The sequence below is a fragment of the Hevea brasiliensis genome, chromosome 9 (assembly GCF_030052815.1).
Source record: "Hevea brasiliensis isolate MT/VB/25A 57/8 chromosome 9, ASM3005281v1, whole genome shotgun sequence".
NCBI lineage: Eukaryota > Viridiplantae > Streptophyta > Magnoliopsida > Malpighiales > Euphorbiaceae > Hevea > Hevea brasiliensis.
This window is the reverse complement of record NC_079501.1, coordinates 11,169,365-11,241,453: the sequence shown is the minus strand read 5'-3', so window position 1 is coordinate 11,241,453 and position 72,089 is coordinate 11,169,365. Positions and strand designations below refer to the sequence as shown.

At 31.1% G+C, this 72,089-nt stretch overlaps 4 protein-coding genes, 1 long non-coding RNA gene and 1 pseudogene across 8 annotated transcripts; 2 read left to right on the top strand and 4 right to left on the bottom strand.

Annotated features, from left to right (window-relative positions):
• The first annotated feature begins 21,339 nt into the window (after positions 1–21,339).
• On the top strand, positions 21,340–33,753 carry LOC110635195 (PH, RCC1 and FYVE domains-containing protein 1). Of its 2 annotated transcripts, none has more exons than XM_021784439.2 (9): positions 21,340–22,187; positions 22,922–23,008; positions 27,384–27,473; positions 27,780–27,860; positions 28,076–28,243; positions 28,352–30,448; positions 31,166–31,312; positions 32,251–32,543; positions 33,406–33,753. In XM_021784439.2, the coding sequence occupies exons 1-9, from the start codon at positions 22,140–22,142 to the stop codon at positions 33,497–33,499; spliced, it is 3,105 nt and encodes a 1,034-aa protein (XP_021640131.2). In that variant the 5' UTR covers positions 21,340–22,139; the 3' UTR covers positions 33,500–33,753. The 2 variants fall into 2 exon arrangements, with proteins under 2 accessions (XP_021640131.2, XP_021640132.2); XM_021784440.2 differs by lacking the exon at positions 21,340–22,187 and adding an exon at positions 24,050–24,207.
• LOC110635196 (uncharacterized) lies at positions 25,001–26,055 on the bottom strand. The gene is made up of 2 exons (XR_002491130.2): positions 25,967–26,055; positions 25,001–25,275 (listed from the first exon to the last, which is right to left on the bottom strand). It is a non-coding gene; the product is annotated as an uncharacterized LOC110635196 (long non-coding RNA).
• Positions 33,754–33,838: 85 nt separating the features above from the next.
• On the bottom strand, positions 33,839–36,135 carry LOC110635212 (pentatricopeptide repeat-containing protein At1g26900, mitochondrial-like; annotated as a pseudogene).
• Positions 36,136–36,527: 392 nt separating this feature from the next.
• Positions 36,528–39,355, top strand: LOC110635225 (40S ribosomal protein S9-2). Its single transcript, XM_021784472.2, has 3 exons — positions 36,528–36,693; positions 37,000–37,381; positions 38,920–39,355. Exons 1-3 carry the CDS (start codon positions 36,666–36,668, stop codon positions 39,101–39,103), a joined length of 594 nt encoding a protein of 197 aa, XP_021640164.1. The 5' UTR covers positions 36,528–36,665; the 3' UTR covers positions 39,104–39,355.
• A 9,569-nt stretch (positions 39,356–48,924) lies between these two features.
• Positions 48,925–50,197, bottom strand: LOC110635229 (uncharacterized). Its single transcript, XM_021784477.2, has one exon. It carries the CDS (start codon positions 49,750–49,752, stop codon positions 49,171–49,173), a length of 582 nt encoding a protein of 193 aa, XP_021640169.2. The 5' UTR covers positions 49,753–50,197; the 3' UTR covers positions 48,925–49,170.
• An 8,737-nt stretch (positions 50,198–58,934) lies between these two features.
• On the bottom strand, positions 58,935–62,102 carry LOC110635190 (F-box/kelch-repeat protein SKIP11). 3 transcript variants are annotated; one of them, XM_021784430.2, is made up of 2 exons: positions 61,766–62,102; positions 58,935–60,883 (listed from the first exon to the last, which is right to left on the bottom strand). In XM_021784430.2, the coding sequence occupies exon 2, from the start codon at positions 60,780–60,782 to the stop codon at positions 59,514–59,516; it is 1,269 nt and encodes a 422-aa protein (XP_021640122.2). In that variant the 5' UTR covers positions 60,783–60,883; positions 61,766–62,102; the 3' UTR covers positions 58,935–59,513. The 3 variants fall into 3 exon arrangements, with proteins under 3 accessions (XP_021640122.2, XP_058008834.1, XP_021640123.2); XM_058152851.1 differs by having other exon boundaries at positions 61,866–62,102; XM_021784431.2 differs by lacking the exon at positions 61,766–62,102 and adding an exon at positions 61,497–61,717.
• Positions 62,103–72,089: the final 9,987 nt, after the last annotated feature.

The following is a 72,089-nucleotide window of genomic DNA, read 5'->3' as shown; positions in this document are numbered from 1 at the left end:
AGTGCTCCAAATTACCTTTTTGATGTTATGATGTGCGATTGTTGTTGATGTTGCATTTCACTCTACAGGGTGCATTAGCTTTAGATAGTTATAGAGATTATGGTTAAAATTGATATTTTACTCTCTGAGTCGAACGCTCACTCCTGTTCAATATTTTTCCAGGCCACAGGAGGAGACATTTTTCAGAATAACCTGTCCCTTTTCTCTCAGGTTATGAAAAGATTACTTAATTGTATTATTATTCTCTAAATTTGTAATTTAGAACTCCGCATGTACTAGTAGTAGCATTAATCCTGTCAGGGATTGCATGAACTTAAGTTTTTGTATTAACAAATGAAAATTTTTTATGAGTTTTAAATAGTTTGTAAATGGTGTAACAGGGTTGAGCTGGGCTCCCCTAATTTTAATTTCTGATAATTACTGGGCTAAGTTGGCCCGAAATAAAGTTATAACAGCTTAATTTAAATTATTTCATATGCATATTGGGCCTAAATTATGGGCCTACTCATGGGTTGAGGAATAGTTAGGCTTACTACGGGCCTCGGGGGCTTTAGGCTGGCCCAGGTCCTAGTGCCGGTCCGGCCCATAGGTTGGGTCGTGACAATAAGAGAAAAGAGAGAGGTGGCTGATTTTTCTTTATAACTTTTCTTTATGTACTTAGGTCAAACCCTAACTCCCTTGCCACATGTCATCACCAAATCCCATCTTGTTATTATTTGATTTAATCCTATGAATCCAAGTGTCAAGCTCCATTTAAATCATGATATGTGGTCTTCCATCATAGGAAGACAAGTGACAAGATCATATGGTGTCATGTGTCACCATCTCATGGTGCCACATGTCATAATGTGAAAAAATCAATTTGCCCTTACTTTTTAATTTGAGTTCTCAACCCAAAATTATAATTTCTCCTCTTTAAATCAATTTATATTAAATATAAATTAATTAATTAATTAATCTTCATTAATTAATTTCTCATAATTAAATTCATATTTAATCAAATTAAATACAAATTTAATTTATACTATACATCGAATAACCTATATTTGGTTTCAAGTCATGCTAGGGACTTTGCAATCTTATTGCAAACCAAACCTCTTTAATTAATTAATTAAACTCTTTAATTAATCAATTAAATCACATTTTAAATGGTTATTAGCTTGTGTAGATATGTGACTTACTAGGCTCATTACTTATTGGCAATGAGAAATGATATTAACTCTTAATATCATTAGAACTCTTTCTTACTGTAAATGATTTCTCTAAATCATTTTAAGCATCTCATAGACCATGGTTGACACCTAGCATAGTATGCCATGGCCACCCAATCAGTAATAAGGGATACCTTAAATGAACCTTTAATCATATGTTACCATGCACTAGAATCTCTCCGCTACAAAATCCCAATTCGAGTTGGAGTCATAGTTAATGTCAAACCCCATTTGCTATGAATATTATGTTATCTTTTAATTATAGTTCTTGATTAATTAGATTTTCTTATCAGAAACTCTTTCTGACTAAATCTGTCTGTCTTAGCCAGGAACGTGGGATGAGACTCACCACTCCATCTTATTTATATCTCATATAAATACCTTGGAAACAAACATGATTATAATTTTTCTGGATAAGTCATGTCCTTTGTAAAGTTTCGTCGATTGTGAATCGGTTTATGATACTTTATGTTAGAAATACTGTCACTCATATTCTTAACAACTTAAGAATAGGATTTCTAACAAAATATCAATGGACCTTTTCAATTACACATAAATAGTTTATGTAAATCGAAAAGTGAAAATGCCTTTTTATTAATAAAATATGTATAATATACATACAAAATGATATGCTCTAGGGCATACCACCAACAATCTCCCACTAGCACTAGAGCCATTCATTATAATATCTTAAACCCATCTTCTCAAGATGTTGGTCTAACTGAGTTTGTAACATAGGCTTTGTGAATGGATTAGCTAAATTTTCGGCTGATGCTATTTTCTGCATGGCTACATCGCCTCGCCTAACTATCTCTCTGATAATGTGGTAGCGCCTTTCTATGCATTTGGATTTCTGGTGAGACCGGGGTTCCTTAGCTTGTATGACCGCTCTATTGTTGTCATAATAAAGAGAAACTGCTGACTCAATGGAAGGAACTACTAGAAGTTCTGTCATGAACTTCTTTATCCAAAAAGCCTCTTTTGCAGCATCTGATGCAGCAACGTACTCAGCCTCTATAGTGAAATCAGTGGTCGTACTCTGTTTGAAACTCTTCCAACTGCCTACACCTCCATTACAAATGAACACAAACCCAGAGGTAGATTTTCTATCATCGATATCTGATTGAAAGTCATAATCAGTATAACCATTCAATTGCAAGTCACCACCTCCATAAATCAAGAATAAATCCTTAGTTCTTCTCAAATACTTAAGGATATTCTTGATAGCTATCCAGTCTTCCAAACCTAGATTGGATTGAAACTTGCTAGTCAAACTAACAACATATACGATATCCGGCCTAGTACACAATATTGCATATATTAAACTTCCAATAGCCGAAGCATATGGAATCCTGGTCATTTTATCTGTTTCTTCTGGTGTCTTTGGAGACATCTCTTTAGAAAGGTGGATACCATGTCTTACTGGTAACAATCCTCTCTTGGAATCAAGCATGTTAAACCTTTTTAACACCTTTTCCAAGTATAGACTTTGGGATAAACCAATTATTCTTTTCGCTCTATCTCTATAGATGCGAATTCCAAGAATATAGGTTGCCTTCCCTAAGTCTTTCATGGAGAATGTATTTGACAACCATACCTTGACAGTTGTCAACATACCTATGTCATTGCCCATCAATAAAATGTCATCTACATATAAAATAAGAAAAGTGACAGCACTCTTACTAACCTTCTTATATACACAAGGCTCATCCATATTTTTTATAAAACCAAATGATTTAGTGACTTCATCAAAACGGATGTTCCAACTCCTCGAAGCTTGTTTCAACTCATAAATGGATCGTTTTAGCTTGTATACCTTGGAACCATCTTGAGATTCAAAACCCCTAGGTTATTCTATGAAAATGTTTTCATCAATGTTTCCATTGAGAAAAGCTATTTTAACATCCATTTGCTGAATCTCATAATCATAGTATGCAGCTATTGCTAATAAAATCCTAATTGATTTAAGCATGGCAACAGGAAAGAAAATCTCCTCATAGTCGATTCCTTGCCTTTGGCGAAACCTTTTTGCAACTAACCTTACTTTATAGGAGACCTTTCCATCAGAACCAATTTTCTTATTGAAAACCCATTTATTTCCTATAGGTATAATACCTTAAGGTGGGTCAACAAGATCCCAAACTTGGTTCTTATGCATGGAATCAATTTCGGATTTCATAGCTTCAATCCATTTTGAAGAATCGATATCTAATAAAACTTCTTCATAGGTAAGAGGATCATCTTCATGATCTATTTCTTCATGAGTAAACAACTCTTGTTCATCTTCATGAAGAAAATCATATCTCTCTCGTAGGGGAGAGCATAATTCGATTTAAACTAAAAAACCAAATCGAACCGAACTGAGACAAATTGGTTCAATCGGTTCTGTTTTAAAATTTAATCGGTTCGATTCGATTTATAATTTTTGATAATTTTGATTAATCGGTTCATTTCTGTTATTTTCACAAAAAAAAAAAAACTGAACAAACCAAAATTATTAATATATATATCAGAAAAATCAAAGAAAACCGAACTGAACCCTAAGATTTTTGAGTTTTGATTTCTAATTTTTTTTTGTTTTTATGTTTTTATTATTTAGATTTAATGTTGAAAATATGAAATTTTATAAAATTCGATTTGATCGGTTTAAAACAGAACCGAACCAATATTTATCGATTTGGTTTGGTTCGATTTTTAAAATTTTTTATTTTTGATTTTTGATTTTATAGGTTAGGTTCAGTTCGGAACCGAACCGATCGTTTGCACACCCCTACTCTCTGGTGGGTGAGATATCCTGATCGATTTGTGAGGAATTACTGTAGATGTTTCATCAATAGGTGTAGGTTGACTAGATGGATCTATATTCATTTGATCTGTTGGTTGGTCAGAATTCTCAAATTCTAACTCTATTTGCCTTCCTTTGCCACCTTCTTGAATAAACTGTTGTTTAAGAAATATGGCATCTCTGCTTATCACAACCTTTTGTGATATAGGCAAATAAAAATAATATCTAAAACTTTCTTTTAAACATCCAACAAATCGACCTTTTTTTGATTTGATTTTCAATTTATCAGTGTTCAATTTTTCAATATAAGCTGGACAACCCCAAATCTTAATATGCTTAAGACTCGGTTTTCTCCCATGCCATATCTCATAGGGTGTGGAAGAGACTAATTTTGATGGAATCGTATTCAGAATATGCAAAACTGATTCTAATGCAAATCCCCAAAAGGAGACTGGCATATCAATATAGCTCATCATACTGCGTACCATATCTAATAGGGTACGATTTCTCCTTTCAGATACACCATTTAGTTGTGGTGTTCCTGGAGGAGTCAGTTGGGAGACAATGTCATGCTCTTTCAAGTATTCATCAAATTCAATACTTAAGTATTCACCTCCACGATCTGATTGAAGGGTTTTAATACATTTTCCTGTTTGATTTTCTACTTCTCATTTAAATTCTTTGAACTTTTTAAAGGATTCATGTTTGTATTTCATCAAATACAAATACCCAAACCTTGATTTATCATAAGTAAAGGTAATAAAGTAATGAAAACCGCCTCTAGCCATTTCCTTAAATGGACCGCATACATCACTATGCATCAATTCCAAAATATTTTCAGCTCTTAACCCTTGTCCAATAAAAGTTGATATAGTCATTTTGCCTTGAAGGTAAGATTCACAGGTTGGAGTAGGTTCAGAATCCAATGAGGATAAAATCCCCATTTTCTTCAGCTTTGCAATCCTATCTTCTGCAACATTACCTAATCTTAAGTGCTAAATATATTTTGAACTTGAGTTAATTTTTATCATGGCATTACATTCATTTAGATTACTTGCATTAGATTTGTATTTAATGTTATTATCTAAATAATAAAGTCCATCATGCACATAACCTGAGCCAATATATTTATTTCCAAAATAAATATTGCAAGCATCATTTGTGAACTGAAATTCATAGCAATTTCTAGTCAAATTAGATGTAACACCCCCATTTGCATAGCCTGGTAGATTTCACTGTTCCGGTGACCGGTGTCGGTCTGGACAATTAAGGGGATTAGAACCACACTTAAGACAACTAGATAAGCCACAAACACAAATAATTAGTAATGTTCAATTAGTTAAGTATAAATAAGACAATGTAATGTAATAGTTAAACGAGCCGAGAGTCACAAATGATGGTGACCTTTCTGGAATGATCACGAAGTCATTTTAAACTCAAATTTCGAACCATAAAAAGTGATGCTGCAGTCCTTAGGACCCTTATAAACACAGTGGAAAAGAGAAAATCACGAAAAGAACTGTTAAGCCAGTCAAATAATTAGGTCAGAGAGCCGAAAGAAATATGAAATTAATTACAAACCGGGATGAACAGGCGATGGGCAATTTGGTCAATTGACCCCGAGAGCTGACTCCTGACCTAACTGTCAAATAAAATCGGAGAAAAGAAAATTTCGAAATCGAGAATTAAATTAAAGAACTAATAAAAAAAAAAGGAAATGAAAAAGGTGTAGGAAGATGACATCATGCATGACATCATGCATGATGCCATAAATCCTATAATTAATAAATTAAATTAAATTGATTTTTGGTCTTTCATAAGACATAAAAGGATGAAAAAGAAAAAGAAAATTTAAAAAGTTATTACATTATGCTTATCTCACCTTTATGACATCATAATTGATTTTTTTTATTTCCCACCAATATTGACCAAGTCAAAAATTGTTTAAAGAAGACAAAGTAACAAAAAAAAAAAGGAAATTTTTTTTATTTTGCTATTCTTCCTTACGTGAGTTCTCTTCCTCCTCACCCTCTCTTCCAATTTCCCCCATTAAAGTTTATTATCAAGCTTTTTAAACCTCAAATTACACCATAAATCTTTTGTGAAAAATGGTAGAAACCTCAAATTAAACCTCAAGAGGAAGATTAGAAGGAGAATAATTGAAGAAAATTGAGAGAAATAGAAGATAAAATTCTGCTCACTTAAGGTTGGTATTCTTCCTTCATTCTCTCTTTGAATTTATGTGTAAGTAGTTAAGTTACACTTGTAATTAACAAATAAGTGAATAAAATCAAGCATGGTGGACTAAATAGAAATGTGGGCAGCTAGGGTTTAGGTTTGAGGTTGAATAATTTTGATACAAATTATGAATTAGCTAAGTGTGAATGAGTGTATAAATTCCAAATATACATGTAGAATTCAATAAATGAGCTAAACATGGAAGTTAGGGTTTTGGACCTAGGGTTTACAGACAAAAAATGTGAGAAACTTGTAAATGGTGTTTTTGACCTAATGTAAAGTGAGAAATGGTCATTTGTGACCTAATTAAATGTGTTAGAAGTGTCACACCTTACCCCTCTGTAAGGCATGACATGATCCCGTAGAATACCTAATGAACTACTGAATTTCACCTACCGATAACTCATTAAGTACCCTACAAGGGATTTTAAAACAATTTTCTTATTTTTGACAAGTGGTGAGCATTTTCTAAAAATTTTTCTCAACAACTACTTCAATTTCATACTCAATCTCAATCAATATCTCAACACATTTATCAACTTTTAAATTTCGAATCCACTATCCAATGATCATCAAAATACTAGCAAACCATTTCATTCAAATTAAATAAAATAGTTCCATTCATATTTCATTAGAAACAAAACAATTTAGATACATCATTATAAAATTTACATTAAGAGAGTTTCAAACTACAATATATATTACAACTTTATACAAATTTTATACAACTGCTCAAGACCCATTTTTACATGTCCATACATTTATGTGTAATATATACATCAAAAGAAATGTTTACAATTAGGGTATAAATTATACCCGAAGACTTTAGGCTGAATGATCCTCAATCTTTAGCATTGGTCTGCTGCTCCTCTAAATCTCAGATTCATGACAAGAATAAAGCTATCGCTGAGTACTAGGACTTAGTGGTGCACAACATACTAAAATAATCTTTATGCAAAAATAAAATCATATTTATTCAAAAATTTGACTAAACATGAGCATTAAACACAAAACATGAATTATGAGATTTTAATGCAAACCACGTTCATTTTGAAGTATCAAAACACATTTCATAAAACCCACAGTTAAATCATGCCATTCGAAACAAATAGAATCTCAATAGCCAGAGGCTAAAGAGAAATCACATCACAAGGCTAGCTAGCTCAAATATATGGATATCCATTCACATCCTCTTCTACTGGCACACCTCAACACTTCTCCAGAGAAGGAATCAAAATTCGAAACTAATTACCCCCACTAGTCATGCTAGTGAGGTGTTCAAATATATGGTCATGACACTGTGGTTTTAAAACTTATCTTAACAATTTGCTAAACATTGTCATTTCAAATATACACAATAACTTTCACAGTTTAAATCAAAACATCATAAATAATGTCACAATTAAACTTTCAACAATTCTAAAGCACAAGTAAAATACATATTTCGTTCACTTTATCAATGAATTTTAAAGCATGGAGATGTTGTGCACAAACCTCAAGCGAGTCGTCCCTTAGCCTCGACTCGGTTCCTCGGGTTCCTTCCCGATATTCTTTTCAACTGAAACACACAATTTTACAATGTTTCAGTACTAGAACTTAACACAAATCCAAAATAAATTTAGCTTCACATTTACCTAGTTCTAACGTGTTAAATTCGACGTTCTCGAAATTTTTGTGTTTTGGGTTACTATTCACTACACTATTCAAGTCAAATAGTTGACTTTCTAAGGCTTAATAGGTATGGGAACTCCAACTTCACCCACATACCACATTTTGGTCACTAAACTTGTTGGTTTTGGTTGTTTACTCAAATCCTAAGTCTTTTAGGCAAATTTGGTAAATTTCAGTTTTGGAGTCCTAAGTTGCACTGTTCTATTGGTCACTTTATTGTTGGAATTTGGCAAAACTTTCTTCATAGAAAATGTTCCCCATTGTCTTAAGTTTATTCTCCTTTTTGAATCACCCCAATTGGAGTTTTGTAGCTCAAGTTATAGCCAAAATACAGTTACTGTTCACGTGCACTGTTCATGCTGCAATTTTGGTTCTGGCAGATTTTTGATCCAACTTCGTTCAATAATTTGATCAAGTTAAGTCCTTAATTTGGTCTAATTTTCTTCATATGAAATTTTCTACTATGTCTTAGGTTTCCATCGGTTCAAGAATCGCCTAAATCGGAGTTTTCTAGAGAGAGTTATAGCCATTGAAACTTTACTGTTCAAATGGTAATCCTGTAGTTTTGCAGGTTCAGTAACTCAAATTTTCTCAATAATTTGATTAGGTTAATGGCATAATTTGGGTTGGTGTTCTTCATGAAAGTTTTAGATCTATATCTTATCTAATAACTGGTAAAATTTCAGGTCATTTTGACCTTTCTAGCTTGAGTTATGACCAAATGAATAATTACTGTTCATTTGGTCAGTTTGTGCAGTGGCATACTGCTCTTAACCAACTTTGGTCAATTGGTTCACTAGGTTTTGGTCAGTTTTTGGGCATGGTTCCTTAATGAAAATTGTGTCATTTTATGTCTATTTTCATCCCCAATTGGTGGCATATCAATTGGACTTGTAAAATTTTCATTTTGGTCCTTCAAATTTGGCTTGGTCATGCCCCTACGAATTTGACTTCCATTCTAACAATTCCCACACATCTCCTTTGGTCATTATTGACCATTTTTTCACTTCACAATAGGTCAAACATGCCATTTACTCATTTTTCTAAATTTTGCCTCAAAACCCTAGGCCTCCAAACCCTAATCACACTAAAATGTTGCATTTATTCACATTTATGCATTTCCATCTTACTACCATTCTCATGCAAGTTTACTAACACATTTAAATCCATCAAACCATACAAAATCATACTCCCCTTCAACAGGCCAAAATTTCAGTTTGGTCCTCCCCCCATATTTTTATTTCATTTTAAGTTTATTTACAAGCTCTTGATGCCATAGAAACACTAATTAAACAAAAAAAAAAATTGAAGTTTATATTACTAACCTTGAGCAGAATTTTCTTCCTCCTTTTCTTCAAATTTTTCTTCTTTCTTTTCCTTGAATCCTCTTTCCTAGTTGCCCAAACAAAGTCTAGTTATGGTAGGACAATTTTCTATGGTTGGATTTTGGTTCTTCAAGCTCAAAAATGAGCTTTAATGGTGGTTTAAGTGAGGGAGAGGGTGAGGGAGAGAGAGTGACGTTTTGAAAAAGAAGAAAACTTGTGTTTTATTTTTTTTTTCTTTTCTTTCTTTTTATCTATTTTGCTTATGGAAGACCACAAAATCTAATTTAATAAATAAATTAATTAATTTATTTATGGCATCATGCATGAGGTCATGCATGATGTCATCACCTTTTTACTTTTTCATTTTCCTCTCTTTTTTTTTATTTTTCTATTAGTTTTTTAATTTAATTCTCGATTCCGAAATTTTCTTTTCTCTGTTTTTATTTGACAGTTAGGTCAGAAGTCAGCTCTCGAGGTCAATTGACCAAATTGCCCCTCGCCGGTTCATCCCGGTTTGCAATTAATTCCATATTTCTTCTAGCTTCCTGACCTAATTATTTGACTGGCTTAACAGATCTTTTTCGTGATTTTCTCTTTTTCACTGTATTTATAAGGGTCCTAAGGACCGCAGCGTCACTTTTTAAGGTTTAAAATTTGAGTTTAAAATGACTTCGCAGTCGTTCCCGAGAAGGTCACCCATCGCTGTGACTCTCGGCTCGTTTAACCTCTTATGTTCTGTTTTTCTTATTTATACTTAACTAATTGAACATTACTAATTATTTGTGTTTATGGCTTCTCTAATTGACTTAAGTGTGGTTCTAATCCCCTTAATTATCCAGACCGACACCGGTCAACTGAACAGTGAAATCTACCAGGCTATGCAAACGGGGGTGTTACGAGAAGTGTTGGAATTAAAAGCCAATTCGGATTGGCTATGAAGCATGACCAAAAATCAACTTTGAGGGACCAAAAATGAAATTTTACAAGTCCAATTGGTATGGGACCAATTGGGACTGAAAATAGGCACTAAATGACACAATTTTCATTTAGGAAGCATGCCCAAAAAGTGACCAAAACCTAGTGAATAAACTGCCCAAACTTGAAAATCTGTAGTATGAACAGTACATATGAACAGTAATCGTGTTTGGGTCATAACTCGAGCTAGGTAGGTCAAAATGACCTGAAATTTTACCAGTAGTTAGATGAGATATAGACCTAAAACTTTCATGAAGAATACAAACCCAAATTATGCCATTTACCCAATCAAATTATTGAGCAAAGTTGAGTTATTGAATCTGCAAAACTGCAGAATTGCATATGAGCAGTAAAGTTTCAATAGCTATAACTCTCTCTAAAAAACTCTGATTTAGGTGATTCTTGAACCGATGGAAACCTAAGACATAGTAGAATATTTCATATGAAGAAAATTAGACCAAATTATGGACTTAGCTTGATCAAATTACTGAATGAAGTTGGATCAACAAATCTGCAGAACCCAATTCTGCAGCATGAACAGTAATAGTAATTTGCTTATAACTTGAGTTACAAAACTCCAATTGAGGTGATTCAAAAAGGAGAATAAACTTAAGACAATAAGGAACATTTTCTATGAAGGAAGTTTTGCCAAATTCCAACAGTAAACTGACCAATGAAACAGTATAATTAGGGACACCAAAATTGAAAATTTGGCAATTTTGCCTAAAAGGCCTAAGTTTTGAGAAAATAACCAAAAACAACAAGTTTAGTGACCAAAATGTGGTATGTGGGTGAAGTTGGAATTCCCATACCTATTAAGCCTTAGAAAGTCAATAATTTGACTTGAATAGTGCAGTGAATAGTAATCCAAAACACAAAATTCCAAGAACGTCGAATTTAGCAAGTTAGAGCTAGGTAAAAGTGAAGTTAAATTTATTTTGGATTATGTTAAGTTCTAGTACTGAAACATTGTAAAATTGTGTGTTTCAGTTGAAAAGAATATCGGGAAGGAACCTGAGGAACCGAGTCGAGACTAAGGGGTGACTCGCTTGAGGTTTGTGCACAACATCACTATGCTTTAAAATCTAGTGATAAAGTGAATGAAATATGTATTTTACATTTGCTTTGAATTGTTAAAAATTTATTTGTGACATTAGTTATGATTTTTTGACTTAAATTGTTGAAAGTTATTGTATATATTTGAAATGACAATGTTTAGCAAATTATTAAGATAAGTTTTGAAACCATAGTGTCATGACCATATATTTGAACACCTCACTAGCATGACTAGTGGGGGTAATTAGTTTCGAATTTTGATTCCTTCTCTGGAGAAGTATTGAGGTGTGCCAGTAGAAGAGGATGTGAATGGATATCCATATATTTGAGCTAGCTAGCCTTGTGATGTGATTTCTCTTTAGCCTCTGGCTATTGAGATTCTATTTGTTTCGAATGGCATGATCTAACTGTGGGTTTTATGAAATGTGTTTTGATACTTTGAAATGAACTTGGTTTGCATTTAAAATCTCACAATGCATGATTTGTACTTAATTCTCATGTTCAGCCAAATTTTTGAATAAATGTGATTTAAGTTTTGCATAAAGATTATTTTAGTATGTTGTGCACCACTGAGTCCTAGTACTCAGCGATAGCTTCTATTGCTGTCGCAGATATAGATATTAGAGGAGCAGTAGACTGAGCTGCTGAGGTGTGAGGAGCTATCAGCTTAAAGTCTTCGGGTATAATTTATACCCTAACTGTAAATAATTCTTTTGATGTATATATTGCACATAAATGTATGGACATGTAAAAATGGGTCTTGAGCAGTTTGTATAAAATTTGTATAAAGTTGTAATATATATAGTAGTTTGAAATTCTCTTAATGTAAATTTTGTAATGATGTATCTAAATTGTTTTGTCTCTAATGAAATATGAATGGAACTATTTTATTTAAATTGAATGAAATAGATTGTTAGTATTTTGATGATCATTGGATAGTGGATTTGAAATTTAAAAGTTGATAAATGTGTTGAGAAATTGATTGAGATTGAGTATGAAATTGAAGCAGTTGTTGAGAAAAATTTTTAGAAGTGCTTTTTACAGGTATTTGAAGAACTAATTTCTCAAAATACAGACAGAACTCTGTCAAAATTTTTATAAAATTTGCGGAAAAATAAAATGGGCCAAAATTTCCAATTAGCCTTCCACTTAATTACATGTTTTAAATACTTATTAGAAATGCTTACCACTTATCAAAAATAAGAAAATTATTTTAAAATCCCTTGTAGGGTGCTTAATGAGTTATCGGTAGATGAAGTTCGGTAGTTCATTAAGTATTCTACGGGATCATGTTATGCCTTACAGAGGGGTAAGGTGTGACATTAGATATAGAAATGATATTCTTAAAAGCATCAGGTACATACATGTCACACCTACTCCTCCGTAAGGCATAACATGATCCCGTAGTACACCTAATGAATTACAATACTTCGCCTATCGGTAACCCATTAAATATACTATAATGGATTTTAAAACAATTTTCTTACTTTTTGAAGGTGGCGAGCACTTTTAACAGGTGTTAAAAATTTTTAATTGGAGTTTAAACGTTTGGTAAAAATTTTGATCATTTTTATTTTTTTGCAAATTTTGTAGAAATTTCGGCAGAGTACCGTCTGTAATTGAGAAAAGCAAAAAATTTTAACCTGTAAAAAAACACTTTCAAATTGAATTTCAATCACACCCCAACCTCCAAATATCTCAAATCAACATCAATAACAACAATTCAATTCAAAATCCACAATTTCAAATGAAAAATTCTTATCTCAAAACATTTCATAAATTCATGCACATTACATTCAAAATAAATAATTTGCATTCACAATTTAATTTACAGACACAAAAATCCAAAAGATAATATTATTACAATTTACTGTACAGCTGCTCAATTTTACATTAATACATATGACACTAAGCTATCTACATCAAAATAAACTACAAGGGTATCAACAAATATCCGTACAAAAATCTCTAAACTGTGCTCCTCTATTACTATAGCAGCTCACTCTGCTGCTATGTCCTTTTCCCTATCTGCGACAGCAAAATTAAGCTATCATGAGTAAATTTTATTTAGTGGTGCACAATAAAATTTAAAAAGCTGAACATAAACCATTCATTGTCAAATCATAATTTAAACATTACACAATCACATTTCATAATTTTTAAATCACATTTATAACAAATTACAATTTAAATATTTCACCATTTTCAAAGCTCAATATAACACAAATTTAATTAAACAATTTAATAAATACAGTATTGTCAATCAATAACACCACTTAGGTCATGACACAAAATTTCCGAATATGCCATGTTGTATACCACGACAAGACAAACTCACCCCACTAATCGAAATCAATGAGAGAGGTGGCTAGCTAGCTAATGAGTACTTATCCAAACTCACCTCAAACTGGCAAGTCAGAGAGGGAGGAAAATGATTAAATATCAAACTCAACCCCACAAGTGGAGGAGGAACATAGTAAGGGATTGTTATGCCAAGTGTGAATAAAAAATAATTTCAAATCACAATATTTAAATATTTCATACAAACCATAAATCATATTTTATCTCAAAATTTCCATTTACAAAATAGGCAATACAATAATTTCCAAATAAAATTCCCAAATCCAAAATAATTAAAAACTATTCATATTACATACTAAATCAAATTTCAATAAGAAATACTTAAATAAGTTTATTGTGCACAAACCTTGTAATTAGTCTTTTTTTATTTCACTCTTGTCGATTCCTTTCCTCGGAAGGCTTTTTTTTCACTTAAGCACACAATTAAGTTGTTTCAATATTTATCCAAATTATGTTTAACCATAATTTTAGCAATTGAAATTTGTATTTAAACTTTACTTATATAATCTCATAAATTGAGTTTTTTGTGTTCTTGATGATGGTGGTTACTATTCATTTGACCATTGGGTCAAAATGTTGACTTTTTCATACTAAATAGGTATACCAATTCTTATTACACACACATACCACATTTTGAGTGACTAATTTATTGGTTTAGGTTGCCATTTCAATTTTCTAAGTCTCCTAAGAGAATTTTCAATTTTTCAGTTTTAATTCCCTGTTTTACACTGTTCCATTGGTCTAGCTACTATGGAAATTTGGTTAAGTGTTCTTCATAAAAGTTGTTCCTTATTGTCTTGTATTTGATTCCCTTTTTGAATCACTCAATTTGAAGTTTTGTAGCCCAAGATACGGTCATTTGAATAGGGCTGGCCGGATTGATGTTACGCAGAATTTCTGGGCACTTTATTAATTCTAGCAGTTTTGGAAAACTAACTTTGGGTTACAAAATGACTTGGTTATGGGCAGAATTTAGGTTGGTGTTCTCCATGAAAGTTGTAGTGCTATGTCATACATTTCCAATGCCACAAAAATCAGGTCATTTGGACCTGTATAGCTCAAGTTATGGCCAAATGAATAAACACTGTTCATTTAATCATTCTTGTACAGTGGCAGTGCATATTACCCGAATTTGACCTAATTGTTCACTATCTAAATGTCATTTTCTAAGCATGGTTTCTAAATGAAAATTGTGTCTTTATATGTCTAATTTTATTCTTAATTGGCCTTATACCAATTGGGTTGATAAAATTTCAATTTTGGTCCCTGAAAGGGACCTAGGTCAGGCTGTCCATAATTGGACCCCTACCTATCCGAATTTGGTTTTACTTCCACTCATTCCAACACATCACGATTGGTCCCAATTGACCATTTCTAACCTCAATTAAGGTCATTTACATTAATTGATCATTTTCTATAATTTTTCTCCCAATTTAAGAGGCTCAAGAACCCTAATTTTATAACTCCTTCAATTAGAGCAATTAAAGTGTCTAAACATGGTTTACATACTTAATTAAGCTTAATTGCATCCAAATAAGTCAAACACTACTCCCCTTAATGTTGACCAAAGTCCCCTAATTAGTCCATACAAATTTATTTTGTTTCCATTTTCCATAATTTTTAAGTTATTTAAACTATAAACACATTAATTTAACTAAAAATTACAAGTTTAATTCACTAACCTCACTTTGAAGTGCCAATTCTTCAGTTCACTCCCTTTCTTCCTTTCTTTTCTTCTTCAAGCTTCTTTTTAACACTCAAACATAAGATTTAACTAAAGAAATTAGGGTAATTATGGTGAAATTTAGGGTTTAGAAAGCTTGCAAATAAGCTTTCATAGTGGAAAATTAGAGAGAGGGACATGAGAGAGAGCGGTGGCGGCAAGGAATGAAGATGAAGACCTCAAATTAATTTCTTTTATTTGTTATTTTATATATTTATCTCTAATATTGACTTGGTCAAATTAGTAAATAAAAAAGGAAATTAATAATGAGGTCATGTAGGTGATGTCACCATGATGTAATAATCCTTTTTCTTTTCTTTTTCTTTTCCTTTAATTTTTCCATTCTTCTTTAATTTAATTTTATATTCCAAAATTTTCAATTCTCCGATTTTATTGGACAGTTAGGTCGGGAGTCACCTCTAGGGGTGAATTGACCAATTTGCCCCTTGCCGATCTGATCCAGTTTACAAATAATTCGATTTTTTTCGGAGTTCTGACTTAATTATTTGACCTACTTATCAGCTCTTTTCTGTGATTTTCTCTTTTCCACTAGATTCGCAATAGTCCTTAGGATCGTGGCGTCATAATTTCCCGTTCAAAATTAGGGTTAGGACTGACATCGCAGTCACTTCCCGGGAATGTCACCCATCGCTGTGACTATCGGCTCATTTAACTTTTTATACTTTTTTTTTCTTGTTTATACTTAACTAATTGGTAACCACTATTAATTTTCATTCAGGGCTTTTCTAGGTGTCTTAAACATAGTTCTAATCCTCTTAATTGTCCAGACTGACACCGGTCACCGGAATAGTGAAATATACCAGGCTATGCATATAGGGGTGTTACAATATAAAATATTATTTAAATACAAAATATGTCTATACATGTATAAAGGTTTAGATCCTATGGCTAAAACTGAAACAGTTGAGCCATTGCCAATCCGGAGTCTAATATCTCATGAATGCAAGCTGCTACTACTTGCTAGTTCCTGCATATCAAAAGTAATGTGAGAACTAGCACCAGTATCTAAAACCCAAGCTGCAGATAAACTATGAGTATCATCAGAATCTAAATAACAAGACACAAACATATCTTCTGGAGGTCTATCCTTCTTGTCTTTCAGTGAAGCAGGATACTTTGGGCAGTTCCTTTTTCAATGCCCATCCTTCTGGCAGTGGAAACACTTTTCCTTGCCTTTGTTAGCTTCGGTCCTGCCCTTCTGTTTGGCTATCTTCTTGGAAGGTTCAGAAATTTTGGTTTCTTATTCTTATTGCCCTTCTTTTTTTTGGACTTTCCAACATAAGAAGAAGATGCAATCAAAGCCACCTCTTTTCCTTTATTGCCCGGCATATTCTTTTAGGCAATAACCAACATGTTAAGCAACCCAACCAAAGTACACTCTTACTTTATCATATGAAAATTTGTCACAAAATTCCCAAATGACTCAGGCAGGGACTGAAGGATCAGATCCATCTACAGTTGGAAATTCATGTGAAAATCAAGATGCTCCAGCTGCTCAATAAGCTGAATCATTTTGTGGACATGATCTCCTACATTTTGTCCATCAGACATCCTCATGCGGAATAGCTATATAGATATCTCATACATAGCATTCCTACTGTGCTTATCATACAACTCTTACAGGTGAAGGAGGATCTCGCTTGCATTCTGCATATTTTTATGCTGCTTTTGTAACTCATTAGTCATAGAAGCAAGCATGTAACATTTGACTCTCATATCATGCTCCTTCCACTTGTCCAAAGTGTCTAGTTCCTTTTGAGTGGCCTCTGGAGGTAAGGGACCGGAAACCTTTGAGTCTAAAACATATCCAATACGTTTTAGTTTCAGAACAAGTTTTGAATTTATGAGTCAATCAGAAAGATTAGGTCCCGTCAACCTATTGTGATCAAGTATGCTCGCAAGGATATTGGGTGGTGGTGGTTGTTGTGTGCTCATTATTATCAGAAAAATTAACTGCATAAAATAATTAGATTAATTAGTAAATGTATCAAGTAATTAACTAAAATGATTATGGTCTTTTAATCAAATTGTTTCTCCCACTAACTTGGCGAATCTTACACTTTCAAAGTAGGAAACGAAAATCCTAGTTGGATGGATTTCTAGTGGGTGATTGAATTCTTATAGTCTTATTGATCATTCTCAAGCACATCCATTATTAGAATTTCAATAAACTATAAGTGAGCAACTTCTTGCCCATCACATCTCATGTGAGGTTCAATCATTTATCTAGCCCCTAATACTCTAAATCTCAGGCACATCTATTATTGATTTATCTTGCATTAGTTAAATTGATCCTATTGAGCCAGTAAACATGCAAATAATTTTAATGTCCTTAGGCACATTCATTATTGGACACCAACTATTACAGATTTACAACATCTTATACTTAACAATTATTCTTAAGAAAATTTCTTAAATAAATGCATCACATGCAAGTATTTAAAATTTCTTAAAATAATTACCTCAATGGAGGGCCATGATATAATTACTTTAATTATACCATTTTCAACTTAATCATTTGTTTGGAGGATTTTGTGGTCGACTTAATTACTATTATGGTCTCACTTTGCACATTATCCAATTGGCATGCATATATCATATCCTTGCATACATTCACATACATCTCATGCATACATGGATAAACAAATAATATGGTATGATCATGGACTTTCTAAGGGATTCAATTCTGAGCCACCAAGAATTGAATCAGGGCATTCCTAGGTGTATTTCATTCATTCATTTTACAAGAGTTGTTAAAGGAGTGTATAATCAACACTTGATCTTGATTTCCTCTCACTGGTCCCACCAATGCTCTTGACCTCCTTGATCTTCTTGAATCCAATTACATTATAATCCTTGACATACCAAGGCGAGTTTACAAGAATATAAACTTTAAAGTCCTCAAATAAATGAAATTATAACCTAAATTATTACAACATTTATAATACATGTCACTAAAATAAAATTAATTATTTTACATCCCAAAGAAAAATAAAAGAAATAAATCCAATCACATTGATTTTTTATTGTCCATGATCGTCCATCATGCCTATTAAAATTTAATAATTAAATAAAATATACATACTAAAAATTAAATTGAATATCACATATTCAATCAAAATTAAATTTGAATCTCATTCAAATAATTTTAAATTTAGAAACCTTTTTCCAAATTTAATATATTGAAAATAATTTTCAAAAATTAATTGTGTGATTAAAATTTCTAATTAAACAATTTAATTAGGTATGGGCTTAATTATAGGCCTTAAAATACATAACAATTACATAATGAGCCTAAAAACCAAGCCCAAAATTCAAACACACCCTTGAGGCGTGTTTCTCATTCAAACCGCCCCTCTTGGGCACCCAACCAGCTTTAAATCAATCCAAATTTGATCAAATCACACAATTAAATCTCATAAATAATCTTAATGGCAAATATAGTAGCTCTGATACCAATTGAAAGAGTGGAAGCGTGAATAAAGGGCATTAGAATCTTGAATTTCAAAAATTATTTCTAAGGTTACATGCACCATACCAAGTGTCTTATGATCCTAATCAATTTTCAATGCCCAATTGCATACAAAAACACATTTTAGCATATATTAAAATTTTATTTGCCATTAAAGATTGTGAATTAACACTAAATTCAATTAAACCCTAACTAAAAGAGGGATTTTTAGGTATTAACCTCTTGATGCACAATTAAAGCCTCTTAGGATGTTCTTAGGACCCCAAATACTGTCCCTCTAGTTTGTCCACCATAAGCACACACCAAAGATGCAATGGCAGCCCCTAGATTACCTTCTCAAGCCTTGTCAACCAATTTTGAGATGGGGGTTTATGCTTTGTGAAGGTTGTATAAATGTATTGAGTGTTAAAAACACTTTCTAATAATTTTAATTCAAGAAAAAATCATAGTATGAATGTATTGGGTATTATAAACACTTTCTAATAATTTTAATTCAAGAAAAAAATCATAGTTTTTCCCTTTAATCAATTGAGAAATTGAAGAGGAGAGGAAGAGAGCATGTTGCCATCCAACATAAGAGAAAAGAGAGAGATGACTGATTTTTCTTTATAACTTTTCTTTATATACTTAGGTCAAACCCTAACTCCCTTGTCACATGTCCTCACAAGATCCCATCTTGTTATTATTTGATTTAATCATATGAAGCCAAGTGTCAAGCTCCATTTAAATCATGATATATGGTCTTCCATTGTAGGAAGACAAGTGACAAGATCATATGGTGCCATGTGTCACCATCTCATGGTGCCACATGTCACCACGTGAAAAGACCAATTTGCCCTTACATTTTAATTTAAGTTCTCAATCCAAAATTATAATTTCTCCTCTTTAAATTAATTTATATCAAATATAAATTAATTAATTAATTAATCTCCATTAATTAATTTCTCATAATTAAATTCATATTTAATCAAATTAAATACAAATTTAATTTATACTATACATCGAATAACCTAGATTTGGTTTCAAGTCATGCTAGAGACTTTGCAATTTTATTGAAAACCAAACATCTTTAATTAATTAATTAAACTGTTTAATTAATCAATTAAATCATATTTTAAATGGTGATTAGGTTTGTGTAGATGTGTGACTTACTAGGCTCATTACTTATTAGCAATGAAAAATGATATTAACTCTTAATATCATTAGAACTCTTTCTTACCGTAAATGATATCTCTAAATCATTTCAGGCATCTCATAGACCATAGTTGACACCTAGCATAGTATGCCATGGCCACCCAATCAGTAATAAGGAATACCTTAAATGAACCTTTAATCATATGTTACCATGCACTAGAATCTCTCCGTTACAAAATCCCAAGTTAAGCTGGAGTCATGGTTAATGTCAAACCCCATTTGCTATGAATATTATGTTATCTTTTAATTCCAGTTATTGATTAATTAGATTTTGTTATCAGAAACTCTTTTCTAACTAAATCTGTCTGTCCTGGCCAGGAACTTGAAACATCAAGAACAATTAAATGAACATAAGATTTTATTCCTATTTACTTAGGGTAACGGATTCTATCTTGATTAACACCTACCTCCATATATAATTAGTAGGAGCCAACACATGCCCATATACTCATACATAGTACAAGTATAAAAGTAGTATCAAACTCAAACCACCTATATACAAGATAACTGTGTTATCTTAGATCTAAATATTATATGCGCTGATATGATATATGACAATGCATTGATAAAAGTAAACTTCATGTGCTTGTCACATGCGTCGCTGGTTCGGCCTACTTATCATGTATAAGTGCATATCATGTTTGTTATGTGGCATGAGACTCACCACTTCATCTTATTTATATCTCATATAAATACCTTAGAAATAAATATGATTACAATATTTATGGATAACTCATATCATTTGTGAAGTATTCTAGATTGTGAACCGGTTTATTATACTTTGTGTTAAAAATACTGTTACTCATTCTTAACAACTTAAGAATAATATTTCTAACAAAATATCAATAGACCTTTTCAATTACATATAAATAGTTTATGTAAATCGAAAAGTGAAAATATATTTTTATTAATAAAATATGTATAAAATACATACAAAATGATATGCTCTAGGACATATTATTACTATCATGGACTGGGTTTTAATAACACTAATGTTAAGTTGTTGAACTTAAAAATGAATATTCTTGAATTTAAATTTTTTGTTAATTTTTATTTTTATTAAATAATATATTTTTAATATTGAAAATTAAAAATAATAATTTATTATTAAGAAATAGTATTCTATAAAGTTAGGTTACATTTTAAATTTAAATGAAGAAGTTTGGATTAATTTATTAAAAAATAAATTAACTTATTTAAACACCATGAAAAAAATACGGGACAAATTTAAGCTTTATTTCATTAATTTATTATTGTCTGATGATTTGCGGTGCCAAACAGAAACTCCAGAGAAGGACAAAAATCCAAAATCCAAACGGTCCCCATCTCAAGAAGGATTTTGCGATTTGCAGACGTGGCATTCTCAGAGGAAAACGACACTGCTTTTGTTGATTCAGGAGAATTAAAACGGGGAGTTAAACAGCCTCTAGCGAGAGCCTAGAGATTTCAATAGAGAGAGAAGAGTGAGAGATTCACGAGAATTGCAGAGGCGCGCGTTACCTGTCCTCGTTAACCTGCATTCTCCTTTCTTCACAAGAGAAGCGCACGTTTTCTTTTTTGTTATTATTTTTTTGAAAGATCGAGTCTATCAGCTATCTTAAATCTCTCTCCGTGATCTCGAAAAACATGTCTCAGATTTTCTGAAAATCGGTTAATTTGGGGAATTTGTCCGTTCTGTTATTTCATTTCTTGCATTTTTAGGTGGGTCTGATCCTCATTGCATTTATTTGCAACGCATTTTGATTTGGATGCTGTTTTTGGGTTAAAACGCGCGAAAATCGAAGAGTTTATTGGAAGATTTAATGCGTTTATTGATTTCTAGGGTATTCGATTACCGTACAGGAGTGTTGGAGCTCTTCCTCACCTAATAGTAGATAATTTAGGGTTTCGTTTGGCGGCATTGTAGATTTTTATGGCTTTAAGGATGGAGTGAAAGGGAGTTGAAATTCGGTTTTGGAGGTGAATTTAGTATTATGGGGTAGACGAGGGAATGAGGTTATTGGAGAGATTTATGGCCCAAAGTTGGAGACTGCTTTCTGGGGTAAAATTTTTTTTAAAGGGCTGGTGTTCAAATGGGCATTGGTTCTGCACCAAGGCTGCAACTTGAATGGCTGATTCTCAGAGAAGTGGTCTTGCCGAGAGGGATATCGACCAGGTTTAATCTACTTCCATTTATTTCTGTAAATTTTCTTCGATGTTGTGGTTTGATGATAATATATTATTTTAATTAGAAATTGTTATCTTAATGGTTGAAGTCATTTTCTTTCACTTGTGACTGATGTGTTCATAATCTGTGTGCGTCCCACCTTTCCTTTCTGGATTTAAGTCAATTCAACAAAATGCTTAGAGTAGTCAACTTGTTGTCCGCATTGTCATAACGAATTTCTGTTCTCGAGACAAAAAGTAACTTCTTAGTTATAACGATTAATTCTACATTATCCACCATACTCCAATATTTGATGTATTGAACAATTTGCCTCTTTTTAGTCAATTCGGCAAAATGCTTAGAGTAGTCAACTTGTTGTCCGCATTGTCATAGCGAATTTCTGTTCTCGAGACAAAAAGTAACTTCTCAGTTATAACGATTAATTCTATATTATCCACCATACTCCAATATTTGATGTATTGAACAATTTGCCTCTTTTATCCACTTCCTGTGGTTAACTATTTCTTTAGTGTATTATCTAATTTGAAATTTAAATTGATGATAGCCTGGCAATATATGAACAGCTCCTATCTATATAGAGTGCTAAACAATGAAGCATGGAGCTCTGGTTATGCATCATTAGTTTGATTATGGTGCTGGCAATGGTTATTCTCAGATGTAATCACCTGTTTGCACCTGGACTGATTTTTATTTGTTTAAATATATTTTTTGATTCATTGTAGGCTATTACAGCACTTAAGAAAGGGGCATATTTACTCAAGTATGGGCGCAGAGGAAAGCCAAAATTCTGTCCATTTCAACTTTCAAATGTAAGTTTCCTTGGCATGAATGTGATTAAAAAATTCTACCCTATCCAGTGTTAACTAATATAGAAATTAAAAAAAAAAAAACTGTAGAGGGAATATTATAATGAGCCGCCAAAGTGATCAACAAATGTGCAAACAATACATTGACATTTCATCTTTCTGCTGCATCCATTGTTTTCTATATCTCTGACACAAGTTTGATTTGTTGCATCCACTAATGATTATTGTTCATCATAATATCATGTGTGGAAATATAAGGATGAATTGGATGAGGAATGAAACATTTGTAGGGAGGTGGAACTGGACCTATTGAGGAAAAGTTGAGAGAGACAGAGAGGGGAGATTAAGATGGTTTGAACATGGGCATAGTATGCCATAACTTCAATAGTATGGATGTTGAGTAAGATGAAATTGTAGGAGAGAAGAAAGTGTGGGACAGACCTATTTTGACTGAGGTAAAGTAGTAAGAAAAGATTTAGTGGCTCTACATATTTTTGAAGATATAGGACTAGAATGGAGGAAACAAATCTATAGAGCCAACCCAACTAGTTTGAAATTAAGGCTTATTTCAGTTGAGTTTATCATAAAGCATTACGGTACTTTGAATAATTTGGTGTAGGACGAATTGACCTGTCTATGATGGCTCATTTGATATGGTAGGATTAAGAACTATTGATAATCTAATTGCCTTGTTATAGCATTTAAAGGAAGTTTTATTGTTTGATTTGATGGATTAGTTGGTACTTGAATGTTTTTGAAAATATGCGGTTCTAGGGTTTTCTAGATGCAAGAAAAAGGTATGGTGTATAATAATACATGGTAATTATTTTATGGATGGAAAATATAAGAAAGGTTTGGTGTTTTGCCAAAATAATTTTATTTTCTAAGAAAAAAAAAAGTTTCTGCTGTTTATTTGTAAACTGAATATAAATGGGAAATTGTTTTATGTCATTTAAAGTACTTTGGAGAAAATGAATTTTCTTTAATGAAGTAGACCATGAAAGTGATTGGACTCATAAAGATTTTATATTTTTCCATTTGTAGTTTGAAGGTGAGGAAATTACCAAAAAAAAGGGTAATTCCTAATTGTTGCCTGTTAACTGTTGGAGACCATGGTTATTAAACCTGGCTTGGGGCTTGAACCAGTTGAAGGACTGTGTCGATGGGTCAATGGTTCAATTAGTGGATCAATTGTTCAACCAGTGAGTTATTAAAAATTAATTAAATATTGCACTTATTAATATAATGAAGTTTAATCAACTAAATTTTATTTTTAGGATCAATATTTCAACATTTATAGGTTTTATTTACATATATCTTAATAATACTTTTAAATTTTATACGAAAATATTAACAGTATTTAAATATTTTTATTCTCAAAATTTATAATTAAAATATAAAATAAAATATTTTTATAAATGAAAAACTATCTTCTTAAAATTATGAAATGTTAATTATATATTAGAATAAAAAAAATATATAAAATTTCTTGTATTACTATAAACAAAAAGATAATTGTTAAATAACATCTTATTCATTGACTAAATATAAATTTAAATGTTTAAATATTAAAATATCAATTTAAAAAAAATTAAATTGGTCAGGTCTATGCGTCATTGGGCCAATAGGTAACTGATTCAACTACTAGGTGATTCGATTTTTTTGGGTCAACTCTTTGTCCGGTTCGATCAGAGAACTAGCCCGATTTTATGTCTGGGTCAACCAGCTGGGTCAGTTCAGATTTTATAACACTGGTGGAGACTAGTAATGGCTGGCAACAGTCATTGTGATTGGTGAACTAGAGGGTTTCTGTGTATTTGTTTTTCTTGTAGGTTCTTTCCTTCATATGAGTTTGTAGGAGTCCAGAAATTGATTTGCTGCTCTAAAAATCAGAAGTTGTTTTGTCATACCCATCTCTCACCTATAGAGACTAATATAACCTAGAAAACTGATAGAGTTTTTCCTAAATTTATAGTTAAAAGAAACCATGAAACCTATTAAAATACATTTGGTATATAAAATATGGCTTCGTGCCCATCCAACATATTTACATACACAAATATACATATATCTTCTTTGTGAAGATCAAAAGAAAATATTTACAGTTCAGAACTTTTAGCTGTCTATACATATATATTGCAAACTAAAATAAAATAAATATCTAAAAGAAATATATTGACTCGACTTCCACTAGACTCCATGGCTGGTGAAGTAGAAGAGGGGATAATACTGAAAGAGAGATTGCTAGTGGTGTAATAAGCAAAAATGATCTGAAATATTAAAAATTAAGAGGATGAGTACAACTACTCAGTGAACGGATAAATAAATAATAAAGGAGAACAAATAAGGTTTTGGTATTTAATAGTACCAATTCTGTTATGTTTGAATAGGTCAGTTGAATAAATATTATTTTATTTAAAATCATGTAATTGAGCTAAAATAAAATTTATGCTGCAACAATATTGCTAAAATAGATATATTGAAATCATAAAATCTACAATACTCTCGTGCACTCGCAATATGCTTTCTGTAGATAATGCTAACATCTCAGACGCAAAAATAAACTCTGGCAGTCTAAGAGTAATGCTGGCATCTTGAGCTCTATAATGATACAAAAATAACCCAAGAGAAATAAAAATACTGATCATACACATGTGCAGAGCTACCCCCAAAGGGCGACCACCTAATATACGCTCTAAAGGCTATGTGTATATCAAGTGTTGTCCCAAAGACAGTATAAGTATAAGCTGAGCTGAAAATAAATCACTTGTTATCAAGGTATTATTTATTCGCTGCATATATTGAGTGTATTTTGTCATTTATTCAGTTGTAATTATAAATCTCATTTTATTCAATAATAAAACATAAAATTACAATTTTCTATTCCCATTTTCATAATTAGAAATAATATAAATAATTTATATTTAATAAAATACCAGTATTATGTATTTATCTACTCACCTGTACTGAAGACATATTAAAATCTAGATCGCTGGAGCACCCCTAGTATCTACTACAGGAGTTGGATACTCTCCTAAAGTTAAAAAAAATAAAAGTGCATCAAAAATGAAAGTGCATCAAGGAAGGAAATTTAAATTCTAGAATGAGAGTTGTGAGATATAAAATGCATGATTTGTGTACGAAAATTTTAAAAGAAAGCTGGCACCACTTTGGCATAACCCAAACACTCTCCAAGATTCCAAGAGTTTAACGAATTCTTTACAAGCCACAACACATCACAAATGACTTTAAAACACGTTTCCAAAATCTACACAAAATATTATAATATATTTCACCTTTTCTCTATTTATTTCTCCTCCTTCATTCAAATATCATTTTTTCTCCTTAACCTTTTATACTCAAATTTCTTCCAAAATTAAATTAGATTTTTTTTTGCTATCATAAATATAATCAATATTCATTAATAGTTCCAAAATCAGCCTCATGTTACTCTAATTTTTTAACCAAACATTTAACTTAGAGGACTTAAATCAAATTCTCATATTATGAAATCACAATCTTTTGATATTCATCTCTTAAAGAAAATTTACCTAGTAGCTAGAATCACCTATTTACTAAAGTATGGAAATCTATTATTTCAAAATAAAGCCCTATTCTCTAATCTAATATAAAACTTATCTCTCTTATATCTTTATGCTATATAAATCACAATAAGGAAAATGGAATATCAAATTAAACTTTATAAATAAAAAGAAACGAGAGAAAAACTTACCCATTTGAAATAAAAGAATTACAAGCTCTTACAAGCGAAAATAATGGGTTTTAGGTTAGAATTTTGGTTGAAAATGGTTGTTTAACTAGAGATTTTAGGGGTTTTTGGGTTGATTTGATATATGGGTGTGAGTGAAGAGATGGAAGGAGAAATTTGGTGTTGATTTTGCTTCTCCCCTGTTCTGCTCAAGGAAAAAAAGGGGGAACAATATTCCCTTTTGTCTCACTTAGCTTCTTTTCCTTATTATTATTATTATTATTATTATTATTATTATTATTATTATTATTATTATTATTATTATTATGTAGAAGCTTCTCAAAGTTACTCTTATATGGACTTTTAACATTTTACTTAATGGGCCCTTGTTAATTTAGTTTAATGGGTTGAGTGTTACGTGTTTTCTTTAAAAATTGTTTACTTTTCTTTTTGACTAGGAAAATGTTTTTCATGACCAACTTTCCCTTGCACCCCAAATACTGGAAAAGCAGATTTTTTTTTTAAGAACATTTTAACCTCATGTTTTCTACTAACCAATGCCTTGGTCGTTAATGCATCTAGTGTTTCTATTTGTTTAGAAGTAGTTACTGAAATGGTATTCTCTTATTTCTCTGTTTTGTTTGCTCATGTGCTGTGGTTGTTATATAGGATGAGTCTCTGTTGATATGGTACTCTGGTAAAGAAGAAAAGCAGCTAAAACTCAGTCAAGTTTCAAAGATTATACCTGGACAGCGTACTGTAAGTTTGTAAAATTCAAGTTTTCTTTGTTAGAAAAATTTGATGTAGGGTTCTTAAATCACCAATGAGAGGCATTTATTGTAACAATTCTAAAAAATTTGCCTGGGTGCATAAATTTTAAATAATGTTGTAAGAGAAGTTCATATCAGATAGTTTAATTTCTTCAATTTTGGCTGGGATTTTTTTTTTTTTTTGGTTAAAGGCAGTTATTTTGCACCTTTTCTTCATTTGCACCATTCTTTTGTATGGTTTACTTGTTCCTTACTCAAATGTTACTAGAACATGATAGTAGCAATTGTCTTTCAGGCAATATTTCAACGGTATCCTCGGCCAGAAAAAGAGTATCAATCATTTTCTCTTATGTACAATGATAGATCATTGGACTTGGTGAGTTTGTCTCCTTTGTAGATTCTTTTAGTTTGAATTTGTATTGTTAAACTATCAATGACACATATAATAATCGCTTTTTTTTTTTAAATTTTTTGTTTGTTTGTCTTAGGAAATAATCGTATACAGGTTTCATTTGTTTATCTGTTGAAATAAATCAGATTAACATCTCTATGAAGAGATAACTTGTCTTGGTTTGACACCATTATGGACAGATATGTAAAGACAAGGATGAAGCTGAAGTTTGGTTTGTAGGGCTTAAAGCACTGATTTCTCGTGATAACTACCAGCGTAAGTGGAGAATTGAGTCAAAAAGTGAAAGCATACCATCAAATAGTCCACAAACTCGTACACGGAAGCATTCTCCATCAATTTCACCATTTGTCCGTATCAGTCTATCTCTCACTTTATACAGATCTAAGGGTTCATTAACTAACTTTCCTATAATGATTGCATTCACAATTTTTTTTTTTTTTTACAAATGACCACAGGATCCAGGGCAAGGAGATAGTCAGGGAAGTCAGGTTCCTGTCAACAGTGCCCCTCAAAATAGATTGGGAAAGGCATTCTGTGACATAATATCATATACTGCGGTGCCCAAGAGTCCAAGTCAAGTAGATCTAACCAGCCCTTTTAGTTCACTAACAGCTGCATGTGTAGATAACTCAAATGGTCGACCTTCTACGACTGATACAGTTAGAGTCAGTTTATCCAGTGCTGTAAGCTCATCCAGCCAGGGTTCCTATCATGAAGACTTCGATGCCTTAGGTGATGTTTTCTTTTGGGGAGAAGGTATTGGAGATGGAGTATTGGGAGGTGGTGTGCACAAAATTGGGAATTCATCTAGCTCCAAGATAGACTCGCTTCTACCTAAGGCATTAGAGTCTAAAGTTGTTCTCGATGTCCATAATATTGCTTGTGGTGGCAGGCATGCTGTGTTGGTCACTAAGCAAGGTGAGGTCTTCAGCTGGGGCGAAGGTTCAGGAGGCAGGCTAGGGCATGGCATAGAAATGGATGTTCCCCACCCAAAGCTTATAGATACCCTGGCTGGGATCAATATTGAGTTAGTAGCATGTGGAGAGCACCACACTTGTGCCGTTACTCTTTCTGGAGATCTTTATACATGGGGAGATGGTGCTTACAATTGTGGTCTTCTTGGGCATGGAAGTGAAGCCAGTCAGTGGATGCCTAAAAAAGTATGCGGTGACATCGAGGGCATACATGTATTATATATCTCATGTGGACCTTGGCATACTGCTTTTGTGACATCTGGTGGTCAGTTGTTTACATTTGGAGACGGAACTTTTGGCTCCCTTGGCCATGGAGATCATAATAGCACGACCATCCCACGGGAAGTGGAAGCCTTGAGAGGACTAAGAACAACAAGAGTTGCTTGTGGTGTTTGGCACACAGTTGCTGTTGTTGAAGTAAGGACTGAATCATCTAGTCCAAAAGCTTCCAGCAGCTCTTCATCAGGAAAACTTTTCACCTGGGGGGATGGAGATAAAGGCCGCCTTGGACATGGTGATAAAGAATCTAGACTTATTCCTGAGTGTGTAGATGCATTAGGTGATGAAAATATTTGTCAAGTAGCCTGTGGGCATAATCTCACAGTTGCCCTTACAGCAACAGGACAAGTATATACAATGGGAAGTGCTTCTTATGGGCAACTTGGAAATCCTACAGCTACTGGGAAGGTTCCTACTATTGTTGAAGGTAAAATAGCAGGCAGTTTTGTTGAAGAGATTGCCTGTGGTTCTTATCATGTTGCAGTTTTGACTTCCAAAGCTGAGGTTTACACTTGGGGAAAGGGCTCTAATGGACAATTAGGCCATGGGGACAATGAAGATAGAAATACACCTACACATGTTGATTTTCTAAAAGATAAGCATGTGAAGTCTATAGCATGTGGTTCAAATTTTACTGCAATTATATGTCTTCACAAATGGGTTTCTAGTACTGATCATTCAGTATGCTCTGGTTGTCGTAATCCATTTGGTTTTAGAAGAAAACGCCACAATTGTTACAACTGTGGTCTAGTCTTTTGCAAAGCATGCAGTGGTAGAAAATCTTTAAAAGCTTCCTTGGCTCCTAACATGAATAAGCCACATAGGGTCTGTGATGATTGTTTCAATAAACTAAAGAAGGCTGCAGATCCTGGTTCAGTTGCACGACTTCCAAAAGCCAGAGCTGGAAATATGAACCAGAAAACCAATGATGCAGCAGATAGAGTGGCTCTGGGTCCCAGATTACAGGCACAACTCTCCAGACTTCCATCTTCGGAGTCTGTTGGTCAGTCCGAAAGCTGGCATTCCAGGCGTGACAGACTATCTGACTCAGATACTAGCCGCATCTTCCCTGTTCTAAATGGAACATGGCAATTGGGGGGCTTTCATTCATTGAAAGTGCCAACTTTTCTAGGTGGCGCCACAAAGAAAACTTTCCAAAATTCAACTCCTGGTTCCAGAATGGCCTCTCTAGCAACATCTCCTCTTCCAGGAAGGATAAGTCCACCTCGATCTTCTTTTGACGATTCAAAGTACATGAATGACAGTTTAATTGATGAAATTACAAGTTTGAGGGCACAGGTAATCCAGTCAATTATTGCTTTTGTAACTTCTTTCCTTCTTTCTTTCTGCTTTCCTTGTTCCCTCTAATACACCAAAGCTCATATCTAAACCTTAATATCTTTCAGTGTTGTTGAAAACGCTAGGTGCACTTGAGCACCGGGGCTTTAGGAGCCTAGGCAAAAGATGTAAGGTGAATGTTGTGCTTGAGCAAAGTAAGACGTGTGTCATTAAAGTGAAACATATAATAATTTATGTGTTGATTAAAAAATAAATCACCAACCTTGGCTTCATTTGTAATTATGGCCAATTTTGTGGAAGTGAATTATCGTGGCTTGTACTTCATGCATTGGAAGTAATGACTGAGTTTCAGCTTTGGTCTAAGCTCTGCACAACATTGTGTTACTAATTGATCGACTTTGAATGGTTTATTATACATAGCCTTCTCTTGGTCACATGTAAACTTGACAACCAATAACCATAAAAATTGACTAGCCTTAACATACAGAGTTCAAGGGCTTAAAGCTCAAAGACTATATAGCAGGTAAGCTGTCGGTATAGAACCTTGACGTGAGCAAGTTAAATTTTTAGGGAGAGGGGAGGTCCCCTGGGGTGGTTAGTCTGCATTGACTGCTTGACTGATTTACTAATTATTACTATTATTCTCTAGTTTGATGTTTTAAGTTGGTTGAGACCAAGAGAACATGCTAAGTAAATTTGAATGGAAATACTTTGTAGGTAGAAGAGCTTACTTACAAATCCCGTCACCTTGATGCTGAACTTGAAAGAAAATCAAGGCAACTTAAGGAGGTTGCTGCAATAGCAGCAGATGAAGCTGAAAAACGCAAATCTGCGAAAGAAGTTATCAAGACTCTTACTGCTCAGGTTGGATATGAAGTTGCTTAGTTCAACTCTTTTTATGTTTATGTCAGCTTTTGAAGCATTTACTACTTGGTGTTAGATGTTTCACATTAAAGTTGATTTTGAAGAAACCGTCCATATTACAATTAAAGACAAAATCAAAGACATTACATATTCAAGTTTGATCTTTGAAACAGTCAATTCAGGCTCATGGAATCTTCAATAATAAAATGGTTCAGTCTCTTGACCGAGGCTTCTGTATTTTCAAGGACAATACACATTTGCATTTGTTTCCTGACGCATTGCACATTCAATATTGTAATGCCTTAGCCTCATCCTTCAGAAAACAAGTAAATGCATGCATAGCAACCCGCCTACATACAGGAGAGAAACACTGGAGGATTTCTGTCTTGTCTGTGATCAAGTGTGTTTGGTCCAACGGACTAGATTGGACCGAACAAGAAAGTTTCCTTTTTTCTATTTGGGGCACCAAATGGACATGACAAAAGTGGATTCCTGTTTTGTATAGTCCTTTTTCTTCAGACCCTTCATCCTGCATTGGACATCTTGGGCTGTCCAATGAGACAAGTAATAAAATGTATATTCAAAAAATATGTATAAATAAATATTATATTCCTTAAATAAAATTGAAAGAATTTTTTGAAATTCCTCAGTTAATGTTACATGAAAATTTATGCTGAACACTAAGATGAAGGCCACTTGTGAATAAATCTAATGGTTTTGTGGCAGTATTTGCAGCGAAACCTTCAAAATGAATTAATTGAAAAATAAAAAAAATGTAAGCTGACATTTAGTTATTTTTGAAATCTTATTAACTGATGTTCTCTATCTCTTGTGGCTGGGTGGGGGGGGTTCATTAGTGCTTGGATATTCATATTTCTGAATGCATTTGCTATAACAATTTGATGTTCCAACATGTTGATATTTTGATTATCTCACAGTTGAAGCAGATGGCAGAAAAACTGCCAGAAAAACAGAATTCCAGCCCTATTTCAGGTTCTATTACCAAACATGCATCCATTGCTCAAAACATATCCAGTGAAAGACGTTCTTCATGTGAACTCTCTTGTGAAATTGAGTCCAACGGTAATGCAGTGGATCATCAAATGTTGTCTTACACTGCCAAAGCTCAAACTGAGAAGCCACCGTGGGTGGTACAAGCTGAACCAGGCGTGTACATTACATTGTCTTCCTTGCCAGGTGGTGGTAATGAACTCAAGAGGATTCGTTTCAGGTATTGATACCATCAAACTGTATTAGCAAAGTTACATAAATTTATAACTGACTTAATACCAAGAATCAAATCTTGCGTTAGATTATTTGACTATTGACCTCCCTCCATACATCTTCAGCCTGGCTTCTGATTATTTTACTGATTATTTTAACACTGACTTTAACTTGAGTAAACCGTCATCAGTGGTGTCGATAGAACTTGTTCATACTTGCACATTCATGGTTATCTCTCTTTCTCTCTCATACAACTGGCATTACTAAATAAATTGAGGAATAGATGCTTCGAGTCAATGCATATGTTATGTGGAATTCAGCTCTATTGCTTGTAAATAATTGCTGATGCAATACTATGCTCTTTGCTGTGAGTTAATGTGTGTGCAATGTGGAATAAACTTCAAATTTATGAACAGCATTACGATGTGCTTTACCATTTTGAGCTTCGGCACTGAATAATTGAGATGTCTATAAAATATAGAAGGAAATCTTTTAGTCGCAAGTTTTGAAGGGAAACAGCCATTAAGAAAATTGGAAATCGCTTGCGTAGAACACTTTGATTACCATGCTTATGGAACAAGAAACTGCAATTTAAATTTAGTTTCAATGAATGCCATTCACTGTTTGTCCCTCAAATCTGGCGGAGCCATCTAAATACAGTGCCTACTTCCTGCAAAATGACAACTTGTATGCAACCATATGGCCTTTCCAACAAATGTTGTTTTACCAACCACTTGAGTAATCAAGCAGACCGAGTCTCTCATATTACAAAATATGTTCATTTGGTGATTCTGTGGCATGCCTCAATTCATTAGCAATTGAATTTTTTATTGTTTCCTCTTTTCTTACGTTCCAATCATCTTGTACAGTCGGAAACATTTCACAGAACAAGAAGCAGAGAAGTGGTGGGCAGAAAATGGGTCCAGTGTATGCGAGCGGCACAACATACTAAGTACAGATTAAAATGCAGCTGTTTTTCATCAGTTTGTTAAGAAGGCTTGTCTGATAGACTGATTAATTTCCATGACCCTCGTTCTTTCCACTGGAAACTGTAAATTCGTGTTTTTTCCCCAACCATCCAGTGGAGTTTTCATTGAGGATCCAGGTTTAGAATTTGGCAGATAGACCGAGTCATGAGAGAAGAATGTAAGGAAGATAACAGAAATGAAATATATTTTGAGCAATGGGGCAGTCATTATTGATTTTTTGCAGCCTCATTTTTTTTTTTTTTTTGGTTTTAATATATATATATATTCCTCTTATTTCTTTTGTCCAATAGTTGTCCTCATACTTGTTAACAGAAAATGAAAATAAAGTATGCAGATATCTAAAAAGAAATTTTACTTTGGAATGGTGAATTTCTTCCAGACACTATTTGTTCATTGGCATCACTAATTAAACCAATCACAAAGGAAGCATAAAAATGCATACTTTATGCTTTCTTCATATATAATTTACTTTGGTAGTGGCATTTAAATTAGGTGATTGTCAGATAGACAAGTTGAAATGAGTTACGCTAGTCGATATATACCATTCTTTTTGCGGAAAATAATTTGCTCATGAAAAAATCTAGGAAAATATTTTCTTAGACTATCATGTTGTTGCTTGCAGGAAAAAAAAAAAGGGGGGCAAACTTACAATAAAAATTTTATTTATAAAAATATAAATTTTCTCTTTTACCCCTTCCTACCAGGTAGCCCCATGAGACACAGCACCTTTCTCTTCGTCCCAGCCATCAGCCACCTTCTGACCAGCAACCATCAACTTCAGTGGAGCTGCATCCAGCTTCCTTCACTGTCCTTTCTTTTCTTTCAACTGGCCTATCACTTATCCTGTGTTCGTCCCTTTCCTGCCATCTGCTGTGATCTTGCAATCTTCCAACGATGGCGTAAGTATTGGAGAGAAGAATCGAATTGGTCGGGTGTTGATCATCAATTTCAACCAATATTCTTTTTACACATTCCCCTAGGTCAACGTTTCCATAGACTTCGCAAGCTGAAAGCCATGCACGCCAAGCAGTGGCATCACTCCTTATGGGCAAATCCTTTGATCAGGTCATGAGCTTCCTCTGGCAAGCCTGCACGACCTAGAAGGTCAATCATGCGTCCATAGTGCTCAATCTTTGGTAAAAAGCCTCATACTTGAATCATCCTCTCAAAACATTTCATTGCTTTTGTCACCGACCCAACACAAGCTCTTAAAACTCCCAAGAAAGTAACTTCATTTGGTCTCAATCCTTCTTCTCGGTCCTGTAGAAGAGATCAACAGCATTTCTTGATTGCCCAATGCCCATGAACTCCATAACCTAAAATCACTGCTGTCCAAGATTTTACATCTTTTCTTTCAATCTTCAAAAATTTGAATAGCCTTGTCCAAAACCCCACATTTAGCAAACATATCAGCCAAAGCAGTTGAAAGAACTACATCCCAATCCCTCCTCTTCTACATAATCACCAGACACCGGCCTAATTTTATTGATCCAAAAGCAGCCCTGCCAATGCAGGTGAATTTGGTTTCATTCCTTCGAGTTTCATGATCTGCAGTAGAACCATAGCTTGTTCAAGCAGCCCAACTTTTTCATACTTGTCTATCATACAATTACATAGAATAGCATCCTTTTTAACAACCCCATCAAAAATTATGTCCTGTTTTAGCGTACATTTCAATCAAAGCAGTGACTACGTATAAAATTGAACAAAAGCCAACCTTGATGCAATGCGCGTGAACGGACACTCTTCCAAGTAAATCTCCCAAATCAACAAAAGCAGACAAACCACTCAACACCGAGGCAGCACTCACTCTCAAAACACACCTAAACATTTGCCTGAACAATTCAGTTGTCCCAGTGGGCTGAGACGCTTGCAGATAAGCACCCATCAAAGCATTCCACCAAACTAAATCATTCTCTCAAGGAAATTCTTCAAACAACTAAAATGCAAGCGTATATTCTTTACATTGAAATCGTTTTTTTATTGTATTATTTAAAACCCTGATTGAAGTAGAAGACGCGTGGCAATCAAAGATTTAGGTTGGAAAAACTGTATATCAACGATATAAGTAAATAATTAGGGTTTTTTTTTTTTGAAAAGGATTTTTTTTTTTTATCTTATAAGAAAATTTTGAATTTTATTTTTTTATAAAAAAGAAAAATTGCATTCACCTATTAATAATCAAAATAATTTTTAAATTAAAAAAATAAAATAAATATATATATTTTTTATTTTATAATAATAAAATTAACTTTTATTATTAAAAATAAATATTTTTAAATAATTAATCAATTAATTTTATTTATAAGGAAATTATAATATAATGTTAATTAAAATTATCGTTTTATTAAAAAATAGTTAAAAATATGATATTTATTATAAAAAAATAATAAAAACAATTTAAAATTATTTTTTAATTTTTTTATTGAATTTTAAAATTAATTTTATAATTTTTGTTTAAAAAATAATATACATAAATATAATTTTTTTTATTAATAGAGAGGATATATGCACATGCACGTACTGTTGCATAAATCATTTGGATCTGCTAACTATGCAAAAATTGCGTTAAGGTTTATTAAGATTTCAGACCGAAAAAACATCGGTCATTAATATCAGTATATTAGTAATCACATTGTCATATTTAAATTTCTCATTGTAACAATGAATTAACATATCATTTATCAAAATTTATAAATATATATATATATATATATATATCATTCATCAAAATGAAAAATTTTTTATATTTATTTTCTATAATTTAATATTTTATTCTTATATCATTCTAAAAATATTAACAGAATTTTTTTCTTAAAAAATAATATTAAATATATTAATTTTTCAGATGTACTCTGTAGAATTGGATTGGGCTTGGACTGAAAAAGAAAAAACATCAAAAGAATGGGTTTTGTCTGATATTTGAGCCCGCCCAAAACCTCCACTTACCCAACCACGAGGGTTAGGGTTTTGCACCCAACCAAAAACTAATAATAAAGAAAATGCACATATATAAACGACCAAGATCCAATGCTTAGAAAGCTCCCTCCTTCTGTGCTTCGTCTTCTTTATTTCGTTCTTGTATGTTTTCGTCGCTGCAACAATAAGTTCGCAGAGGAAAGCGCCGGTAATTAGTGAACATGGTTCACGTCTCTTTTTACCGCAACTGTGAGTTGTACTACGTTTTTGTTTCTTGATTTACCAAAGCATGTTTTGGCTGCATTTTTTGTGATCTGCTTTGCCTTTGGCTTATTTTGTTGTTTCGCTCCTCTGTGATTTTACTTAATTCTTTTATTCATATTGATGCTGTGTGGTTACTAGTGTCGTCAGTTGCGAGTTGTATTGATTGTATTCTAATAGGGATACAATCATTGTGTAGCTTCTATACTTTTATTTTCAGATTGATTGTAATACTGGGTATAAGAGCTCCTGTATTTTTGGCATCTAGTTGAACAACTCTTTGTTTTTCAATAGATGGGAAAACCTTTAAGAAACCAAGGCGTCCCTATGAGAAGGAGCGTTTGGATGCTGAGCTGAAGCTCGTTGGAGAGTATGGACTTCGTTGTAAGAGAGAGCTTTGGAGGGTTCAGTATGCATTGAGCCGCATACGTAATGCAGCAAGAATGCTTCTTACACTTGATGAGAAAAACCCACGTCGTATTTTTGAGGGTGAAGCGCTTCTAAGGAGGATGAATAGGTATGGTCTTTTGGATGAGAGCCAGAACAAGCTTGATTATGTGTTGGCACTGACTGTAGAGAACTTTCTTGAGCGCCGTCTTCAAACTCTCGTGTTCAAGTCGGGTATGGCCAAGTCAATCCACCATGCCAGAGTGCTCATCAGGCAAAGGCACATTAGGTATAGTATTTTCTTAACTTATTTTGCATATGTTTCATGATTTTTATCATTAATATATTTATATTTCTGCTAGTGCACTATACATTATTCATTTTGTTCGCTAATTTGGTTTTAAAAACAAAAAATGATTTTGCAGTACTTATAAGGTTTATTTTGATATTGTTTTTCACACATTGGTTATAAAATTTTGAGAACACTTCTGAGGAGGCTGAATGAGAGCCATACTCTGGGACGTGGTGAGGTGATTTATGAACTTGTTAATGGTAAGGAAATAGTTTTTATCTAGAAGTGTGAGTTTAAATAGCTTGTTAAGTGCGACATTCAAGTAATGTTTCTTGAATTTTGGTATATATGGTGTCAAATTTGTATGTCGCATTTAATTTGGGCGGATATAACAAACTTATTGTGAATTATTTGTGTGTTATATTCTTCTTGGTAACTACTTGATCTTAGTTTTTAGTTCTTAAGGAGTTTCTCTTGACACATTCGAGTGCAATTATTGTCTTTGAGCTAGTAGTGTGGGTTGCTAGATGCATGGTGATGTAGTGTTATCATTTTATAATGTGTTTGGTGTTAAGATTGAAACTATCTTATTAGAAAATGTGTATTTACTTGCTATGAAAAAAAATCAGTTTGAAATTGTCAATTTCTCTTTTGCAATTTTTATGGTCATAAAATGTCAAAAAATGCCAAACAGAACTTTAGTGTCTCTGTCCTTGATAATCATATCCACTTTTATTTCTTTAATCGTTCATTCATTCATTTATATTGGTGCTGTCTCACAAATGAGTTCACTAAGCTTGTATTCTAATGGTTAGTTGTTCGAAACATGGTTCTGGTGGTATATGTGATGTATCTGATCATTTGTTGAGCTTGAATAGACATTATCTTTGTTTTGGGGCTCTTTGTTCTTTGTCTTCAGGAATGTTTATATCAGTTATGTTCAAGATCTTGATTGTTGAAGTCGTGTCATGGCGAAGCTTGTGGCCATGGGTTTGCTTCACATTATTTTTTGTTTGTTAAATAATTTTCTTTGGCTCAACTGATGATTGATCTTTCTGTAACTTTTTTTCTTGACAATATTTTTGTATGCCCAAGGTTCTGCATCGCATTGCCTTGTACTCACCAATCTCAATTACTGTTGCGTCTTTACATTTTGATCGTATGGTCTGTGCTCTTGAGAACCTTTTCCTCAACTTCTTGTAGTTGTTGGGTTGTTTTGGATTTTCGAGCATATTTGATCCAACTTGCTTTTGCTTTAAAGCACTTTGCTTGTTAACCCTGGCTTTAATTATCACATTTTTTCAAGAAGTAATTAAACATTTGGCTTTTGAGAATTACTAGTTCCATCTGCTATATAGCTGTTTCCATACACGGAGTCCATGCTCATCACTCTCCACTATAATGCGCACCTCATGTGGAAGCCACACTTCTTTGCATGAAAACTAATCATTCTTGTGACTTGGTGATCCTTTATAAGATTCTGCCCTTGGATTGGTTATGGGTGTTGCCCCTTAATATTTATTTTGGTATGTTAGGGTTGGGAGACAGGTGGTTAATATTCCCTCATTTATGGTGAGGGTGGACTCACAAAAGCACATTGATTTCTCGTTGACAAGTCCCTTTGGTGGTGGACGCCCTGGTAGAGTGAAGAGAAAGAATCAAAGGGCTGCTAACAAAAAGAGTTCTGGTGGTGACGGGGATGAAGAAGATGAAGAGTGAGCTTTCATGTTCAGAGATAGTGACTAATGAGGGAGTGTGCCTAAGATTTTGTCTTATTGACCTTTTATTTCATTTTCTCTCTACCTATCATGGTTTTTTTGAGAATCTTTAATGTTAGCATTAGCAAGCAACTTCTATTCCTTTTCTGTTCTATCTTTTTTGCCAAAATAGTTGCCTTTTTTTTTTAAATATTGTTGATGGAATACATATTTGCTTGATCAACTAGGTCAGTCAAAGATGGCTTGGCTAGAATTGAAGTCTTTTCTTCTGTTTGTTTTTTGGTTGGTGATTCATAGACCTATTACTGGGCGAGCTGAACTGGATTTGAGCACAGCTTGTAAGGTCTCTTCCGAACCCAGTGTGGCCCGTTAATGTAAATAAAAATTTTATTTTTAAAAATTTTAAAAGTATTTTTAAAAATAAAATACTATTTTTTAATGATTTCTCACTTCTATCAAAGCCTGAGCCCAAGGGTGCCTGGTGGAGCTTTGAGCCTGTGTACAGGTCCATAGGTGAAAGGTGTCAATTTACCAGCAGATTTTATTTATTTATTTATTTACTTATCTGAAGAAAGAACTTCATTCATGAATGCAACAGTGCATCACTATCCTTGCATAAAGAGAGACACAAGAGAGGCGATGGGGATTATGACCCACCCCGCTCTGACATCACCAACTCTAGCCTCATTAGCGAACCAATTTGCCCACTTGTTTGCTGTTTTAAGAACAAACACTAATTTGATAGAAGGATAGGAAGCCGGATGTCCGCGGATATCATGAACAAAGACTTCAAGTTCCCACGGAGGAGCGACTTGAGAGGAAGATGACTGAACTATCTGCATTAAATCAGACTCGATCACACAGGAATTGAAGGCCCTGGAAATGGCAAAGCTCAGAGCTTCCTTGACTGCAAGACCCTCTGCAGCAAGAGGGGAGGATATGAGAAAAGAACCACAACGCCCATAACACCCGTCCTGCCCAAAACCCTGAGTTTCAAACAACCATACTAATCCCTGCTGATGATGATTGATAGTCCAAGGAAGCATCCATATTTATTAGGTGGTAACCAAACCGAAGGTCTAGTTTTGCCAATGAACTTGTGCAGGATGCAAAGAATGCAATTGCGAAGCTGCTACAGATTGCAACTCTTCAGAGTCATTTTGAGCCCTCCAGCAGAATTTAGTTGCACAGAGCCTTATTTTACAAATGTCATGGTTGGTCATCTGCACTTTTCCCAAACTAGCTTACAGGTGTCAGGACAACATTTAATTGCAACTTTATATATAGAGAGAGAGATGGAGAGAGAGAGAGAGAGAGAGATTGTTGTTTTGCTCTAGTAGCTCATCATATTTGGATTCTGCGTAGTTGAGATGGCAGTCTTCGACATATATGATTCTGATTATTATTGACCTTGAAACTGTTTTAAAAAATATTTTAATCATCAAAATATTAAAAATAATGAAATAATATTTTAAATTATTTTTAAAGTATTCAAAATAATATTTTTCTGAAAATTCTTTTCTTGTACCTATCCCTCTCTATTTTATTTTTAGAAATCCTCAAACCTCTTTGGATGTGTGGAAAATAAATGAAGGAAAAAAAATTTGAAGAAAATGAAGAGGGATAAGAATTTTTTTTCTTATTTAAGAAAGAAGAGAAATAAAAAGAAAAAAAGAAAATAAGTGTTATTTTAAAAAAAAAAAATTGGAGAGAAAATAAAAATAAGTAATAAGGAAATTTGTTTTTCACGAAAAAGTTATAAAATTACCTTTTTATTTTTAACCATTTTCAATATATATATATATATCTTTTATTTTTATTTTTTTTTCAAATAAAAATTAAAAATAATAATGAAAAGAAAATATCTTCCTCTTATTTTCATTCCTCTCTAAAAAGTTTTCAATCATAGTGTAAAATTCAATGTCAAACTAGCAAATAGTAGTGTGAAATTCAATAATCTATCTTCTCTCTTTCCCTAAGGTCTATTTAGATGGGTGAGAAAATGATGAGTGATAGAAAGGTAAAAAGAAATAGGAAAGAAAGGTTACAATAAAAAAAAAATTATATTTTAAAAATTAGTAAATTAATAAAAAAATAAAAAGAGGTAATGTATAATTTATATGTTTGAGATGAGATAAATGAATGATAAATTTAAGATGTATATAAATAAAAATAATTATAATTCTTACATAAAAAAAAAAAATAAGATGAAGGATAAGAAAATGTGAGACTTATCCTTATTTATTTTCACCCTTCATTAATTCACTTTTTTTTAAACATGCGCTTATAACTTTTTTACCCCATTTTCACTCTCATTCAAACAGAATTATTGTTCATGGAATGAGCTAAGATAATAATGAGAAAATTATTTTTTATTTTTATTTTAAATTTTATTATATTAAATTTAAAATATTTCTCTGATATAATAATTATAATATATTTTAAATTTTAATAAAGATTTAAAATGATAAAATAATTATTCCATGAAATGATAGATTTCATTTAAATTTAAATTAAATATAAAATTATTTATTCAAATTGAAATAACTAAAGCCTTAATTTCATAGCTACTATTCAAGAGTTGCATGCGGTTGAGAATTAATTACCTAAAAAAAAAAAGTTATTTAATTTGAATTATATTGAGCCAAATTAAACGTTGGGTTACGTGGCATGACAGTGTAGTTGTTGGGTTGGGTTGGGTTGGGTTGGGACCCAAATCAGGGAAGTAATCTTCAACCTCTATGGTCCAATGGATGACAACCAAATCTCAGAGAGCAATAACCTTCTTTCTCACACCTCATATCTTATCTCAATCCCATCAATTCTAACCAAACTAAATTAACTAGTAATGAGAGAGTGCCCTTCCTCTTCCCATTTTTGTTTCCCTTCTTTGCCTTTTAAGGGCATCTTTTGCCACTGCTATTTCTTTTTCAATTTCACATCACCCCAAAAAAACAAGGAAACCCGTTTGGTCCCATTTGCAAAATATGTTTGATTAGGTTTTATTGATTTACTCTTTGAGATTTCCACACTTTTTTATTAAATAGAGACATAAGAAAATAAATAATAATTAGTGAGTTATATAACAAGAGAGAATTCTCTTTTTTTTTTATAATAAAAATAAATAATTTCTAAATATATAGATGGATAACTCAAATTTAAAACATTTATATTTTTTATATCTTAAATATGAAGGAAAGTCAATCATACTACTCTTAATTAATTGATAAATTTTCATAACTTTTTAAAAATAAAATTTTTTAAAGTAGATTTTTTTTCTTAATTTTTATATTTTTATTATTTAAAAAAAAATTTAAGTATTTGAAAGTTTTAAAAGAAAATCTTCTTAACCCATTCATTTATGAATTTAAAAACAACGATTTTCGAAAGTTAATTTATAGTAAAAAAAAAAAATTAATTATTTTCATGCTCTAAAATGAGCATATATCTTTTTAAAAAGTTACTACAATACATATAGTCATCGGTAAATTGATAGGTGTGAAATCCATTAATCTAATGATAGTCACAGATTAATGTTGCATCCTATAAATTTTCATCCCATTAAAGTTGAACAATTTTCATCCTATCAAAGTTGAAAAATGAAGATAGCGTGAATAGAGGCAAGAAGGAAATCTCCATCTTCTTAATAATGGGTGTTTGTATTCATGTGGGATTTTTTTAAGTGCATGATTGGTGCATGACAAAAGAACATAATAAAAATGGGCGATGTGGTTAAAAATCAGAAATACATAACTATCAAGCCAGGCAGATGGTATCAGGCATCAAAATCCACCTCTTAAATGACACAATCGTACACGAAGCTTACTTTGTTTTCACTTGTTCATGTGGTTATGGAATTCAGAAATTGACTCTCTTTCCCTTAAAACGACACCTTTTAATTGCTTTCATGTTTATCTTTGTTTCACTGTTTAGATTTTAGATGTTGATGTTAGGTTGCTTCCTTGCCTGATGAATCATACCATTCTCTCAACTGCACCTTTCTCTTTATCCAATCTCCATCATAAATGAAAATAATAGTAATTCAATAATACCCTCCATCATATGGAATTTGCAATCCCCATTTATCTAAAGGCCTTCAACAATTCAACATTTGGAAATTTGGGTACCAATAATATATTCCAAGGCTCTATTTGTTTCACAGTAAATGATTTGTATGTAAAAAATATTATTTATGAAAAATATTTTTTTTAAAAAAATTTTATGAAAATATTTTCTGTTGTTTGGTTGTAATATTAAATTAATAATATTTATTTATTTTATTTATGTATAAGTGTGTTCATATTTTAATAAGATTTTTAAATGTTAGAAAGTGAAAAATGACTTCTTCTTTTAAAAAATGAAAATTATTTTTCTTAAAATTATTTACTTTTTCTTTAATTAGAAAAATATTTTATATTGATTAATTTTTCTGAGTGTCATCATACTGGAAAATATAAAAAATGTGTTTCAATAAAATATTTTTCATGAAATAAATAGAGTTTAAGTAGATATTTTATTTTTTTAAGTATATCGTGATATCTTTTTTTATCTATTTTATAGTTCATAAAAATTTAATTTTTTTTTAATTTTCAATTATCTTTTTATAATATATGCTCTCTTCAATAATTGAATACAAGTCTTCTGATTGAAAGTTCAGTTAATTTTATCACTGTACACAATTGAATAGTAGAGATATATATATATATTTATTTATTTATTCATATTGAAATGTCCAGTTACAAAGCCAACCCTTTTTTTTTCTATTTTTCTTTTTATCATAATAAAATGTCAAATCAAATTCATACATGGAAAAATTTGTGATTAAAAAAATTGATAATCTTAACTTACTAGAGCTATTTAAATGATTAATCTTCAATTATATGTATTATTTAAATAAATAAAAAATAATAAATTCAATCATCCATTTACAAACGAATCACAAAGAAAATTACAATAACGTACAAAATATTATTGATATATATCAGTTGCCCCATATCTTTCGTTAAATAGTATATGATAGTCTCAATTTGATTGATTCTTTGAGGGAGATTGGAAACCATGTTCCTCCATTATTTGGAAAGCTATAGTTTTCCAACAGAAAGAAAAAAAAGTAATTAATTAATTAATTAAAAATAAAATAAAATAAAATATGACAGAGTTAGTTGGAGAATCTTAATTTGACTAAAATGGCTAATGGTATAAAAAAAAATAGAAAATTTTTATTTAAATTTAATTTATTATATATTTAAAATATAAATATATATAACTTATATATTAAATTAATAAATCTCATTATATATTTTGTATTTTAAAAATATAATAAATCAGGTAAAAAAAAAAAAAAAAAACTATGCCACTCTATGCCAGAGAAGAAGCAGCAAAGAGGAAGAGATGAGATGCCCATCGTCTGCTTCTATTCCAAGATTCATATACCAATACAAAGGATACAATTTATCTTCTATATTCTAATAAAAAATGGGTTAGCCATCGGAATATATTACAATTTTATTCTTACAAGTAATTTAATTATTTTTTATTATATTTTTTTATACTTTAAGGCAATAAGTTTTGAGCCATAAAATTTGAAATTTTTTTTTAAATTAAATAATCATGTCCGATACGGCAGGACCCCTTTTATTATCATTTTTTTTTTCTAATTTTAATTATATCATTTTCAAAACATCCAATTAATCAATAACAATGACTTTGAAATTTTAGACGCAACCTTCCCCAACCAAAACAAAAACGTCACGATTCTTCTATTTAATCTGAATTGCTATTGTGAAAATTCCTCGCATAAATCATTTTCTTCCAGGTGTTAAGAATAGGTCCAATTCTAAAATAAATAAATCATTTAATAATGATATTATTATTATTATTATTATTACAAAAGAAAATTAAAATATTAAAAAAAATTATTTGATTTAGATTATAAGTCAATTAAAATTTTGTTATAAAATAAAACAATTAAATTTACATATAAATAAAAAATTATTAATAAATTACCATTTAATTTGATTAATAAATTAAAAAAATTAAAATAAATCACAATTTTGTAATAAAATGTCTCTTACTTATATTTGTTTTAAATTTACTGTTTGATTAAATAAAAAAGAAGTTACGTTATCATAATAATTTTTAAAAAATCAATATTATTTTTATTTTAATAATTATATATTAAAATAATTTTTAAACAGATAAAGTGTTTGATTATAATAAGAGTAATGTTAATATTTTTTAAAAATTAAAAATAATATTTCAAGTCAAATTTTAAAAGGAGTCAAAATTGTTTTTCCTGAACACGAACACAACGATATAAACATAATAAATTAGGACACGCAACACTATATGATAATTTTATTAATAACAACATTTTATTTATATTCTAATGAAATAGTTAAAAATAATGCCAAAATAAATTTTAATACAATTCATATTAAAATTAATTTAAACAATTATTATTAATTACAGTTAATTTTAGATAATTTATAATTTAATTTTTTAGATATGATAAAATTATGGTTTAATTCTTCTATTTTAAATGAAAAATAAATTAATATTTGAACTTTATTTTCTAATAGTAAAATAATTATTTTCTTACTGTTAGTGAATTGACGAAAATAACAGTTTAATGCATTACAATTTATTTTTTAATAATTTAATCCTTATAATTTTTGCATTTATAAGTATTAGCTCAATTATTTGAGTTATTTTCTTTAACTTAAATAATTAATAAAAATAAAATTTAAATTGAGGGACATTTTATTGATATAATAAAATTTAAGTTATTTTAAATTAACAATAATTGGGACAAAGGAACAATTCTGATATTAAATTAAGTTTGAAAGATTAAATTATTTTTTTATAAAAAATACTGAAATATGTATCTATTTCATGAATTTGTTTTGATTTATATATTTTCAAATAAAATATGTAACTTAATAATATATTAAATTAAAAATTAAATTAATAAATCATAAACTTTAAATCGATTTGATTTGCAATAACGCCTTCTCATCTATACAGAAGTTGACAAGAAGATACATGTCAGCAGAGGTTGAAACTTCAAATCACACATCGGAAAAAAAATTTAAATTATTTAGAAATATATAACTGAAAAGCCGGCATTCATTGATTTAAAAAAATTAAATAATAATTTTTTTTAATAAAAATAAATTTTATAATTTTTTACCATAGGTAATCAAACAATCTAATAAAAAAATTAGAATTTCCTCTATTTAATTTATTTTTATTTACATAGAAATATTTAACATAATATTATTAAATTACTTTAAATAAATAGCTAACGCGTGATTATTTTTTTAAATAAGAGTCTATGGTTTAAATTTTATCTACAAATCATTTAAAATAAAAAAGTAATTATTATCCTAATTTTTTACTTCTATATATATATATATAGTATAATGTTTATAAATTAAAATAAAATAAAATAAATTGAAATGAAGACGTAAATGGGGTCCACATGTAATGAGAAAATGGCATGATCGATAATGTCGAAAATTGCATGTATGGAGAAGAGCATGGCGGACAGCGCATTGCCTCGTCAGCAATTCACATTATCACGTGGACCCAATTTTCTTTTTTATTTTTTAAATTACTTTTTTAGACAGGTTGCAGCAGTACTGCCCTCCTTCCTCCACCTCCATTATTAGTTTAGGTTTGGCTTTGTTCCTGTACTGCAATATCATGTCTTTTTTCATGCAATGTCACCATCACTGTCACTATTGATAACCTTTTTCTATTTATCATCCATATTTCCAAAATTCAAAAACAAACTAGAGATAAAGGGGATCCACCTTGTCTGGCCGGAGTGTATCCTACACGCTCCATCCACTGTTTCCATCAACAACTCGAATAAAAATCTGTGCGTCCGATTACCCCCCAAATCTAAAGTGAATAAATGTTCCTTTTTCATATTAAATTACTTTTTTTTTCTCACCTTTATTTATTATTTTTTAAAATTATTTTACACATAATTATATATTATTTTTAAAAAATTAGGAAGCATTATTTTTTTAATTTATTTTTTATTAAATATAATAATTATTAATATAATTTTAAAATAAATTTTAATAATTATCCATAAATTTATATAGTTATAACACTATAATTTTTTAATTTTAAAATTTAACATAAAATCCCTTAAACTTTTATATTTTACATAGTAAAATCTCTCTAACTTTCAATTACTGATTTTTCAGTTATAAATTGATGTAAATAGCTCTCGCATGATACTTAGTCAATATTTCTCTCTCCTCTCTTATGCAAAGTATAAAATTATTCTCTTTATGCATGAAAAATTATTTTGTCCATAGAGAGAAAAATTGTTCAATTTAAGTATGGCTTGAAAGAGAAAAGAAAAATACTAAGCTGAAAAACTGATAATTAGATATTAGAGAGATTTTACTCTGTAAAATTTAAAAGTTGATGGAGTTTTATGTTACATTTTTAAATTGAGGTACTGTAATATTATAACTAGATAAGTTCAAGGACAGTTGTCAAAATTTATCGTATAATTTTATAAAACTCATCTTTAACACTTTTACTTTTTTCTTTTAATAATTAGATGAGATATAAAGTAATATAGTTAAAGTAATGAATATTTTATTATAATTTAAATTATTTAATTATTTTATTAATAATAATAATATAAAAATTTTAAATGATAAATAAAAATAGATTGATTGAATAAAATCAAATCTATTGATAATGGGTTAATTAAGAACACAAAAAATGAACTCAGCAGTTAAAAAGTCAGCTCTTGATGAATTTCATCTTGAGTTTGAGTTTAAATTTTACTTATTGCTCAAGTTTTTTATGGGTAGATGATACATAAGTCAACTGTAAATCTCTAATAGTTTATAGACTCTTTTTAATCTCAGGATAAAAATAAATATTTTACCTTTAAATTTTTACTTAAAAATTAATTAATTAATTAATGCAAACGTACATCTAATTCCAATTTAAGTATATAATTTAACTTTAAATAAATAATTTTTATTCATAATATCAAATAATGACTAATATAGTTAATGTTTCTTTTACATTTAAAAAAAAAAGGCTGTAATAAATAAAAAATGTAAATAAAATAGAAAAAAACTTTAAAGGTCATTTACTTTTATGATATTTTTATTTTTATTATTTGTGTACAAACGATTTATACAAATTTGTATTTGAAATTGAAAATAAATAATAGAGAAATTAAAATCAAATTCAAGATTTGATAAACATAAGAGATTTTGTTCAAGAAAAGGAGCGCGAGATCTCCTGATCCAAACAAATCATAACAGGCTTTTAGTCACTCATTAAAACATACTGAAATATGAAAAATAATTATTAAATAATTATAAAAGATAAATATGTGTGGTTCCTCTGAGTAACTACTTCCCAGTTCATTACGAAGATTCTCTCTAGCAGTTACGACCGTTGCGTTTCATTGAATTTGAAGAAGTCCAGCTGTGCGTTCCACACGTGACGGCAACAAAAATTATGGACTTGTTTGAAGACTTCAAGTTTATGTTGGAATTTTTATACAAAAAAAATTATAATTTTTAAATATTTAGATTTGCAAAAAAATAATACAATAAAGACGGGAACGGAAAAATTGGAAGAATAGTTTTTTTTTTTTTTTCGTAATCTGATATTTTCCTTTATTAGGTGAGGTTAATATTGTCCTTTTACGTGTACAAAGGAAGGGATCCTATTCGCGACAGAGAAGGCCCAGTGCGAAGATAAGCTTCTTGTCCATATCAATACCAATAAAGTGGAAAAACAGAAAAAAAAAAATTTGAGAAATGAATATATAGTGAGGACTAATTTTTTTGTTGTTCCACATTTTAATCCTTTTAAATTAAAAATTAGAGAAGGTTAAGGGCCGGGTGCTTCAGATTTTTTTTTTTTTTACAAAGAAAGAAAAAAAAAGTGGCAAAAATGGAAACCCAAATATAGTTTCCATTTTATATTTTCTCCCACTCACTTTTTCATCTTTTTCAACCCCTACCATTTCTTTTCTTTCCGTTCTAAACCCCCCCCTAACCCGCTGGCTAGCTACAGGAATAGTTCAGATTGCAACAAGGCATAATAGTTAGCATTAGCGTCTTCAAATTCCCATAAGCCATCGCAGAGGGAGAACCCATCGACTCCATGGAACCCATTTCCACTGCTAACAAGAGCTTCTCCATAGCCATCTTCAACACTACTAACAGCTTGTCTGTTTGGAATCCCAAGCTCGTCATCAGATGCTTCAAGAAGATGCCTTATAACTCTTTCCTTATCATCTTCCTCATCCTCCTTCAAGAAGGTAGAGGAAGAAGAAGAAGAAGAAGAAGAAGAAGAAGAAGAAGATGGGCAGTCTTCTAAGGTGGGCGTTACGGCATTGATAGGGTTTTCTTGGTCGGTTACTGTGGTTACACAAGAAAGAGGGTCGTTGAAGGTAGAGTCAGAGGAGAGTTCTTGCTGAAGTGTAGTGATGAGAGAAGAAAGGTCTTGGGTTATTTCATCTTCTTCTTCTTCAAGAAGAGTGAGTATGTGGTTATATGACTTATGGCGCTTATTAGTTTCATCAACAACGATAACATCTTCTTCTATTTGAGCTTCATCTCTGAGGCGTTTTGATGGTGTCTCGGCCATTAAACAAAAGAGCTAATTGAAAACAGAGACAAGAGAGTAGGGATGAGAAATGGAAACAAAAGCAAAGGATGAGGAGAGAGAAGGGGGTGGAAAGGGTTATATAGAGAGAAGGAAAGCGGAGTTTCGGTCAAATGAGTTAAAAAAACAAAACTAAAAATATTTAATGCGATTTTTTAAATATTTTATAGAAAGATGCTTTAATAAAAAAAAAAATTAAAGTTAGACCTCATTGTGAGTTGGTGCACATGAGATGATGACCGTTGGATGGGAGGTTTCATAAAGGTTGGTGATGGAAAAGGAAGATGAATGGTAGAGATTAGAAGGGGGAAAAGCAAGGAAATGAAAATTAGAGGTGAAGGGCGTAAGAGTCTGAGTCATGGGCGGGGTCGGTCGTACAAGTGGCGGATCTCTTTAAAAGTATTTTTCTTTTGCTTTACTGTACTGGTCCCTCCTTTTTTTTTTTATAAGGTAAAAACTGCATAAATACAAAATTTCTTTTTTCTTTTTTTAATTAAAAAAATTTCTAGATGTGATGTTTATATAAAAATGGTAAGGGAAAGTTAAAAAACAAAAAAAGATAAAGATGCATATTTGGTTGAGCTTTGGGAACTAATATTAGTGTCTGTTTAGTTTGCATTTGGTAGTTTAAAATTATTTTTTTAAATAAAAGTATTATTTTAAAAATTATTAAAAAAATAATTTAAAAAATTTATTTTATTATTTTAATATTTTTATAATTTAAATTTAATAAATTTAATTTTAATTTATTTTTTAATATTTCCTAATTAATATATTTAAAAAAATAATTTTTTTAATAATAATTTTAATAATAGCATCAAATATCTTAGCAGCTTTTTATTTTGAACTAGTTTTTAATATATCAAAAAAAGAAAAATTGTAAAATACTTTTTTAATGCATTATATATTCATTAGAATTTAATTATTTTATGAATTATGAAAAAAAAGTGTACATAATTTTAGGTAAATTAGACGGCGAGTTAGTTTGGTATTATAATTAAATTAAAAATTTAAGAATTATTTGTGAAAATAAATTTTAGTATGGATTAAAAAATATTTATATGAAGATTATTTAAAATATATATTATATAAAATATTAAAAAAATCACAAAAGAAACTTACCAATTTCACAAGAAGTTGAAAGAAACTTAGCAAAAGAATGAGAGGGAGGACCACTTGGCTTTCTACTTTAACAATTAATTAAAATTAATTAATTAATGTGTGTGGGTATCAGTACTAAGAGATTTTTGAGGGGGAAAGTGACAAAAGCAGGGACATAAATGTAAATTGTGATAGAATCTTTCAAGATTGTGCAGACTGCAGACTGGAATTGCTTTTTCCTTTCCCATGTAACAAAAAAAAAAAAAAAGGGTTTTCTTATCACTCACTTTCTGCTAAATTGAATTGATTTTTTTTTTATATATATATATGATTCTGAATTCAAATCCTAAAAGAAAAATCTGCATTTTCAAATATTAAGTTTGAAATTCTAAAATTTCATGTCTGAATTCAATTTTTTGATTTTATTAAAGAGTCTGTTAAATTCACAAGTTTCAAGTGTGCAACGATAAATACAAGTTGAGTCTAGAAAACTGCTTTTGAAAAAAATATGGTTGAGACTTTAAAATGAATCCCTATCAAAGTCTTGCTAATTTCACATGCTTCACCTGTTTGCAGTAACGGATCCATAGCAAAGAATGGTCAACGGACCTATTTTTTTTATTTTCTTTTAATTTTTTATATATACATTTACGTAAATATCACTCATAATTATTTAATTTTATAAATATTTTTATAAAAATAATTAAATTAAATTTTATAAAAATTATTATAATAAAAAATTAAAAATTTTTAAGTTAACATGATGAGGTATCAACTATTTATAAATAAAATTATTTTATTTTATTAATTCTTTTAAAAAATACATAAATGCATCTAACAATTCTCTATTGTCATATTTCTTTTTTTATTTTATTTTTTCTTCACTAATAATTACTAATTAGATAATTTTATTTATAAAATAGTTGACAAGTCAATACACTAATTTAAAAATTTTTAATTTTTAATCACAATAATTTTTATAAAATTAAAATTAAATTTAGTAAATTTTTATAAAAAAAATTTATTAATTTTTATAAAAATATTTATAAAATTGAGTGACTGCACGTGATAATTATATATATATATAATTTATTAAATAATTTTTTTTATAGATTTGAAGATATTAAATTTTATTGAGTTTAATTATTTATTACATTTTTTAATAATATTTTATGATTTATTTTTATATATTGGCGCTGAAAAAATATTTCTATATTCACCACTGCTTATTTGTGTGTGAAACAAAAATAATTTAATATAATATAATATTAAAACTTTGAAAATGTCTATATCATTATATTTTAATATATTTTTTTATAATAAAAATTATAAAATTTAACTCTCAACAACTCTAAAAATTTCCCTAATGTTTGAGTTATAGGCCACTGTGAACTAGTTTATTCCAATTATATCTGTAGTGTTTAATTTATTTTTTGAACTCATTAATGAGTGCAATTATTGTTATTACGACTATTAGTCACTTTCCATATAAAAAATAAAATTAATAATTTTTAAATTAAATATTTATTATAAAATTTAGAAAAGAAATATCTTTTAATCTCATAAAAATACACTTATTTTATGTTTTATCGGTCTTATTTCACTATTTATTAAGATAATAATTTGTTTTTTTAATTTATTAATATATTTATTATTTAATATACATTAAAAATTAAAATTTATTAATTAAAGATAATTTAAAAATATTATTTATTTACTTTTTAATTTAATACTTAATGTGAATATATTATGAAAATATTAAATAAAATTTATTATGTTAATTAAACGTCTTAAAAGTGAACCACGAATAATGATGCCGTCCTATGTTGAACCAAGATTAGAAAATGTAGTCATTTAAATGATAGAGTGTGGCCTGCTCTAGAAGATTCAAAAAATTTAAAAAAGAAAAAAGTCAGTAATTGGTTATTGAAAATTTTTAATGGATTGAACACTTCCACCAAAGATTAGATCACAATTAATTATAATCGAGTGCTTTAATGCTTGATTTGTCGTGCAAATTAACGACTTTGTCTCTTATCATATTCTGAAAGGCATCTCAAGCAACACTGAAGATTAATGCCATTGTCTGCTTGGTCTGGGCGTTGCTGGGTCATGCCGTGCCTGTATATATTTTTTTCCTCAATTTTTTTTTTTTAATTATAAAGTTTTAGTTTGACTGGGGACATTGTTTTATTAATTAATTCATTTAGAGAATCAAATCCTATTTTAATTAATAATATAATATTTATATTTATAAAATTTTGTAAATAATGAAAAATATAATAAAATTAAATTAAGAATAAAATACACTTTAAAAATATCTAAACTTTGATGCTGCGTCTATTACTGTCTAACATGGCAATGAACAACAAAATTGTCAGAGTCTTCATTTATATATGATAGGTTTCCCGAAAATAATAGGAGAAAGGCACAGTTTGTCGAAAAAAGTAAAGAAAATTAAAAGACAAAAACGTGGTTAGGAAGGGACCCGATTTTAATTTCTAAGTGAAGGAAGATTGGTAGAGAGAGCCCCATGTGCTAAAAATCATTTTAGCTAAGAAGGTTGGAAGAGATCCCATGTGAGGAGGTGGAGGTGGGAAGGTACCCTGATAGTGCCTTGCACGTGGTAAGTGGACCTAATTTTAAGGATCTTTAGGGTTCCCAACAATTACAAGTTACTACTAACTCAGCAGTGGCTTACTATTGCTGTGTGCCCGTGAGCTGGCTACAGTATGATAAGTTTTAGTTATAAGTTTCCCTTATGATGGCGCCTCAACCACTTAGCACACACACATGGACCATTCTATGTATCATGTTTGCTTCAATTATGATGATTGCTTAGATTGCATTTTTTCTGATTCATTTTTTAGATTTTAATTTGACCCATTTCCCTTAATTAATTATTAGTCTCTTCCTCAACATTAGCAGCTTGTTTGTTCAAGTCTTTCTTTGCTTGAACAAGCATTGGTTGCTGTGCTTTTGAAATGTGCAAGCAAAGAACAGTATCTTGCAAGATAATTAATTAGAGATTAGGTCACATTAATTATCCACTTCAAATCACTCTTTAATTCCTTGTGTTTATGGAATCCAATCTCTGCATTCAACAAGCAATTTTATCTCTTTCTTCTTCCGGTTTACTTTTTCAGGCAATATTATTGAAATTAATGGTAAAAAATGGTGGTTTTAGTTGACTTAAAAAATAATGATAAAATAAATGAGAGATAAAAAAACAGTATTTCCGGAAGCTTCCAAGAAAAAATCTTTGGAAATTATTTGATTATGACAATGGCACTATATTAAACAAATATATAATTAATAAATAGAATAAAAGGTACTTAATTAATCACTGCCGAATCAATCAATGACAAACCCTAATGGATTGCTTTAGTGGTGGCCTAGCTAGTACCATCAACCTTAAAAATCCAACTTGTCAAAATAGGATATGCCTATCCTTAGTGATATGATATCACTTATGAAAATAACAGCTTACTGAACATTAAAAATAAATAAAAATAAAATGTGTATATATATATAATTGATGTGACCATCTACTTATGTAGTTGATTAGAATATATCCAATTCCCAAATCTTTCTCCTTCTGACTCCCCACTCAGCAAGAACAAGTGCCTTAATGAGTTGACCATTGGATCACATGCCACAAAGTTAAGGGATATTTACACTTATTATTGGCCGTTGATTGTTCAACATTCTAAAGGATACTTAGGGAAATAGATTGATTTTGATTCTTGATTTTATAAGATACACATCAAAAACTTAATAAAATCAATTGACGTGTCAAGATCAAAGCTTGAATCAAGGTAATATAATATCTTACTTAAATCTATAAATGTTTACAATAATTTTATTTTCATTCATTGTTCTATGCCGTTCACGTTAAGCTTATTTGTATATTATATTATATTATATTTTTCTATGTTTAGTGGGAAAGGTTTTGATATGCAATTGATTAATTCATAATGAGTGCTCAAGACTGCTGAGTATTAACAGATCATATCTTCACAAGATCTTAAAAAAGGCCACAGCAGAAGAAAAGAAAAGCAAAGCAGAAAAGGTGTGCATATGTCTGTACTCTTCTCTTGACATATATTTGTGGTAAAAAAAGAAATCATAGCTAAGAATCTTATTAGTGATGCATCCAATGGCTTAATTATCAATAGAGATTATGTGGTTTCCTAAGTGGGGGATTCTAATTGAAAGGAACATAATTTTTCAAAAATTAAGTTGGAGATAACATATAAAATTGTTTGTTTTTCTTAAAGTACCCAATTTAATATGTTATATGCATAGGTGACCTTGTAAACGCTTTCATTTGATTTGATGTTAAGGGGGGAGGCAAGAACACTTGAAATGAAATTCTTCTTCCTTTTGGGGTTTGCAATTAGTGGAAGATTGCCATTATAAAAAGCCCACCCATTAAAATGGGCATCAAAAGGGGGATTTCAACGAAACCCACTAGGCAGTAGGCACCACTCAAAAGGTTTTTTTAGCTGGCAATGCACTTTCCTGTTGAGTTATAATGATGGGTCACCTGCTTTTTATGTGCACTAATTAAACAGTTATATTGCTATTTTAAAACAATGTATATCTTTAGCTTAAGGTCATTTCAGACATGATAATTGCATTGATAACAAGAACCCAAAAGAGGCAAAAAGACTTGACAACAATTGCGTAGCTGCAGAGATTCTTACAAGATATCATAATTGTCAAATATAATTCCTCACTATAAAATATAAAGGTTTCACATATCATGTGTTTTTAATACAGTATATATACGTAGTGGAGGCCACGCAACCATCCCATGCCAGTCATCTCATGATCTAACTTGCTTGTTTCCATTTCCATATAATATATTAATTACGTTTATTACTAAAATAATTGAAATAATTAATAGATGTTTAATACAGTGATAAGGCTTATTGTACTTTTAAAAAGATAACTCAAATTAAATTCTTTAAAAAATATATTATCAAGAAAAATCATTACAAACCTTAAAAAATTAATTTTTTTGTGTATTATAAAATAGTCTTAGGAGAATACTTGATAAATTTAAAAAAAAAATATAAAAACAACTGAAAGAGTAAAACAATGGTGATCAAGTGGGTGTTATAATTAAAAAAAAACAATATATATATATATATATATATATATATATATATATATATATATATATATATATATATATATCAATTAAATGGGTCTTATAAACTTAAATCCTAGGCCCAGCTCATCTTTGAAGCAGATTGAGCCAGGTCAAATATTAAGAGAGGATACTTTTTCTCTTTTCTTTTTTTTTTTTTTTTTCTGGATCCCAAGCTCAGGAATTGGTCTAGGGTTATGCTAATGCAGTTGAATACAGTAATTGAGTTTTTGTTAATTGGTTTTACAATTGATTAATAATAAATTAGATCAACGTTGAATCCCTCCTTATAAGTGAGAATTGGTTTAAATTATTTAGAGAAGTGGATAATGAGAAAGGGACATGGAACTCGACAAGTCTAAATTACCTTTCAAAGGATCTGGGCTAGATTTTGGGCACATACTCGTAGTCGTCGCCCATTTATTGGAGAAGACGAGCTTGAGATAAAGCTTTGCTATACCTGCAAAATGTATGGACCCAACTGCTTCAAGATAGAATTCCTAAACATGGGATCTATATGACTTCTAATGTGGTGTTTACTAATTAAACCTTGATTTAAATTTTAAGTCTTCAATATTTTAATCAAGTGAAATTGAATTTTTTTTTTTTTATTGATTTGATACAATTCGATTATACTCATTTATTTATACATAAAATTGAAACTGGAAAGAAATGCAAGAAAGACTAGAGACGATGCCTGAAAACAACTGTGAACTGTCCCAAGATTTTGCCATTATTCTTCCCCTCCTCCTTTTCCAGAAAAGAATAAAAAAAAAAAAATTGTGGACAAGATGCTGAGCAACAACATCCATTTTGCAAGAAAGAAGAGAGGAGGACCACAGCATATTCAACACTTCGCATGCATATCCGTTCCACTGTTCCCTCCATTCCATACAGACAACCATTAAATTGCTGGCAATTTTTTCTATAATGTGATCTGCTAACTAAATGTTTCAGTAGCAATCAACTTCTATATGGCTGTACCTGCGCTTTACACTTACACATTTCTATTATTCACACAGCTTTTGCTTCTGAATTAAATAAATAGACTTCAACATTGTCCGAATTTTTATCAGAATAGGATACTGAAATTTGAACTCAAATCTTTATCATCTTAAAAATAATTTAGTATCACCTAATCACATTTACCATACAAGAAAATGCAAAAAAAAGTGAACTGCTAGTTTTAACAATTTTGTAGACCGAGTTTGATCTGATCGCTTCTGAACAACCCGGAAACAAAGAAAGATAGTTTCACAAAGAGCTAAACAATAACACTACAAATTCTGTTTCGTCTATGATGCATAATCTGGAACTGTTTATTAAAGAAATCCCAAAATGCAGAATATCATTTTTTTAAAAATTTTTTATACATTTCTTTCCTTTTCACGGAATATATATGTTTTCAACATCATATAGTAAAGCAGAACACAATCAGAAATAAGAACAAATATATGCAGTATGGCACTAAGAAAACGAGAATTCTCTTAGAAATTGGATGACTGTACGTAAACATAAACCAAGACCATACACCTCCTCGATTCTCATTATCTATCAGATGATTCTCGAGGCATATTTAAACCTGATTTTTCTTTTCCTTTTGTTAAGTATGTCTAGTCAGTAAAATGGGCTAGATATTATATGTGAAAGAAATTAAACTTTATAAATGGACTGGATCACAAGAACGGATGAATATAGAAAAAATTGTACCTCTCAAGGCTTTCTTGTTTAGCCTAATGCTAAAGTTCAAAGTTGCTTTGCAAGTTATGCATTACCAATCCTTAAAAAAGGCAATACATTCAAATGGCAAATACAATAAAATAACATGAGAATACTGCCAATGAGCAGATAAATGAGCAGGCTAGCAAAAATGCTATCAAGCAATAAAAGAACCACAAAAATGGTTTCCTTCAAAGTTAAGACTATTCCGGAAAGAAAAACAAATCGTAAAAACTATTGAGAACCAGAAACAAATCCATAGAGAAACTAACGAATCATGCATTGGAGCTGTAATGCAAGCTAACTTAGATCATGAATAAGGAAACGAATACTGTATTCCATGAATACTGACTTCATGAAGGAGGAAAAGAAATGGAGCTGCATGCAATCATTTCAAATGCACACAAATGGATTACTATATATCCAAAAAGCAAAAAAAAAAAAAAAAAAAAGTGTGTTTTCTTTTCTTTTCTTGATACCAGGAAGGCTTGGTATAGCAGCCAAACCCATATCACCACCTGCAATTACCTACATATCAATTGTGCCAACTCTAGTTGGTCAGTTGCATTGCAATCTCCCATTCCTCTTTCCTGAGAGATTCTTTATTCCTAAAAATATTGAAGTGAACATTTTTTTTTCCTGCTGTGATTAGTAAATGCATTAGCCTCACCATGCATCTCAGCGAATTCAGATAAATACAGATATGTATTGTGTATGTGTGCGTAAGTGACAATTGATTGCACTGATATCGTTTCCTAGGAACTACTTTAACAGAACAAACTCTTTCTACACTCAATGAACTCGACTAAAGGAACTACTTTACCAGTACAAACTCTTTCTACGCTCAATGAACAAAACTAATGAACAAATTCACTTGGAAGACTATCAAAATTGAAACTATATTCACATGATGAACTTATCATTATAATACATTATGTTACTAACTAAAAAAGAGCAAAGGTCAATTTCCACTGAAACCAGAGATAAATCCTAATGTTGAAACCATATTATTTTTAATAGTATCAAAATGGAAAATTTTCCGCACTTATCATGATAAATAAATCAATTTACATATTGGCAACTTATTCAGCCAAATTGAGAAAGCCCACATATAGAAAAATCAGTATATATAGATAGCACACGATAGCAGAATTCATAAGCAGGCAACATAAGAATACACAATAAATTACAAAAGTGAATCTCATAATATATAGCCTTATCATTTGCAATGATAAATGTAATCAGTACATAAGCCATCATCCCAGATAACCTCTCAGAATTTATTTCCTCCCTTGAAGGTAATGCCAAGAAAATTAAGGATCATTAAACCCATATAACTAGTTCTGTGTTCCTAGAAAAGGGAAAAAGAAATTGCCTCAGCAAACACTAATGACAACCTAACAAATGTGTTGGTACTTCACATTATTAAACCTATTTCTCTGCTACATTACATCAACCTTTGAATTTTCTCATGTAACTAAAAATGGGGAAGGCACAAATCCAATGAAAGAAAATGTAAATGAAGTTAAAAATAAAAAATAAAAAAACTCAAGGCCTCCTTCCATGAAAACATTCTATTGAATCTTGAGTAAAACCTGAACTTCCCCTTCCCCATCTCCCCGCCAAAAGGGAAAAGATATGAAAAAAAGAAATAAGGGGGAATTACCATTAGAAAGACACCTGTGTTGGAGATAAACAAATCTTGTACATCCCCCTAGCATGATGCACCATCATAGCTCACATGGTGCACCCATAATCCAACTCTTCAGCATCCCATCACAGCACAATTATACACAAAGTTAACCGAATGCTTTTGGGCAAGCACGTTCCATTGTGGAAAACCTTCTCTTGGAACCCACGAATTGAGCTCTATAAAACCTTCACCATGAGTCCTAGGTCCACCAATAACGATAAGCCGATCTCCACATGCCCTAAATGCAAGGCCCCAACCATTCATTGAGACTGCACGCTCAGGCAACGCACCCACGGTGAACCATGATTTTCTCTCCTTGTCATATTTCTTGACGTCCATGTCAACAGCAGCATATAATTCATTATTTACCACAGCCACTAAAGGTGGAGCCTCAGCAGCTGCAGGCATCTCATTCTCAATGGCAGCACCACTCCGTCCAGGAGACATATTAGGAATTTCAGTCCACTTCTTTGTTTCCAGATCATACTCCTCTCCACATGCAAGAAGCCTCATTTCACTTCCCCCAATTCCCCCAATAACATAGAACTTTCCATCCATAAACACTGCTGAACACATCTTCCTTGGTTTATTCATGCTAGGCAGTGTCTCCCATTGTTGATTCTCAGAATTATACATCTCCGCCGAGCTCAGGATGTTTCCCTGAGAATCGCAACCACCTGCTAAAATTGCAATCTCGCCACGACTGGCAGACCCAAATAAGCATCTGGGAGCATTCATTGTCATCCCAGAAGACCAGGAATTAGTCAAAATACTATACCTATAAATAACATGGGACATCACCTCCTTACCAAATACAAGAAGCTCAGTACCCACAGCCAAGGACTCCTTATCGGAACACATGAAACAGTCGTTGGAAGGCATCCTAGGCAAATGCATCCACCTGCGGCAAATGGGATCAAAGGCCTCCCACTCAAGCAAGTGGCAAGAGAAATACACCCAATGTTCAATAACACCACGTTGCCGCCTCAGTTTATATATCTCACCACTCCTAACTAAAGAACGGAAACTTCTATTCAGAGAAGCTATAGACCCATAATCAGACCTAGAGCAGCGAATGAGACAATTGATAGAAATGTCACGGCCAATGGCATCAATAAGAGGGTCGGAATCGGAAGACTGCCCTGCTCGATCATCATCAGATTGCTTGTCTCTAGTTTCGCGACAATCTGATACCCTGGGGTACTTGATTGGTCGATAATCGTCCTCAGAGCCGTCTATAGGGTGCTTGCCGGGCCGTAAAGACATGAAAGGCCACTGGGATTCTGGCTGGCAGGAGCTACCAAACAACCTTGTTACCAGACAGGACCGACCCTCGAACATGTCTCTGTAATTTGGCCAGTTGAATCAACAAAATCAATCAACAGTCCAAATCCTTCTTTAGCATTCCCAGTGCAATAATCAAAATGGAGAAATCCAAGCACCTGAAGCCCCCAAAAGCAGGAGTCAAAATACAGAATCAGACGTATTCAGAGAGAATTAAACGAGAGTTGTATACAAAGAGGATTGATTGTTATTTTCTCTTCCCCCAATCCAAAAACCTCAAAAAAAAAAAAATTGAAAGAGTAAAGGACTCTAAAATTCTCGTGTGTTTATGACTGATTTTGTGGACCAAATGACATCCAGGAAGGCCAAAGAACAAATTATAAAGTTTTCGATGCATCAATGAAGGGGGTGAAGAAAAAGTTTATTTCTTTTGCAGAAACATAAGTGAAAATGTAGAAATGTTATGTGCCGGTGTTTGGTTTCAATGATAGAAACGAAACCCATAAAGGCCAAATGGAAAATATCTATATGGAACGAACCTATGCTTTCTTTAGCTGAAAATTATAAACGTTAACCGATCCCAATCCAATGAATTAACGATCCAGTAAAAGCGAAAGAAACCAAACTTCCAAATCAAATTTTCAATATGGAAATGGTCAAAATTCACTGCAATTAAGAATCTAATAACAAGAACAACCCCCCTCCCTCCCTCCAAAAAAAATAATACTACTAATAAATCACTTGAAAAACGATAATTCAGGATTTAACTACCTCCATACATAAGCACCCAGATCTCAAAAGCTCCAATGCAAAGCAAATGAAACGCAGCCAAAATTTTTTCAAAAAAGGTTCAAAATATCTAACAAGTGAACATTTCTTAAGACAACAGAAAAGTATTGAATTAGATCTGTTTACCATTCATTAGTCACAAATACAGGATAGGAAATGAAGAAAGAAAGAACAAAAGAAAAAAAAAAAAAAAAAGCAAGGAAAAAAGACGAAGAAGAGGAGAAGTGAATAATAACAGGGGAGGGACTTACGGATTGGATAAGAAGAGAAAGGACTTTAATGGAATTTTTAAAATCTAAAAACTCCCCCTCTCTCTCTCTCTTTCTGTTCTTCGCGTTCCTTGTTCTATACCTTTCTCTCTCTATTAGTCGTCCTTTGGATTCTCCCTGCAAATCAGAGGAAGCTTTGGTATTGGCTTTGGGAACTAAATCTATTGGAGGCCCCCTTTCCCCTTCGCTCTCTCTCTCTCTTAATCCTGACTCTTATTTTATAACAAAAATTTAAACAAATCTTAATAACAATGACTATATATATATATATATATATATGTTTACCACCAATTATTTTTTTATTTTTCCTAATTTTAAAGTGTTAAGAGAGAGAGGTTCTAAAAAAAAAAAAAAGTACTGAGAGAGAGAGAGAAGGGGCGATGGTGGTGGAGGTGTGGCGTGGTGGTGGGAGGTGGAGGTGGGCCCCAAAAAACTCAGCAACTTTCTTCTTTTAATACCGGTAACCGGCATGCTGCGGTTAATACACGTGTTTGACTGCGGAAGCTATGAGCGCATAAACTTTGAAAAACAACAAATGAAGTAAAGCGATTTAAAAACCGAAAACCAGTAAATATCGGTTCCAACACGTGCTGATTGGGATGGTGGGAGAACGCAGACGGGGCATGAAAACTGTTCTCTTATTTTCTTGAGGAGGAGGAAGATGACTCTGTTACCGCTACGGCTTTTGTCTGGGTAAAAAAATGTTAGCATATCCCTATTCAATTTCTCACATTGATCAATTTCCTCCTCCTCCTCTTCCTCTTCTTCTTCTTCTTCTTCTTCTCCCTATTGAATTGTGATGCTGTGTGTCACGGGGAAAGCAAGGATTGTTAAATTCGATCTTTCGGTCATTAGGTAGGATTGGATGATTAAGCGTGTCTTAACCTCCAAGTTTGACTAGTCAAATTGGTAATTATCCCTTTATAATCATGATTTTATTTTGATTTGCTCCTCTTGTGAAATCATATTATTAATAATTGTTATCCATTAACTTATACGCGCATATGTAAATCACACCTCAAAATTTCGAGACACCTAATTAAAAAAAAAAAAAAAAAACTTGGTTCATGCATAACTTTGCTATTTTATTTTAATTAATTTACATAATTAAATCATTTTAATAAACTCACTAAATTGGCTGAATTTTTTTTATTTATTAATTTGTTTTTAAGGATTCCTGACTCTGTTGCTAATTACATGTAGATGATAAAAACATTTTTTAATAAAAATAAAAAATATTATTTAGTTTTTATATTTTAATAAAATTATTTATTTATTTTATATATTTTAAAACTTATACTATTTAATTCTTTCGTTAAAATTTCTATTAATAATATTTATTAAATAATTATTTAGCCATTTTATTTTAGTAAATTTAATTAGTTAGGCTTTATATTTAAAAAATACTAATTAATCTCTTTATTTTATTAAATTAATTAATTAATTTTTATATTTTGAAAATACACTATTTTGAAAAACCATATTGATAAATGAAAATGCAAATTTTACTTTATGAAAACTAAATATGAATTTATATTAAAACAATATTCACGTATTTCCATTTAATTTCTTAAATATATTTTTTTGGTGTTTTATTTATTGAAAAATAATTTTCCTAGATTATTGTCTTGATTATTTGATATCAAAGAAATAGGCAAAAAATGCAGTTAGTCAAACAAGAGCACAAATCCTTGAAATGTTATATGAGAAACTTGAAACTAAAGAATGGGACAAAGATATTTATAGATTAGCAAGGAGGAGAGAAAGGAAATGTCAAGATCTCAATCAAGTTAGGTACATTAAGGATAAAGAATGAAAAGTGTTGGTGAAAGATGAGGACATTAAAGAAAGATTGAGATATTATTTTAATGATCTCTTTAATAATAGTCAAGATGATAATAGCGTGAATATAAATTATGGAACAATAGAAAAGAATGTGAATTATACTAGAATGATTAGATCTTTAGAAGTAAATGAAGCACTTAAGAGAATGAAAAGTGGGTAAAGCCTGTGGACCCGATGAAATACCAATTAAAGTGTGGAAGTGTTTGGGAGATATGAGAGTGGCATGGTTAACTAAATTATTTAATAAGATTCTAAACTCAAATAAAATGCTTGATGAATAGAGGAAGAGTATTTTAATACCTATTTTTAAAAATAAGGGAGACATACAGAGTTGCTCAAATTATAGAAAAATTAAACTCATGAGCCATACTATGAAGTTGTGGGAGAGAGTTGTGGAGCATCGATTGCATCATGATACTTCTATCTCTCTCAATCAATTTGGCTTCATGCCCGGTCGTTCAACTATGGAAGCGATCTTTCTCATTAGAAGCTTGATGGAGAAATATAGAGATGTGAAGAAAGATATACACATGGTTTTCATTGATTTAGAGAAGGCTTATGATAGTGTTCCAAGAGATGTCTTATGGAGTGTGTTAGAACAAAAGAGGGTATCTATTAGGTACATACAAGCGTTGAAATATATGTATGAAGGAGCAACTACTATTGTGCTCACAGTGGGAGGGGACACAAGAGATTTTTCAATCTCAATTGGATTACACCAATGATCAGTTATAAGCCCTTACCTTTTTACATTAGTTTTAGATGAATTGACGAAATATATACAAGAGAGTATTCCTTGGTGCATGATGTTTGCGGATGATATTGTTCTGATAGATGAGATGCGATAAGGAGTCAATTGAAAGCTAGAGCTTTGGAGAAGTACTCTAGAGTCAAAGGGCTTTAAGTTAAGTAGAATGAAGACAGAATACATGCATTGCATATTCAGTGAAGGGCAAACTGATGATAGGGAAGGAGTTAGTTTGGATGGAGTGGTACTGTCCCAAAGTAATCACTTTAAATATATCAGATAAGTCCTTCAAATAGGTGGGGGATGTGAGGAGGATGTTAGTCATAGGATTAAAGCCGAATGGTTGAAGTGAAAACATGCCACAACAGTTTTATGTGATCGCAAGATTCTCAATAAGTTGAAAGGAAAATTTTATCGTACAGTCATACGACCGGCTATGTTATATGGTAGTGAGTGTTGGGCACTAAATGAGTCGTATGCGTCTAAAATAAGAGTTGCGGAGATGAGAATGTTAAGGTTGATGAGTGGCCATATTAGACTATATAAAGTCCGTAATGAGAGTATTAGAGAAAAGGTAAGAGTGGTGCCAATTGAGGATAAGTTGAGAGAAGGAAGATTAAGGTGGTTTGGTAATGTGAAGCGTAGACATACGGAGACTCTAGTTAGACAAGTAGAGCACGTTAAGTTAGATGATAGAAAGAAAAAAAAAATGGATCGACCTAAATTGACTTAGAGGAGACTAATACAACATGACCTAGAAACATTATACATATATGAGAATTTAATCCAAAATCGTTTAGGGTGGAGAAAACGAATCCATATAGCCGACTCCAAATTTTTGGGATAAAAGCTTAGTTGAGTTGAGTTGAGTAATGTCTTGATTATTTGAAGATATAAGAAATTGATTAACTTTATTACATATATAACTTATATCAATTTTTATTGAAAAATGAAAAATAAAGGGAGAACGAGGGGGAGAAAGGTTTGGAGTATAGAAAGAAAGAGACCTAGGGAGATAAAAATGAGAGAGAGAATCAAGGCAGTTTATGTATAAAAAAATAACAAGAGGGACTAAAAAGTTAACATAACTAAATTACATAAATTAAATAATGTGTTTTTCAAAATACATTTGCCGAATAATTAATTTCATTAAATTAACATAATTAAATAGTAGTTTGACTGATATTAACTCATTTGATTAATAAAAATTTTGATGAATGAATTAAATAATTTAATGGAAGCTAAACATGTGGACAAAATAATGTACTTTTCAAAATATATGAACTAAATAGTTAGTTTTATTAAAATATAAAAATTAAATATTAATTTTCTAAAAATAAATTGTAAATTTAAAATCAAAATAATTAGGGAAATTTTTCTTAATAATCAACAGCCAGATTAAAGAAAAAAAGGACGTGATAAATAATTGTTTTTTAATTTTATTTTTTTATTCCAATTAGAAATTTAAATATAATTTTACACTATTCTATTGATATTCTTTATTTTCGTTGTAGATTATAACTTAAATATAAAAAATTTAAACCCTTTCATTAAAAAAAAAATGGTAACATTAATTGAATAAAAATATTTAGAACGAAATAACAAATCTGGTGAACTATATTTGTTTATTTTTGTATTAATATTAACTACCTAATTAGCAAAACCAAACAATATATATAAATTCAAAATATTTGGGCGCAACATTAATTGCCGTATTAAGAAAATAAAATAATTTCAACATGCCACGGGAGCTAGTATTTGATATCACTTGTAATTAATTTTCAATGGTTTTTAAAAAGTTGACTAATTTGAGTTTGACTTTTAATTTTAATCTTATTTTTAAATAGAAAATGAACTTATGGAAAACCATGTATGGTTTTTAAAAAAGTTGATTATTTTTAACAAATCTTATTGATTCATAGGTATAAATACGCCATACCTATAAATTTATTCAAAATTAATGATCAAGTATATATTTCAGTGATTAATTAATTATATTTTAAATAAAATTACAATTTTCTTCAGTTTATACACACATATAAATAAAATCCATATTAAATGAAAAAGATCAGTAAATGATAATTCCATAAATGGAACTCCTGCAGGGTGCAGCTGCAGTACAAGAACTAAAAGAACAGAAACAGCCAAGATTGAAAATGGGAGCTGGGTCATGAGTCATGAGCATGCAGTCACTGGCGTTGTTATTGGTCGAAGTCGGTTAGAGTGAGACAAATAAAGCAACAAATTCTTAAATTATCAAACACCTTCCCATCTAACTTTCATTCTGCGTAGATTCTCTTTAATCATTCCATCTTTTAATTATGCTCTCCTCCTTCGCATTTTCTTTGCCCATCAACTGTCTCTGTTTTTTTCCCTAAATCACGAAATTTTTAAATGTATTTTCTCAACAAACAGAAGTGTTAGGCTCACGTTTATGTAGAATGAATGAAAATATTTAATATATAATTTCTTTTCAATAATACACGATGATTTTAAAGAAGAAGAGGAAGAAGGCAAAGGAATACTGATGTGGTCAACAAATCAGAAGAAGAGTCAAACCGCAAAAAAGTTAAATCACCGAGTTTTTTTGTCATAGTCGCATTTGATGAGATGATTATTATTGACTTCTGGTGTAAACCTACTTTCCTACGGACTACTATTCCAAAACAGCCCTATTGGTATTATAACTTTGAACAGGGATAGCAGTGTCATTTCTCAATGGCGAGCGCCGCGCTTTGATAACCGCCCAGCTGGGGGCCTGGGGCCAGGTCAATGATAGTTTAATTTTATTTATCTCATGAGCTGTGAGATTTTGGGGGGTTTTTATCCTCACAATGATAATGAAAGTGACTACCGCCCTTCAATCTAATCCTAATCACACCGCCAATTTATCGATTAGGCAATAACCAAACACCATAACATTATAATTAATTTTTTTAATTGACTTTTTTAAAAAATGTGAGTCTGCTCTTCCGTGGACGCGGTTCCAAACCGTCAACTATTGTACTGGGCCCACTGACTTTTGTCTGTGTGCGTCTCTCAATCCTCGCATCATCACACGGACAAAATCAAAGTCAATTACAATTATAGCGCGGTTTTGACCGTCCATATTTCGGCTGGATAATTATTTATTATTATTATTATTATTCTGAAAGGGTAATTTCGGGATTTGGTAGGGTATGCTGTGCATTTAACGGTTTACAATTTTTGGATGCTTGCTCGCTTTCTTTGCCAATTGCGCTTGCGTGTTTGCTTATATGACGGCGTCGTCGAGGACTGAATTATAAGTGGGGCCCAAAAAAGCGCAAGGGTGAGGGGAAAAAAAAAGGAAAGAGATATAGAAAGAGAGACTCGTGCGGCGCACGTGACTGATATGTTGAGCATCGATTGCGATGATATAAAAGTTGCACGCACTCACACGTGTCAGCTATTGATATCTGGGTAAGCGCGCGACATTGAGAGGCAAAAGACACCGATCTTGGCACATGAGCCACGTGTCGGTGGACGTGGGCAGCTCTTAATGGATGTTCGTGTTCAAAAAGCCTCAATGCTTTTCTTTATTATTTTTTTGGGGGATGATTTAATTAATAATATAAATAAATCTTAGTAATTAAAATTTTAATCTCTCGTACTCACATATATATATGTAATATATTTTACACGGCCGCCTCTAAATTTTGGGTATTTTATCTACTAAAGCGAGAAATATGAGCAGTACACATGGGAGAATGTCCGTCCGTGCCGGCTTTTGCTTCCATTGAAGACTTAGTTAAATGTGATGATAATGATGACGATTCATGTGCCTATCAAAAATTATAATTACGATGATTTTTTTATGTATTATTTCGTACTGCACCACATGTAATTTACAGAAACAAATAAAATATTATATATGTTTATGAATCAAGAAATCAAAAGTAAATAAACAATAATTTCTTTTGCTAAAAAAAAAAAGGGACACATTAAAAGTTTAAAACTAAAGTGGCAATAATGTTATAATGGTGAAAAGGATTGATACCCCAATGGCCTAAGTTGCTAGTTATGCTAGAGGATTGTAGGTTGCTGATTTTTCTAAGGGTATTTATTTTAGTTATTGCCTTTTTGGGATTTCCTAAATCGATGAGTGGATAATTTTCACAAATATGATAAGAAGTTTCCGTGGCTTTGCTTCTAAATATATCATGATATATAGTGTTTTAGTATGTGGAATAAGAATAATTCTCAAATTTCTAGTGATGAAAACTTGGGAATTGGCATTTTGCTAGGAGGAGGAGGAGGAAGAGGTATATATAATCTTAACCATGGATTCATATATTCTCCAACTATATGAAAAAGACCCATTTCCTTGATATTCTGGGTCATTATCTAAAGAATTAGTAATTTGATGAAAGAAAATTAACATGTCAAGTTGTTTAATTTAAAGGAAAAAGAGAATGATTTAATTATAAAAATTAATGAGTTGAAAGAAAATAAGATACAATTAATTAAAAACTACTTCCAAATTACGTACCAAAATTATTATTCTCTTAAGCAATTAGAATCTTGAATTGAAAATAATAGAAAAGAAAGAATTAGGAATGGGGGAGAAAGGAAGGGTATTGTAGCAAAGAAGCTTTTATAATTGGATTAAAGTAGCTCTAGTCTAGAAATATAATAAAAACCACAACAATGCCACGTGCATGCATCATCTTTGTGGACTTGGAGAAAAAAGAAAAATAATAAATACAGAATAATAAAAACAAACTTCAAAATCAAGCAACTCCGCGATCTCCAACCCACAAAAAGATTCTGGCGTGCACTAACCACTTATAATAATCCCTCCTCACGAAACGAGGCACCTCTCCTCCAATCCCTTCTTGACACGTTTTCATCACTTATGTAAAGACGTGTGGTCATGTGAACCATTATTGGACGGTGAGAAAGGCGTTAATGACAAATTGCTAACTCTCATTTCTTTTCAAAAATCTTTTTTTTTTTTTTTTTTACCCACACTTAATTCCTAGTTGATAAAATAATTTATACTACTTTGCCATTTATATAATTTATTTCTTGAATTTTTTAAACATTAATGAAAAATAATATATATATTTTTTGAAATCATCAAAATTTAAATATTAATAGAATTAATGAGCCCCACTATCCGTGAAAGGCTATATCCATAATTCACCCTCTCTTGACTTGAATTTTAAACGTGCAGTCATGTGGGTATAGACTATATAGGTTAGTGTGTACAAAAAAAAGTAATAATTAAGCTATATAATAGTGAGATAGGATAACGAATATACAATAAAGAGAAAGAGTAGCACTAGTTAACACGCAATCTAGGGACAAATGTGAGTGTGCATGAATTTATCTCGAAGGAGGATATGAATAGCGACATTTCATAAAAGGATTAGTTATTTATCACAAGCTGGAAGATGAAGGTGATGCATTAGTTAAAAGGTTGGGTTTTGAGAAGAAGAGACGCAAATGGCAATAATTGAGATAAAATGGGAAAAATAAATGACGATAGAGAAGGAGACTTGTATATATGTATATATATAGATATAGTATGTAAGAAGTGAAATGTGTCTCTTTCTAATAACAAACTAAGGAAGAAGATGGGTTTTCTTTAATTTCTTTGCTTTTCGTGTGGTAGTTTATTTAAAATTTTGCTCAAAGTGATTTGATGGTGGTGGTGTGGCATTGTTTCTTGTTTAAGAGAAGTGAAATTTTGGGTGTGTGGAGGGGGCTACCCATGTGACATGTATGGTTGTTTACATGACATCTATCGCATGTTAGTTTGGGGTTTATCTGGCAAGGGCCCATTCCCTCATCATAAAGTGGGTTTCCTATGCAACCTAATTTCAAATTAATACCATAATAATAATAATAAAATAACAACTTTGGGTATTAACAATGGTACAACTTCTTTGGGATTAGAGGCGCCATTGCTGGGTTGGATATGAAAGATATAATGTTTGCTATTAGGTGCGTGGCTAATTTATTTATATATTTATTTTTATTTAAAAAAAAAATTAACCTCATTAACATCCTTAAAAGTCTAAAGAAATTATATGCTTATTTTAATTAATTTTTTTTTAAAGAGAGAGGCAGATAGGATATTAAGGTACTCAATGGTTAGAATTTTTTTCTTTTTTTGATATTTTTATTATGGTAAAAAAAAATATATCATATGCTATTTTTAATGTCATAAAAAATTAATTGTTATTATATAAAAATTAAAATGTATACAAGTGTTGAATACATGTGTTTTGTTTAAGCTGAAATGAATGTGTACATGTACTTGTTCAAGCTCAAATGCAAGTTGGGTCATACAATGCCTCTATGATGTCATAAAATTAGAAAAAAAAAATAAAAAAAAAAGAATATTGTGATTGGAGCAATTACAAGCATAAAAAGCCAAGTGGAAAGGCCAGTAGACTCGGCACAAGAGGCGTATTCTATGTCTTCTCTTCTATTCATTTCCACAATAATTAAAAATTATAATTTAATATTAAAAAAAAAGCTTTGTTAGGCAAACGTTGTATTCATTTCTCTTTCTCTATGAAGATTTTTTTTTTTTAAAAATAAAATTGTCTATTTGGCATAGCACAGCAGATATTATATAAAATATAAAAGAAAACAGCAACAAGAAATTCGTGAATTTCGCCTAACCAAGCAATTGACTTTAATAATCAAACACATGAAGAAAAAATCTACCCTACAAAATTAATCGAATTAATAAGGAGAGCCTTTCTTTTTTATTTTATTAAAAATATTATAAAATTATTTATTTAAATATATTAAAAGATATTTAATTTTAATAAGTGTAAATTAATTTAAAATAATCCTAACAATAAATATTAAAAAAAAAACCCAAAATATATCCATTTTAACACATGGCAAGAACTTTGGTCCATTAAGATAGTGAGAAAAGATACGCATGGAATATTGTGTATATAAAAAAAAAAAAAAATCTTTGATTTTTATGTGCTATGTCTAAGCTTCTTGCTTTGGTTTCATTCGTTTCCCTTCTTTCTTTCTTTCTTTCTTTCTATTTTTCCCGTCTCTTTGTTAGCTTTCACTTCCCTAAAAATGCCAAAGGCTAGATGCTTTTATGACAGAGGACATTGCTTATCAAAGCACGTCACTTGTCAAATTTAAATCCAAAACTAAAGCAATTTTAAAAGTTATTTACAAAATTTAAAAGTATTAAATAAATTAGGAAAAACCAATTTTCGTCCCTCGAACTTAACTACCTCTCCCTCTCTCTTTTTTTTTTTTTTTTAATTTTGCTATTGATGAATTATACTAATTTTTTTACTTCATAATATTAATTAAAAGTATAATTAATATAATTAAAATAATAAATTTTATTTTTATTATAAAAAATTTAGGTGAAGTGAGACTTAGAATTATGATATATTATCAATCTCATTTAATAAATTTTATAAATAGTCAATTAAAAAGAATAATATAAAATTTGAATTCTCAATTTAATGTAGGAGTATTTATATTATTTAAAAATAAATAAATTATCTTAGATTCATATTACTCTATTAAAAATTAATTAATTTATCTTATTATTGAGACTATGCCATTATTTAATCAATAAAAAAAATACATTTATGCCCAAAAAAAGCATGATTATATCGTATAATTACAAATGGAAAAAGAATATCATATCAACAGTATATAAAATAATGTTGACAAAAAAAATTATTTATTTAG

Coding starts and splice junctions, on each gene's coding strand:
- LOC110635195 (XM_021784439.2), top strand. CDS start 22,140: ATGGCTGATTCTCAGAGAAGTGGTCTTGCCGAGAGGGATATCGACCAG. Junction 23,009..27,383: donor GTCCATTTCAACTTTCAAAT/GTAAGTTTCCTT, acceptor GTTGTTATATAG/GATGAGTCTCTGTTGATATG. Junction 28,244..28,351: donor CTCCATCAATTTCACCATTT/GTCCGTATCAGT, acceptor AAATGACCACAG/GATCCAGGGCAAGGAGATAG.
- LOC110635190 (XM_021784430.2), bottom strand. CDS start 60,782: ATGTTCGAGGGTCGGTCCTGTCTGGTAACAAGGTTGTTTGGTAGCTCC.
- LOC110635229 (XM_021784477.2), bottom strand. CDS start 49,752: ATGGCCGAGACACCATCAAAACGCCTCAGAGATGAAGCTCAAATAGAA.
- LOC110635225 (XM_021784472.2), top strand. CDS start 36,666: ATGGTTCACGTCTCTTTTTACCGCAACT. Junction 36,694..36,999: donor CGTCTCTTTTTACCGCAACT/GTGAGTTGTACT, acceptor GTTTTTCAATAG/ATGGGAAAACCTTTAAGAAA. Junction 37,382..38,919: donor ATCAGGCAAAGGCACATTAG/GTATAGTATTTT, acceptor TTGGTATGTTAG/GGTTGGGAGACAGGTGGTTA.